Here is a 72,089-nt window from a genome sequence, read left to right on the forward strand (position 1 = left end):
TGAACTTATCTTAAACCCGGAAATTACTTTGACCGGGAAGAATTGAAATTGAGAGGAAAATCCAATGTTGAAATCATAAATGTTGTTACAAAACTCTTTATAATATCTTCCTAAGATATAAATATGAAACAATAGCGTCGGCGTGCACACTAATGTTATCAAATCTACGTTTCGCGGTACATCTCGGATAGATAAGGTAGGTATCCAAGGCGGAGATTTGTACCGAAGTTTTTGCATTGTGCTCGCCTATGTCAGAATTAACCATAATTTATATATAGATACGGGTTACTGGTGGTACTGAGCTATTATTGTTTTTTTTTTATCATGTATATAAATATATTGTATAATCCGGGTTGTAAAATGAAAACAAACAAATGAAAATGTGTGAACTATTTTAAAACGGGATAGATGATAATGATGATCCTGTCAAGTGTATAACAAAATATAAGAAAATTAATGAAAAAAGGAGTAATACAGAATTCATATTATGTAAAAATGTTACTTATGAACTGTAACGACATTTACAAGTTAAATAATACGATTTTATGTAATATGAGATAATATGAATGTGAATAAAAGTGGTGTTTGCGCCACAAAAGAGAAAAAAAAAATAGCATTAAAATGTTCAAATATTAAGGATACACCACTAAAAATGCAAACAGACATATTTTTTATTTAGTAAAAATCTACTGTGTTTAAATTAAGTCTAAACACAAACTAATTTATTCTTTTTAATTTTGTTTTGTATCAGCAATCAGTGGGGTTCATTCGAACCCTGGCTATGGGTCTGAATCTTTGCTAATCTTATTCTATACGCTTAATTACTTTCATAAGCATACTTCTCCACGTGGTCAGACAAACTAAACAATATAGCGGGTAGATCAAATCCTTCTTCCCATGAACACGGTGTCAGTGAATTATAATCAAGAACAACTAACCAACCGTCGTCGTTATTGCAACTGCCGTACCACTTATTAATAAAGAATCGCCGTGCAAACTTTTTGTAATAAATAGAGTATATAGTACAGTAATTAAACATTTAGGACTACTTAACTGTAGTCCAATACTTGGCAACTTGAAGTTGGACTAAATGTTGGCATTGTCTCTGTGATGAAGAAATACAGAAGAACTTACATTTGATGCCGCTGATTTAAATGATAAACCAAATTGACTTAATCAAATAAACTAGAAAGCCACTCCGAGAGTGCATACCTCCGCCTACTGTAAAATTCTCCTACATTTCTCCGGTAAAAAATATATATATATATATATATATATATATATATATATATATATATATATAATAATATTTGTGTGTGTCTTAATGCTGTTTGTGATTGAGGCTAATTTCAATACAAGCATGTGTATGCGAGTTTGGTGTAATGGTTATGTAACAAGCCTTTCAATTAACAATGGCTTCAGTTGACTAACAATAAAACAGCAACGCGAAAATCAAAAGAGTGAATTTGAAAAGAAATAGGTTTTTTAACTACTCGCATCAAAACGTGCACATTAAATCAAATTATGTTTTAAAATTACAAATCACAAATTATAACTCTTGCCTCTTGTACAAAAATGAAGTTTTTTGGACAAGTAGTTCTTGAGAAAATGCAATTTCAGTTTACTTGTTACTTTAAGACTGCTCGCCGGCTTTTGAAAAATTCTGTCCTATCTTTTAACACTAGCAGGTCTGAAAGGTATACTCAAAAAGTGGTCCAGAATTGGGACCATGGTCCCAAATGGTCCCAAAATTTAATGGAATGGTCCTTGACCACATATCTATCTGTATACAGTATTCATTTTGGTAAGGATCTTGTAATTACTTTTTGAGTGATCCTGCTAACAAACTCCTCCTTGGCGGAGGTAAACAATGCAGTGGTAATGTTCAATGTATACCGTACTTACTCATCGCCTAATAAGCTAAAGAAATATGTCGATACGCCAGCCTTTAAATCTTCCCAAGGTGAATCGAGAAGGTGTTCAAGCGAAAACCAAGATGTTTTGTCTCCTCCTGTAACTCCGTTAACACAACATTCTAAGCTCATCAAAATATTCCGAATACAGTGTTAACTTTACCTGTTATTACCAAAATCAAAAATAAATAAGACAAATTTTTGGATGATAAAACAGATATCATTAGAAACAAAATATTCAACACATTTAAATAATAGGATTTTTTAAACTGTCCTTTATAGGACGCCATTATTTCTTATCGCTTCCGTTATTCGCCATCATTTGTTCTCAACCTAACATTATTCCTTTTGAAAAAAAAAAATGTCCTCCTTAAATTCATATGCAGAGTTGTTCAACCCAAGAAACATCCTTACCATTTCTTCCACCTATAGCTATCACCTTATAACGTACCTACCCTGAAATTACCAACATTCTCTCATCTCTAATTCCAAGCTAGGACCTCCCCCTTCCTCCAATCTCTCCCCCCCCCCCCTATTCTATCTCTCTCTCCCCAAGCACCCCCTACCACCCTATACGATTCTTTAAGATTCGGTATGGTCTAAAAAAAAAAGGATAGTCATGCAGAAAAAATGCAAGATTTATGACGCATAAAAATGGCAGAAAAGTTTTAAAAAGAGAAATTATCAATTTTTAAGCAATGAACAACTGTGTAAAAAAGAATTTATTCATTTATTATTCAATTCATTTATGTAGAGAAGATTATTAATTTAAACCTGAAGTGATTTTAATATAGTATATTTACAATGTATATATGTAATTTTTCTTTGTTAATTTATAATTTGTATGAGGAATTAATAGATCCAAGATAATGTCATTACATTACTTATAGACTTATTCTCAAAAGCACCAAAGTTGACTATTTTAGATCTGTTTTTTATTACTTTATTAGGTCTTATGCATCTATATTCACATTCATCATAATCACCTGATTCTATATCTGTAACTGGATAGAGTCTAACTGACTTGTGATTGTCAGATTCACATGTAGTGACAGCTGCAAATGTCATAACCATATTAAGGTACATACTTTGATAATTTGTGATGAAGCCCAGTTATCAAAAGGTTTATTCAATCTAAAGTTTAACGATGAATTGAATGACATTGCAGCGTTCGATTCTGATGAGTTTGTTCCGTGGACGAATGACTCGTATTATATAGATATTCCGTTCCCTGCCATGCCTTTGAATATGAGGTTCCATTCTATATGAATGAGTAACAGATTGTCATTACATTGATATTTATATATTTTATTTATTTATCCGTGATAGATTATCCTGATGTATCTAGACATATTTCATTTCATTTCACAAATGTTTTTACACAACACTATAATATTAGTATAAGCATAGTCGATGTTAGTATGTTATTGTCTGTAACTATTTATATTTTTACTAATATCAAGTCAAAATTCAATTAAATCGATAGCTAGAATTGTAATAGTTTTCCGGTGACGTCACGATAAATAAAAATTCTAATAACAATTTTTTTAAGCTAACATTGTGTATTCTGTGAAACCGCGTAAAGGCCAATTTACTCAGACGAGTAGTAACGGTAAGCGGAAAACCGAAATATAGAATCTATATTATTTCTAATAACCATTTACTCAAAAGGTTGAACAGATGGGCGGTTGAACGGACCCACACTCAGGATACATACGGAATCTACGTGGCACGATCGACGCAATTTTCTCCTTAATGCTACCGCTCGTCTGCGTAAATTGGTCTTTATTTGCAACACGCATGTTTTTATCAACTTAATACACGGTTAAGTGTCACTTCGTGGCGTCATTAACGTGTTCACACTTGCCGTCTGATGAGCAATATTTCTGGTTGTCACAAATGCACAAACGCGTCTCCGGATAAGAAGCGTCGTGAAAAAAATGTTTCTTCGGTTTTACACGGTACATTCTGGTAATTATTTTTCATGACGAAAGCATAACAGAGCAAAAAGAAAGAAAAAACAAATATGATGTTGAGGATAAAAAAAAAGACAAACAGAGCTGAACAATTTGAACATTTTACCATAGCCATTATGAAAAGATTATACGAAATTATTTTTAAATGTAATATATCTAATAATTGTTTTGTAATGTACGTTTTATTTTTATATTACAAATTCAGTTTTCATAAACTGACGTGAAAAAAGGCTTTCCTAATAATAAATAGTCTTACCTCAGACCCACTATACTCATAGTAGGATAAATTATTTTTAACCAAGCAATTTTTGTTCATGTTTTCCATTTTAACATTACTTTTAAGTATTTAAAAATAGCAAATTCTGGTTTGATTGTCGAAATACACTGATACGCACATCTGTTCGTCGTGGCAGGAGAGAACACATCTACTTAGCAGACTCCTGAAACGTGTTATTACGTAGTCGAATGTAATACAGTTAGTTTCAACTTTGGTCATTGTGACACTTGTCCTGTATTTTTAGTCTTGTGGAAGCGACTCTATAGTTCACTATGTCGGTCGGTTGGTCGGTCTGTCTGTCTGTCTGTCTGTCTGTCTGTCGGTCTGTCTGTCTGTCTGTCGGTCCGGTATCACTATGCGTTTTATCGCTTTCTGACCTTATCTTGATATCAGTTTAATCTAGCTAGGTCAATTTTTCACAGTATATTCCTTATGGCCAGGAATCGATGTGGTTATGTTTTCACGGTGCGCAATAAAAAATTACGCGGTCTACGCACGATTTAACGAAATCACGTTTGTAATCATATCTTCACAACCATGAATCACAATTAAATAAAATTTGGTACTCATAAATTTCAGGGCATAAATCATCATATGGAAATACAATTACGTGCGTAGCGCATGTAACGCATGCGTACGCGCGCTTACAATTTTCAAAATTTATTTTCGATGAAATAAGAGTACGTTTCAGGCAATTTTAAGGGTTTACAAAATTGCCATGAGTGCGCATATTTTTGCGCGCGCACTGCGCGTTAAATGTTATTGCGCACTCTTTTTGCCCGATTTCTGTTTTCTTGACTTACTTTTCAACTCGAAATCACGTTATACGAGCACGTCAAAAGTGATAGGCTACGCACGTGTAAATTAAAAAAATATAAATGTTTTTAAACATTTCAACATTTTTAAACATGTTCAGTAATTTCGGTCAGTATAGTTCACTATGTCGGTCGGTCAGTATAGTTCACTATGTCGGTCGGTTGGTCTGCTGTCTGTCGGTCTGTCGGTCTGTCTGTCGGTCCGGTATCACTATGCATTGTAGCACGCGACTTAATGGCTGTTGGCGTTGTTTTTAAACTTGACAATCTGTGAATTATAGAATAAAGAGTTTAAATATAATAGTGTCCAACTAAAAAAATGTGTTGAATATGCCATTTTAATGTCACATCAGTAAAATGATTTAACTGAATAAATTGTAACTTAAAGCAAAAAATACTTAAATTGTCTGTCAGAAAATGGTTAAAATTACCCGTTTCTTTTGACTTTTCATAAGGGAAATACTTATTTGTGTTGTTTTTTTTCTATGGAAGTGAATAACTTCATCAAACCTGCAAAATGGGCTATTAAAAGTCTGATTTCATAAAATATTTATTTTCATGATTTATTGGGACAATAGAAAAACAACCATCACTTTTATATAATTTATATTTTTAATCATTATAAACAATACATTTGCATTTTAATTATTTAGTCAAATGTTTGACCTACTCTGACGTAATTTTACTTAATACATTTATGAGAAGAAATTCTCTACAGATCACTAGCCTGGAGTTCATACACCTAGACCTCCGAGATTTTGCTGATTGATTAGGTTTTAAGGGGAAAGGAAATTTGTTTAGACACAGAAGGTAGAATTTATTTTGTCATATATTATGCTTCTGTAAAATGTTGATTAAATCGAAAGACATTAGCAGCAAGAAAACATTGCAATTTAAATCTATTCAACTATATAGTAGATTGTATGCTACGTATAGACATTTCATCATTATGAATACATTGTCCTCTGCTGCTTGTAAAATGAACCATTTTATACACATAAACACATTCAATTTTTCAAGAGCCAACCCATCCCATGCCCTAGATGTTTTTTAAGTTGAGCAGTAGAGACATTATCAGTTCATCACCTCTTGTACAAATATGTTCTGTAATACTGTAGTTGTATCCATCTGTTAGAGCAATGAATGTACGAGAATAATGTGACCAATTCGTATATATGTTTTCAAAGGTTCGCACTGTTTTTTTGTATTTGTGTGGTTTTGTCTACATATACTATTTATGCATATAATATAATGAATGGAAATAACAAATATCCATAAAGCCATTGGTGCCACCTTCCAAATTTTTTTTCGTGCGAAAATGTATAAATTGTGCTGTGTTGTTAATTTTTCTGTTGGTGGTAGCTTAATTTCTGAATCAATTTTATCAGTTACTGCTTGTTTCTAAAAATGTGAGTACCATTTCTTTTGAAGGTGGCTGTTCTCACAGCCATGGGTATTGAATTGCTTGTTTGGAAGGTTTTTGTATTTCTGATTCAGTTGGTCAATGTAAATTTATTTACATATCACTTAAGCCAATTTTCCATAAATAGGCAAATTGAAATAGTTGACTAATGAGTATGCATATTAATTTTTTCATCTACTTTTTGTGATGTGACAAATTCCACAGCCAATCGACTTTAGGAACTATTATTCATAAAGACGAGAAATATGAACAATAATTATCTTTTAATTATAATCGTTGAATATAATTTATTTTCTAACGGGTTTAAGCCCTCTATAATCCTTTAGCCTTTATTTTTTCTCAAGGTTACCACAAAGAAGTGTTGGTTTTCTGTCAAGGTTATATCTTCTGTCAGGTAACCAAAACGTAGTGGGGTTTTTTACTGCGGATCCAGTTCATAGACACAATGTCGGTGGGCCTGATATGTCGTATGTGTGGGTGCCGGGACTCACCCTAATCTTCTACTACTACAGGTTAAATCGATCAATTACAACTCTACTAGAACTTGTTGTTCCATTGCACCATAGTTTATTCATGGTACAAGCAGCAAAGGACAATATAGTATAATATTACATTCATAATGATAACATTTCCCCAAATAACTTATTATTATTGTTATTATTATTATTATTGTAGGTCTACTAAAAAGATTTAAATGGCATAAAAAGTGCCGCCAATGTCTTTCAATTTAAATTTTAAAACATTTTAACAGAAGCATAATAATATGATAAATTTTCTTTCATTTGAGACCAAACACGATGACATTTGAGGTCAGTGTTACTAACACGCATGCTGTTTTGTTTTATTCATAATAATAATTATTATTTATTATTATTATTATGTTTTCAAATTGTATTTAAACATCAGCTAATTTTATCAAAATGTTACTGTAATTAAATTGTTATTATTTATTTTAATGTAATTATTTAGAGTACTTCATATGTTGTAATTATTATTACAGTTTAATGAGATTCTTATAATGGTTTTTTTTCTGTGGCTTTAACTACTATCTTGCCAAAACAATATTTAGTTTAGTTTAGGTTTAAGTTTAGGTTTTTTGTTTATATTCATTAAATCAAAACCAGTCAGTTTTCTTATGAACAATATTATTAAGGCATGTCATGTTTAGATAGAATGATTGTAAATTATAAATCAAAAAGATAATTGTGGTATATTTAAACAATCGACAATTGGCAAAATACTGCGATTACACCAAATATACCAAATATTGACACCAATTTTCTGTTCTTATTTTATCTCGAAAAAAAAACAGACTCGAAGTAATAATTCTCAAAAGTAAAGGTTTTCATATCATTTCACTCGGCGGGTGATCCATCCGACCCCGTATGCATACTCTTTGCGTACATTGAATTGCCTAATAATTAAGTTTGACAAAAACATTTCATCTATATTGGTTGAAGAAAAATAGGTTAACATTTACTGATAATAGGAGATTATGTCCTTATCACAATTATACCGCTAGTGAGAGTGCGAACTATAACTGAAAAACCCCCTTTACACTAGGGCGATAACGATCGATGATAATAGAAAAACACACATGTTTTATACATAAAACAAAAGAAATCTAAAGAGTAGAACTATTGGATAACCACCAATGCATTTTTGATAAAAATTACATTTTCTCACGTCCAATCAAATGACTTTATGATTATTAAAATCAATAATATTGTGACTAATATTATTACGTCGATTATGACGTCATTGGATTTGTTAAAATATTATTTTATCAAAGACAGCATAAATGATTATCCTAAAGTTCTATAACGAAATCTTTTATAATTTCTTTTTTTTTTTATGTAAGAAAAATGTGTGTTTATCTATTTTATCATCCTAGTGTAAACGGGTCTTTAAGTTATCGTTATATCCTAAATCGCACACGGTCTTTTAATATATTTTTATTCGATTTTATTTCTCATCTTATTTAATTTCATAATGAACACAATTGTTTGCGGACTTAATCACTTGATTTAAACTTGCATTCCTCGTTTTAATTAAATTAATCATCCATGGATCTGATAGTTGTGTTACAAATCAGAAAAACTGATTCCATGAATCAGCCGATTCAGAGTTACAAAAAATGCTGTCCCAATTCGATTCTTTATCTATCTGTCACGAGAGTGGCCTATCCAGTTCGAGTAAGAGAACAGATCATTAAGGGCTCTCGATAAAATACACACATATAAAATATTCAGAACAAGTAAAGTATGTGAAATACGCAGGGTAGATCTGGGCAAGAGGGCCATTTTTTAGTGTAACTAGAAAAAAAAACAAACACAAACAAATGAATTGAAACTTCACAGGATAGTAAAACAGACCCATAATGTTGTTTCATAAAACAAACAAACGTTACAGCTAAGCATACTGTAGGTAACAGGTCACAATCTGTCAGCGGCCCACTTACCCAAGTTAAGTTAAATCTTTAAATTGCAGCAACAAATCGTATTCAGATTAAGTTTAAATGAGTTGATATCAACAGAAAATCTTATGTAAATGGGAATTCTGTTCAAATAAAGGTTCTTCACATCTCTGGGATATAACTCGAACCGTGTTAAGATTGTTATATTTCTTGGTTTTAAATTTTGCGAATTTGTCAAATACTACAGGAATAATCCGATATCTGGTCTATTACAACAATGTTGTACTAACATTTATTATAAGCAAATTGATTTAAAATTCATGGCAATTCTGGTTGACTAGTTGGGTGTGGTTGGGAATTTAACATAATGTTATATTTTAAAGCACACATGTTACTGTAGTATATCCCATAACATTTAAAGTTGTTGTATTATGTTCAAAAAGTTTATGGAGACTCCATGGGACTCTAACACATCAAATATCGCTGGTCTTGTTCTTGTTATTCACATTTAGATCGATGTGTAGTGAAATATTTAATCCACTCAGGGAAGAGTAAATTAAACGTTTCCCTCATGAGCCACTTCTATTATTTTTTTAAATGATAAAACCTAGATAGATTTGGTTGAAATTGTTTGGATTTTTAGGTAAAGCATTTTACAATATATAAGGTATTGATTGCACATATACATATACATTGAGTTGCAAATTTTAAAGCTTCACGACTACTAATTTTAATTTAATTTTTAATTACTAATTTTTTTTAAATAAAGATCCAATCCTAAATTGGTAGATTTACATGTTATTATACACTCTAAAAAATAATGTGTGTCATGACACACATTCATATGTTTATTATGTGTTTCGGTTACATATTGAAACGCACATATGTGCATAATCACGATGCGATTCATGTAAACACTGATAAACAGTGTGTCACCAAATCATGTTTTCTATGCGTTTTAACACGTTCTAATGTTTTCAAAAAACACTACCACAATATAAACACACGAACATAAGTACGCAATGATATTTACTTTAACTTTAATTTGACATTTTTTAAGAATAAATTATTACTAATGGTTATTATATTTATGACATTTACAAAAAATGAAGACAACTGTGCAACGATAATGGTAGTATTTTTTAATGTTCTGTAATCTCAATGAAATGGAAACATGTTATTTGATTTTATCATTTTTTAAACGTTAACGTGTGTTTTGGATAGTCAATTCTGATTGGACAAAGGTTTAATTTATACATCTGAAAAGATATGGAATCTTTTTATGTCACGCGACGTTGCAAGGGGGTGCCTAGCCTTCCTTCTTCTTGTGCACACTCGTTTAGCTCATGACACGGGTCTGGTCATGTCACTGACTTAGGCCTAGGCCTACGTTACACAGGGAGATGTGAACTAATTTATAAATTTATTTTACATCTCCCTGGTTACACACATTATCACAAACTTAAATAATGAAAAAAAAAAAAAAAACAGAATGAAATAATATAATTTAGCTTGTGGGCCTGTTACAGTTTTACGCCCCACAACTAGGCCCGGGGTAACACCCACACCTCACCCGCCTGTGGGGGAGAGACAGGGGAGATAGAGAGGTGTCGTTCGGCGGCTGCTAGATGAGGCCTAGAGCCATTTTCTGCTCTGTGCTCTCTATGCATAAATTAACTATTGTTGAGAAGCTTCCATTTGTTTACGGGGTAGGCCTATTTATTTGAAATAATGACATTCATTATGTTTTATAGACTAGGGGAGACGTAATAAATATCCGAATAAACATATTTTACGAATATTTATCATGGATTAAATAAAACATGTGTATTGTTGATAAATCATAATTATTTTGTTATTCATCATGCATTAAACAACCCAACGCTGTTATGGTATGGGCTAATCAACTGTGGAGTTCCTCATTTTTACACACATGCTGCTTGAATTGATTCAGCTCAGGAAGACCAAAAAAGGTACCCTACGTATACTGATGATAGGTAGATAAATAAATAAATAAATATAATAATGTTTAGTGTTTTCCTATGTAAATAAATCAGAGGACAAAATAAGGCCTAGGCTAGGCCTTATTGGACTAGGCCTAGGCTAGGCTATAAATAAATAATAGAGGCCTACTAGGCCTAGCTAGGCTAAGCCTATAGGCCTAGCTAGGCTCGTACTACTACTAGCCTAGGTATGTACTAGCCTAGGTCTAGGCTAGTAGGTATCGCAATGAAGCGGATTTTCGTTACAGCAGATCGAACACGTTCATAAAATTTCCCTAGGCCTAGGCCTAAATTTAAAAAAGTGACGTGTCTTTGAAGTTAAAAATATAATATTTCTTATGGTTATGTACCCATGTGAATAAGAATTAGGCCTATATATCGTCACCGTCGCCACAAAGTGACACTAACCTAAAAATCTGTAATTTTTGAAAAAAATTTTTTTTTCGATATTTTGATTATGTATAGGCCTATCAAACTCTATGTTTTCACAAAATCTAAACTTTCAAATATCATTAATTAACTAATTACATTAATTAGACAATATAAAAAAACACCATCATATGGAATTTGCGTTTTTACGAAGTGACACTATTTATTAAATACCCGTATGTGCTGCTTGCCAGCGCCACACGGGTAATGAATTTTGCGCGTTTGTTTACTGTTTTGGCCTAGCCTACAGCCTAGCTAGGAGGATCTGCTCGCACACTCCAGAACATTGCATTTTATCAAGAAAGACGGTAAGTTAATTTATTAGTTTATTTAAAGAATTTTAGTCCGCTCAGATATCCGTCATGTCGAGGCCTATTATATATTTATTTTATAATTTATAAAACAGTAATTTGACACACTTTTACTAGCCTAGGCCTAGTACTAGCTAGGCATAATAGGTAGGCCTACTTTACTTTTCTGTGACGTTTAGGCATAACTAGCTGGCCCAGATCTAACTAGGCCTAACAAACTAGAGTATGTGTATGCCCAGGGAATAGTAGTAGTAGTACTACTACTACTTGGCTAGAGTAGACTCTCTATTCTAGGCTAAACTACTCTGCTTGATTTTTAACAATAAGAAATCACTGTTAAAATGTGTTTTTTGTTTTCAGAACAGTTTCAAGAAAATAAGATAAGGGGGAACAACCGAAATTCGATCAACAAGCAATCTGTCTACCTCAATTTAAGGGAGAAGGTATCAAGTCCAAGGTTTAAAAAGGGGAGGTGTAGGCAGCCTGTAGCAAGTTTTTATGTTATATGAGCATTTTAGAGGATGTGTACATCACGGAACAATGGATTGAATAAATTAAAAAGCATACTGATATAGAAAAAAATAATGTAACGACATTTATTAAGTATTTAATGATTTATAACAATAGAGAATTATCTTTGATATAAATTAATACGGGCATAAGTATTGTATTACTGAATTATTAAATATTCAATGTTGAAAAAATAACTAATATTTATTATAATATGGAAAAAAAAATATGAATATGTACATTATGCTTACTGTACATTCCAGATAGGCCTATTTATATGTCTATGTAATTTGTAGTTTTTATTAAAAGTGTTAAAGTAGGTCAACCTATGTTTTTAGATTTATTTGATGTGGTTGTTTCATTTATAAATAACCTAACCCTGTCTACACTATCAAACCATTTTGACAAAAAAAGTGTGATGTGCCCAAATATGATAGGGATTACGCCATTGTGTCCATATAAGCACATCACATTAATGTTGGTCACATCATGGAGGTATAAAATACCTCCATGGTCACATTAAGTTTGATTTTATTTATTTCAACAATATTTTACTAGGGTGGTCCATCCAGTCGAAGGTGATCCTTAGATAGAAAGAATCTCACAAAAATGCAATTTGATAAGAAAATAACATACAACAATTAAAAATTAAATCAAAATAATAGAATTTATGAAAACTAAAAAACTAAAATAATGGAAAAATGAATAGAATCAAAAGGGAAATCAATGAAAACAATACATTAAATGGCCATCTCATTGGAGATGGCCATGCAATAAACTAGGAAGAGATGGTTCTTGAGCAAAAATGTGATGGAAAAGGCAAGACTTAAAAGAGACATGACTGTTTGTAATGTATATATAATAGTGTTCACTTATCAAGGACCATACATAATTGTTATGATGTAAGATAATTGCATTGGAAAGCTATGAATTACACAGTAGTGTCACTTCCAACGCACTAGAAATACGCGGTGAAATGGAATTTGCGGTTTCACGAAGTGACACTAACTGCATTAGTGTCACTTCGTAAGCGTAAACTGCGTAGGGAAATAAATTTTTCGGTTTCACGAAGTGACACTAATGTTTAACTTTAATTTACTTGGTAATTGATTAATATGATTTAAATTAAAGTAATGGGTAGCTGGATTGTCTAACTTTGTATGTATGTAAATTAAAAATCTTAGTGATATTTTTTGAGGACGAAATCGTGTGTTTTGTGAAGGTCGTTTCTTCAATCGCGTTTTTCTCGAAACGCTGTTTTCATCAATTACGCGGTTAGTGTCACTTCGTGGTGTCAACGACGATATGTCTGGGAAGACCTTGTTTTACGGTTTATTTATATATATTTTTAATCTATATTTATTATTAAAAAGTTTAATAATAGAAAATGCGAGTTCAAAATGAGTTACAAAAACCGATATCACAACGAGTGAGTATGGATCATATGCATGTTTGTTCTAATAACTTTAGCTGTGGTTGTTTAATTTTATTTGAACATAAAAACAGTATTTTAGTCTGTTCATTCCTTCAAAAATTATAATTACTGTATAATAATGGGAATATGACATTTCCAAATAAGTTCAAATGAATATTTGTGCAAAATACAGTGAACTGCTAAAAGACTATTGTTAAGGCCATATTAGTTCCATCCATCTCTCGGATACTGGTAATGTGTGTGTTTATTTTATAATAGGCAAGCTGCAGTACCATGGCCTCTAAAGAGAGAACATAGGATTATCGTGACAGAAGAATTCATCAAACATGGATTGCTACCATTGTAAACAAAATTCAATTATTATCCATTTTGAAAGTGGTTTCATCTTTTTTATTTTTACCTCGCATTTTTTTTGCTACAAAATCTGCCATATATATGGGGGTTGGCTCAAACATCAATAATACCGAAGATGAAGCTAATATGTTGGGCTTTAAAAATACTCAACATTATATTTTATATAGCTATTATTTTAATTATTTCTGCTGTATTTCCTTGTATCTTATAGAGTTTTAAAAACCGTATGATTGAAATTCTGACATTTTGTTTTAACAAAAGTATCCCTACTTCAAAGTTGTATTGTAAACCACAGTATGCAGGTTACATGCTGAATGTTTTGTTACAATACAAAAACATTAGACCATATGAAATTATTAAACAACCAATTGTTATTTTTTATCTTTAAGATAATTAAAAGGAGTGTCAAAAGTGCTGGGTATCCATGGGCCTGTTGGCAGATCACCTGATGCATCAATACCAAGTAAAGTACATAAAGTCAACACACATCAGATTCCATTATGCTTATTTCTGGAGCCATCCTTGAAATGTGCATTGATAGTATCTATTACAAGGGATTGTTTCAAATGATCGAATGTTATTTCTAAAAACCTTTTCTGGTTACAAAAAAAAACTCTAGATAAAATATATTAAACAGTCTGTTCCACTCGCCAAACTTTTAATTGAGAGTGCCTCACAAATTTTAACTGGATTTGTTTGTAATTAACATTTTTACCAGAAGCATTAAAAAAAACCAAGACATTTCTTAAGCATAATGGGTGATAGTTATTGTTAAGGTTAAAAACAAAAGAGTTGTATGACTGGCTCTAAAGTTGATTGGATTTTGAATAAATATTTTGAAAATAGAAAAAGTTTTCTTTGTTATTATTGATGTGTGGTCCATTAAAACATATATGTGTTTTGTGACCAAAATGTAATTTCAGTAAACATTATCTTGTGTTTACTGTAATTACATTTCCTAAAACACATGTGTGTTTTAAACACTATATGTTTATTTTTTGAGACAACCATGTGATTTCATTTTATGTTTATAATAAACACATTTATACGTTTATAGTAAACACATTCATGTGTTTATTTTTTGGGACAATTATGTGTTTTCAAATGAAACACATTATTTTTTAGAGTGTAAGAGGATGTTAAGTTATGACTAATTTGTGGATAGAAATTCTAGATCTTTGGAATAAAAACGGATCAAAAAGATTTTTCAATTTTTCAAGTAGGCTACAATTGTCTTATCGTCTTACCTTTAGTAATTCTTACCTTTAGTAAAGTTAAGAGGCAATGAGTTTTTAAACTCGTAGGGAGCCTCTTCTCTCATATGTGTGTATGTGTGTGTATTTGTCAAGTTTGTTTTTGAATGAATTTACACTCTTTGCTATTGACAACAGATTCGGGCAGCGAGTTCCACTTGTTAATTACTCTAGTATCAAAAAAATTATTCCGTTTAGTTGAGTTCCATCTAGGTTTCTTTAATTTAAAAGTTGAGCCTCGAGTGATATTTGGACCAACTTCAGATGCTAATTTAAAAAAGGAGTGGCGATCTATATTTTCGTAACCATTCAAACATTTAAAAACTTCGATGAGGTCTCCGCGTTCCCTTCTTTCCAGTAAAGTTGATAAACCTAGCTGTATCCTGCGCTCTTCATAGGGCAAGTTTCTGAGTTCTGGTACAAGTTTTATTGCTCGTTGTTGGATTTTCTCAAGTTTATTGACGTCTTGTTGTAGATATGGTGACCAAGCTTGAACTGCATACTCCATAACCGGACGCACAAGAGAAGTATAAAGCGACATGAACATCTGTTTATCCATATATGTAAAGGATTTCCGTATTCGGCCTACAATTGAATTGGCTTTGGCTGCAACTTTAGAAACTTGTGTCGACACTTTAAAGTCAGACGTTACATAGACTCTGAGGTCTTTCTCAACAGAGGTTGTATCAAGAACTGTACCATCAATTGAATACGTGTGTTTTGGATTTCTATTTCCAATGTGCATTACTTTACATTTAGATTTACTAAACTCCAGTAGCCACTTCTTACTCCACTGCTCAAGTTTACTCAAATCATTCTGCAGGGCATCTCGGTCGTTAACTGAATCAATCTTACGATAAATCTTAGCATCGTCTGCAAATAGTTTACCATCTGATTTAATATTATCAAGTAGATCGTTGATATAGACTAAAAATAAAGCCGGACCAATAACTGTGCCTTGAGGCACGCCACTGAACACAGGTAACCAACTTGAAACCGAACCTTTGATTGAAACACATTGACGTCTATTTTCTAAAAATCCACTTATCCAACTTAGAATATTACCTTGAATGCCATAAGCTTGCAATTTAATTTTCAACCTAATGTGCGGAACTGTGTCGAAGGCCTTACGGCAGTCCAAGTACCATCAACGGGATGTCTGTCGGCGAGAGCATTTTCTACATCGCGGAAAAATTCAAGCAATTGTGTTAAACAAGAACGATTAGTACGAAAACCATGTTGATGTTTGGTTAGTGTATTTTTAGTTTCGAGATGGATCATAATTGTGTTAGTTATGATTTTTTCTAAAATCTTGCAGATAACTGAAGTTAAACTAACAGGGCGGTAATTTAGAGGATCAGACTTGCTGCCATTTTTGAAAATTGGTGTAATGGTTGCGTCTTTCCAGGCAGCTGGTATTTCACCTGTTGCTAACGACTTTCTGAACAGTAATAACAGTGGAGGGGATATGTGGTCACAGCATTCAATCAACACTTTAGGGTGGATGCCATCAGGTCCAGGGGATGATGAATCGCGGAGATTTTTAATATGCATTTTAACATCATCAAGTGTAAAGTCCACATTGGTCAAAGGATGTCCATGAAAAACAGAAGCCATGTTTGGAATATTACGATTATCTTCTACTGTAAATACTTTTTGGAAGGCCTCGTTCATTATTTCACTTGCTTCCTGATTGGTGGAAGAAAAAGATCCATCCTGTTTTTTTATAGTTTGGATACCCCTTCCTTAATTGAAGTTTGACTACGAACATAGCTATAAAATGCCCTCGCATTTCTCTTAGCATTTAGTGCGACATCCTTCTCGAAGTTAGCTTTAGCCATTCTTACTGCCGAAGTAGCATCATTTCTGGCCTTACAGTAATATTTATGTCTTTTGTTAGACCTATGACGTCTGTAACGTTGCCATGCATCCTCCTTCATTTGAACTTTATTTAGTGCGAATTTTGTCATCCATTTCTGTTTACTTGGGCGGAGATTTGTGTTTACAATGTTTTTCTGAACACAATCAGAAATCAAAAAGTTAATCTCATTGTGAAAAATGTCCCACATTTCTTGGACAGATTTGGTTTCAAACAAGCTTTCCCAATGAACATCAGCGAGTTGGGCATTGTAGTGAAATCACCTTTAAAATCAAGTCTATATATATTTCGTACAATAAAAATACATTAGCAAATTATAAAAGTTAAATATATAATAATATGACGACAAAAATAAATACATACTTTGAAATGATAACATCATTACATAGAATAATAGCAATTCTCTTCTACGAATATCCATTAGTTTTACATTTACCGACAACAGCAATCAATCTACAAAATGATATTACATACTGAAAGACTACAATTTTAATACTTAATATAATGAGTGAATTGAATTCGAGGGTATAGAGCCATTTATGCTCATGGCGATGTGGACTCAGTTCTTACACTTTTCAATTACATACTTAGTAAAAACTCTGCTACTGTTTGGTGTTTTGCACCTGTCTATACTTGTTATTGAAGACTGTATTTTCCCCTTTAAGTTTCCTAATACTAGACTTTATTTCCGCTGTCTAACACATCGATCACCTAAACTAAACTAAACTACGTAATCAATTTTCAAACGTTGCGCAGTCGTCAAAGCAGTAGAGTTGTTTGTTGGCGCCACGCCTTTAGGCAGTTATTTTCGAGAGGGCGGAATCGTTAGGAAACGGTGACAATACTGAAAAAAGTAGGTATTTGGAAACTCGGACTGAGCATACGCAAACTCCAAACCACGTCTGGGAAAAGAGAATCTATTAGATGTATGTAGACAATAAAACTATGTTTTCGTTTTGGTTGTAATTGTATCATTGTCAAAACAATCCTTCGTCTATGGTAAATATTTTTAGGAAATGGTGTGAATGAGTTGTTTGATTAGTGAGTAGGCTACGTTAGTCGACGACTGGAAAATTAGACATTTTGTTTACTAGAATGCTTTGGTATGTGGGTAATACGGCCTTAGAGAGTATCGCCTCTGTCTCGGAATGTGTACAGAACTATTGTTTAGTCTAGGCCTTCCTTTTAGCTTATATTTACCCTTACAAAATATTCACTACTGATTGTTAGAAGAAATAATTGATAATATTATAATTATCATGATATTTTATTAAATAGAATATCATTAGAAATAGCATCATTTAATGAAGAAATAACAACAATTAAAACTGCTACGTCAACAAGTTTAGCTGCGAGAATGGGATCGAATGCTAGCTAAACTTCAGTGCAGTTGAACACGATCTATAATTGCGTTTTTTACCTAATAACTAAAATTATTTGTTTTTTTAAATGAAACATACAAGTAACGCAAAAAGAAAACAAATTACCACCTTACTAAAATCTAATGGAAAGTACAACACAGATATTAGTGAAATATTAAGCGAAAAAGTTAATTTTTACAAACATTTATACTCCAAAAAATATATTCCAGGAGATAACATAAAAAGTTATCTTGACCAAGTAAAGGCAAAAGAACTGTCGCCGGAAGACAGCGAACAATGTGAAGGTCTATTAACCATAAATGAACTAACAAATTTCGTTCATAAAATGCACTTAAACAAAGGCCCAGGGTCTGATGGACTAACTGTGGAATTTTATAGATTTTTTTGGAATTATGTAAAAGAAATGTTATGTACATCCTTACATTACAGTTACAATAAAAATAATTTATCTAAAACTCAAAAAAAGGGAATAATAAAGTTATTATTCAAAAACGGAAAAATAGAATTACTAACAAATTGGAGGCCAATTACCTTATTAAATGTTGACTACAAAATAATGGCCCATGCCCTGTCAAGTAGAATACAAAAAGTAATTGCATCAATAGTTGATTCCGACCAAAAAGGTTTGGCGGTGAGAACGTACGCTTAGTAGAAGACGTTCTTTTCCAGACCGATATAAGTAACTCGCCTGGAGCAATAGTTTTCTTAGATTTTGCAAAAGCGTTCGATTCTTCTCATCTTAGATAGATGTTTTATGTTAAAATGTCTTAAAAAGATTGGATTTGGTATCTCGTTCTCCAAATGGATTGAATTGATTTACAAAGAGACAGAATATGTTATTGAAAATAATGGATGGCTATCTGAAAGTTTTCAGATGGTAAGTGGAGTGAGGCAAGGATGTCCAATGTCTGCTATCCTATTTATTTTATCTGTAGAAATAAATGACTATTAATATAAGAAAAAATCCACAATGTAAAGGCATCCTGTTGCCAAGTAATATCAATGATGTTAATAAATGTACAGCCAAAATATGCCAGTTGGCAGGTGATACCGTCATATTTGCACAAGATCAGATTAGTTTAAGCTTTTTCTTAAAAGAAATCAAGGTTTTTTGCAAACATATCTGGTTTAAAATTAAATAAAAATGGAATGTGGATTGGTTACAATAAAAATAATGAGAAAACACCGTTTAGTATAGCATGGACAAATATTCCAGTCAATTTTTTAGGCATAAATGTCGGCTATAATAAACAAGGCCAACAGCCATTAAGTCGCATGCTACAATGCATAGTGATACCGGGCCGACAGACAGACCGACAACAGACAGACCGACAGACTGACCGACATAGTGAACTATACTGACCGAAATTACTGAACATGTTTAAAAATGTTGAAATGTTTAAAAACATTTATATTTTTTTAATTTACACGTGCGTAGCCTGTCACTTTTGACGTGCTCGTATAACGTAATTTCTAGTTGAAAAGTAAGTCAAGAAAACAGAAATCGTGCAAAAAGAGTGAGCAATAACATTTAACGCGCAGTGCGCGCGCAAAAATCTGCGCACTCATCGCAATTTTGTAAACTCTTAAAATTGCCTGAAACGTACTCTTATTTCATCGAAAATAAATTTTGAAAATTGTAAGCGCGCGTACGCATGCGTTACATGCGCTACGCACGTAATTGTATTGCCATATGATGATTTTATGCCCTGAAATTTATGAGTACCAAATTTTATTTAATTGTGATTCATGGTTGTGAAGATATGATTACAAACGTGATTTCGTTAAATCGTGCGTAGACCGCGTAATTTTTTATTGCGCACCGTGAAAACATAACCACATCGATTCCTGGCCATAAGGAATATACTGTGAAAAATTGACTTAGCTAGATTAAACTGATATCAAGATAAGGTCAGAAAGCGATAACACGCATAGTGATACCGGACCGACAGACAGACAGACCGACAGACCGACAGACAGACCGACAGACCGACAGACCGACCGACATAGTGAACTACTTGTATATACAACAAATAGCTCATTTTATTATGATAAACTTTTTCAATATTAAAGTCATATTACAATACTCTTATAGAATGTCCATTTGAAAACAAAAATATTAAAGTATACACTATTTGTATTCCCTCTAACCTCCAGTATACCACCATGCTTGGTTGCTAGTGGAAAAACTTTAATGTGAAATACATGGTTGTTAGTGGTGAAACTTCAATGTGAAATACATGACTGGTATAGTGGAGAAACTTCTATGTGGAATACATTGTTGTTAGAGAAGGAACTTCCATGTGAAATACATGGTTGGTAGTGAAGGAACTTCCTTGTTAAATACATGACTGGTATTTAATGGAGAAACTTCCATGTGAAATACATGGCTCGTAGTGGAGAAACTTCCATGTGAAATACATGGTAGGTAGTGAAGGAACTTCCATGTGAAATACATGGTTGGTAGTGAAGGCAATTCCTTGTTAAATACATGGCTGGTATTTAATGGAGAAACTTCCATGTGAAATACATGGTTGGTAGTGAAGGAACTTCAATGTGAAATACATGGTTGGCAGTGAAGGAACTTCCATGTGAAATACATGATTGGTAGTGAAGGAACTTCCTTGTTAAATACATGGCTGGCATTTAATGGAGAAACTTCCATGTGAAATACATGGTTGGTAGTGAAGGAACTTCCATGTGAAATACATGGTTGGTAGTGGAGAAACTTCCATGTTAAATACATGGCTGGTATAGTGAAGAAACTTCCATGTGAAATACATATGTCTAGTATAGTTGATAAACTTCCATGTTAAATACATGGCTGGTATTTAGTGGAGAAACTTCCATGTGAAATACATGACTGGGTAGTGAAGTACAAGATATTATCTAGTACAGAAAACATCCATGGTTCATGGGGAATACATAGTAGCTAGTGGAGAAGCTAGTGAAGTACATAATACCTAATAGAAAACCATATAAAACTTTCATAAGCACAGTTTTTTTTTAATTACTATATTTTTATTCATTTTTTCTATAATGTTTCTTTCTTGGTTCTGGAATCTCTTGTCCATCATTCCTCATCTGACAATTTTCGCCTTACTTTTCTCATTTAGTTTTCCCTCTCTTATTACTCCCGATAGGTGGAGTTTGAAGTACCAAACGTGGGTTGCCAATGTTTGGGCCAGCAAAACCACTTACTAAGTTGAGTCCAGCTGTAGGCAGTGCACCAACACCTAATTAAATGAAATACAGTAATTGTTCAGAGGTAAAATACAAAAACAAAGTAGGCCGACTCGTATATAAACTGTTTTATGATTACTGGTGTCTGAATATGAGAATGGGCAAGACGACAAGGGCACATTTCTTTATTAAAAACCATGAGGTTCACCAGAAACTCCTATTAGTTGTGTCAAGTAATTCTTTCATTTTCCATCTATAGAATTTTTTAATTTTTTTCCCTTAAATTAGTATTGCACATAATATATCTACATAAAAATTTCACATAAGTGGTGTTAAATTTTAGATAGCAGAATTTATAAATGTTGATGCTGTTTCCGGTGGCGTAAATATGAAGATCAGCAAATGGTGATTAATAGTAATAAGCAAGCTCTCAATGCACTGTGTACCAATAAGGTAACTGGTTCTAAAGCTTGGTTCCCACTAGGACGCAACGCAAGGACGTAATCCGCAATGCAAGCAAATGACCAATTACAAGCAATGGTTTCGTCCAACTGTCACTTGTGATTGGTCAATTCGCTTGCATTGCGGCTTACCTCCTTGCGTTGCGTCTAGTGGGAACCAAGCTTTAGCAGTAATAGTTGAGTCAACAAAATACAGTAGCTCAGGGTGACTCAAACATAAACCCATGGCAAATTGTTTCCCTCAATAGTATATAATATATTTCATATTTACTAAATATGATTATTTATGATATATTAATAGGAGTAGAAATAATTAATAGCATAAACAGCAGTATAGTATTCAGTTGCATGTATAGGGGTGGGTGGGAATAGATATAGTGTAGGGAAAGGGGAGGGACTGGTGTTGTGGAAGGACTGGTGTTGGAAAAGGGGGTGGTGGTTTGGTGTGATGTGTATCCATAATTATTACAGCTGGCCAAACACACACATATAAAATATTAGACCTGGTGTTAGGTTAAGATTATCCCCTTCCCGCCACCCATGACATCACAAATTCCGTGCACATGCACCTGTAGTATTTAGTAGTAGTTTGTTTTACTACATTAATAGTAAAGTAGAAGAGATGTCGATATCGAACTTGTCACAGTGATAAGTTAAAATCTTGTTACTTGTTCTTTCATAACTTAATTTTACATGCGAACATGCTATAATTTAGTTATAATATAAAAAATTGTGTGAGGAAAAAAATTGGAACGAAAAAGTTATAAAAATAGACCAGGTTTTGCAACTATGGGAAAAAAAAACCTCTCTTTTTTTGGTAGAATAATAATCATAAAAGCCTTTAGCAATTTCAAAGCTTGTATACAACGCTAGCATTATAAGTGTAAGTATGTATTTTCAAAGGTAGAAAAGACTTTATATAGTTTTTTATGGGGTAAAAAAAGAAAAAATAAAGAGAAAAACCCTTATAAAACCTATTACAGAAGGAGGACTCAACATGACACACTTTAGCACAATGGTTAATTCTTTAAAGCTTAGTTGGGTTAAGAGACTGCTAAGTCCTTACCCGGGTAAATGGAAGTGTGTACCAAGATATTATAATATGCATCCTTTTGAATACATGGTCAATATTACCCAGATTAATTTTGAAGCTCACAGAGATCTGAAGTGTATGCCCGAATTTTATCAAGAAATGTTAAAAGTAACAGTGTACTTCAATAGTAATAATAATGCATACTCAGAAAATGCAAAAGAAGTAGAAACACAGCAATTGTGGGAAAATAATTTCATAAAATGTAACGAAAAAACAATATATTTCAAAAATTGGTTACAAACAGGGTACAAAACAGTAAAAGATATAATAGTAGATTATAGATTAATATCATTCGAAGAAGTAATCCCCAACCTTTCAAAACAACAAAATGGTCTGATTGAGTTTTTTATGTTAAGAAATGCAATTCCTTCTGAGTGGAAGAAAATAATTACAATTAATGAAATCGAAAGAGACGACAACTTTATTGTAAGCACAAAAACTCATTTCACTATAGACAACTTATCAATAATATTTCAATTGCCTTATCTTGTTAATCGAAATGGGAAACACTTTTCAGAAATGTAAACCTCTATTGGAAAGAAATATGGTATAGCAAAGTTTATAGTATAAACATGTTACGAAATTAGCACACTTTAATTTTAAGCTGATACATTAATATGAATGAATGAATTTATTATTACTTTCTTTTTCATATATTTTTTAATAGATTGCATGCAGTACAGTGTAGTATTCAATAATAAATACATAATATCTAGTTTTAAAATACAGTCAAGACCTTAAATTAAAGCTAACATTCTTCTAGTCTTGTTTTGTGAGTTAATTGTCTAACAAACAAGGAATCATTTTTGACACTCACTCGATCCATGGTTCTGATGGTAAAAAGGGTTTCCTCAGATATGACTTCGCTCCATTAAAAAAGCTTGTGTTCCATCTCACTGTCAAAAGCTTTTTTTAAAATCAAAGTAAAAACAGTCAAATCTGCGACGAGGTTCCAAATTATGACAAAGGTTTTAGTTTCAGTTTTCTTTGTCATTATGTTTGTATTGTACGGACGTACCATCTACATGTGTCCTATTGTTAAAAAGTGTCGATCCAAATATTACAATAGTATTTATTATCTTTACCTCTATTAGTTGAGTTGTACATGAGTGACCTGGTCTAAAACCGTGTTGGTGTTTTGAAAACAAATTTTTCTATTCTATGATGCATAAGTACATCCTCTAATAAAATATTCCATCGTTTTGCAAATAATTGATGTGGTACTAATTGGTCTATAGTTTAACGGTTTACTTGTATTTCTTTTCTTGAATATAGTGACTATTGTACATTAGCTTTATTCCATGAATATGGCATAGCTACCTCCTTAAAAATTGGTAATTGTTCCGCATGTTTCTATGAGAAGCCAATAATGATTATCATCTCGTTCAGACGATTTACAGATGTATAATTTTACTTAGGTGCTTTTGAATTTTTTTCAAAAGAGAACTCAAATCTCAATATCTCAGTCTCTTTTTTTGTCTTCCTATTGTAAATCTTGCTGTGAAGCACTCATAGAATAACGTTTTTTTTTTTGTTTTTTTTTTATTTATTTCATATTTCATGGTACCAAAAACAAGACCGACGCAGCGGTAACACACACACAAACTAAATATAAAAAACAAATTCTGCAATTAACAATTCATTGTTCTAAGTAATTTAACAACGGTAAACAATTTATGGTAAATAAAGATAATAAAGATAAATAAAGATATATTAAATTGTCCCCCTGAACTATTTGGTGATTAACCTACATAACAAATACAAGAAGGCTATAAATTGCATAAATCTTCATTTTTCATGTTTTTTTTTGGGGGGGGGGGGGGTAAACACATCTTTAATAAGTTTGATTTCACAAAAAAACACCATAATATATACACAACTTTCATGATTCAATACATTACATACACATGTGAATATGTATAAAAAATATAAGCGATCCTATTTTGATCAGAATTGCCTAACATTTGTTTTCTAACTACCTATTTTGTCCGATATGTAACCACTTGTTCAAGTGCATATCTATTTTATCATTTTTTTTTTCCATGTCGGCGGCTATAATATGTCCAAAATCGTTTTCCCATTTGATACAGGTATGCGGAAGAGCACTAATGCGATTAATTATTAAGCTATATGCAAGTTTTGTTGTTAATTTTAAATTCGATGCTATAATTACTTCACTTTTTTTTAAACATTATATCATATTTCTTAGATTGCATGGCATCTCTCCATATTTTTAGGAATAGCTACAATTAAACTATGGAATGTCAAAAAATCCACACGTGATCATATTTAATATGAAACTGTTCATAAGACAGCATACTTCCGTTATCATTAAGCAAATCTTTAACTACTGTTAGCATTTTATTAAAATAACGGTTCACCTTGTATTGTAATATGACTGTTATACCATAATATTTCATTGTGGAACGTTACAGCCTCATTAATTTGCTTACAATTAACATAGTGCCAACATTTAATTACTTGAGATAAAAACAAATTATCACTTATTCTATTGAGAATTGAGTCATTATTTGATATACTAGAGGGTTCGCTCGCTTCGCTCGCGCACCCTCTAGTGGGTGTACCCGAATGGTTCTCGAAAACATGACCAACGCCTCTGGAAATTGAAGCCCGGGTGACACCTATGCATATGACTGATGAGTGATGCATGTTTATTTTGTGATGTTTTGCACCTAAATTTGATTAAAAGATTAATAAATAGAATAAATAATTAGTTCAATTAGCCTCCTACAGTAACATTGAATCGCACCTAAATTTGATAAAATGATTAATAAATAATTAGTTCAACTACCGAAACAAATTTAATTTCACGTAAAGTAAAGTCCTTTATAATTGATTAGTTGAATATCTAGGCTAAAACAAATAAATTGTAACGATTCAGTTGAATCACTAAAATCACATTATAGTTCACGTAAAATTAAGGCCTTCAATAAAAGTTAAATTACTAAAACAAATTGTACTTCACGTAAAGTATATGCCTTTAATCAATGTAACTGATTAGTTGAATATCTAAAACAAATTAATTTCAGTAGTTCACGATACGTTGAACCATTAAAATATTTTTGTATTTAATATTGAATGATATCCACAAATTTTGATAGGTAACGCTAAATTCTGTCGTTGTAAAAGGCAAAAATGGAACAATAGCGTCGATGTGAAAACTAATGATATCAAATCTACGTTTCGCGGTACATCTGAGATAGATAAGGTAGGTATCCAAGGCGGAGATTTGTACCAAAGTTTTTGCATTGTGCTCGCCTATGTCAGAATTAACCATAATTTATATATATATTACAATACCAAATCAAATTACCCCTAGCCGGGTGTAAAAACTCCCGCCATATGCCTTTCCAACGACCCCGGTTGTCTTCATCTAGAAATCGTTTTACCCATGATACTTTCTGTGCGTAGCAAAACGACTCTACATGGACCATTTTAAGTCCCCCCTTTTCAATTGTATTTATAATTAGTTTTCTTGCGGACCAAATGTTAGTAAGCGTTTTAATTTTGTCAAGCTGAGGTAATAGGTTCAGAGTAAACAGATCTGAAGGATCAAGTGTAAATTTGACTCCAAGTAACCATATCGGACCTTTTGTCAAAGTAAGTTTTTTTAGTTTGTTATCCTCTTCAAATGTATTTAGTATATGTTTATCTGATCCTATACAGATCACTTGTGTTTTATCTTGATTTATTTTTAATCCAGAAATATTGGCAACATTTTCAAGAAATGTAATAGTACCCAAAATAGACTCTTTAGAACCATCGAGATTGATAACTGTATCGTCGGCATATTGCTTTAATTTAATTTCTTGATTATTAATTGTAACACCTTTAATTGTTGGATTGTGGCGAATATGAGAAGACAATATTTCGGCACACATATAGCCTAAATAAGTATGGAGAGAGAGGTCATCCTTGTCGGAGACCTCTTGATAGATTTACAAAATTAGACGAATAACAATTATTAATCACACAGCTACAAGCGCCGGTATAAAACACATTTATCCATTTTCTAAAATCCTTCCCACAATTATAATAAGATAAAACCTTATCTAAATATTTCCATTCTATTTTATCGAAGGCTTTTTCAAAATCCAAAGCAAGAATCATACATGGTATTTTTTCACAATCTGTGTAATGTATAATATCCAAAACTAATCGGATGTTTTCACCGATGTATCTCCCCTCCATAAAGCCGGTCTGATCGGGATCTATTATTAAGGGGAGAGCTTTTTAAAGCCTTGTAGCTATCGCTTTTGTAGCAATTTTGTAATCAGTATTTAAAAGGGAAATAGGCCTCCAATTTTGTAGCAGTGATAGTTGTTTATCTTTTGACACCTATCGCCATCTATATTCTTTAGATTTGATATATCTGGTCTAGTTTGTGTTTTACTTTAAAAATAATTGTTTGGAAATAACCTTTATTTCTCTAGCAATGTATTTGTCATTCTTACAGTAGCAGTAGCAAATCATCCTTGTGATGTAATCATTCCATGTATGATCATATTCATTTTTAACATTTTTGTCCTGTTTCAATTGCGATGTTTTACCTTAATAAAGACATTAACTTCGTTGTTCATACATTGTTTCTTGTCGGTTTTAAACCAAAGTAAGCTGCACATTTATTCATAATTTGTTTACATTTTCTAAATGATTCAACTCCAGATAGATTATTGCATAGAGCCATCAAGCCTTTGTTACTCAAACAGCTCCTCATAAAAAAAAATCAGCTTCTTGATTAATAATAGTTGTTTTTTGTTTGTTCTGTATACTGTATTGGAATTTATTATTTATATAGTTAATATCTCAAATAAAAGAATGAATGACTTTAAGAGGTACATGTCCTTCAGGGTGTCTAGAAAACTAAGATCTAGAAAACTCAGATCTCAGATATATCTGAGTTTTCTAGATCTGAGTTTTCTAGATCTAGAAAATGCAGATATCTGACTTTTCTAGATCTAGAAAACTCAGATATCAATATCTGACTTTTCTAGTTCCAAAATGGAACTAGAAAACTCAGATCATCATTTGATTGGTTGGTAGGTCATTTCGATCGTTCCATTATTAATCAGCAGGTAAGTCATTTGAAATACTAGAGTATTATTAAAACTGATTACTGTGTACGTTTTCTTACTAATATTGTAACATGTAGAAGCGGCCTACGGCTTAAATCATAAAGAAAATACAGTGCATGTTACCGTTAAAATATAGGCTTAAAAATGAGGCATGTATGAGTTGGTGTGGGTATGAGTTGGTTGAGGTACGAGTTAGCCAAGTTGGGAATAGGTACGAGTTATTTTGGATACGAGTTGACCACTTCTAGTCTAGTATTGTAAGACCAGGCCTACTCTTCGCGATACATCGCGATAGCGCCCACACGTTGAACCTGGAATTGAGTTTGCTTAGCTAGGCCTAAATGCTAAGCCTCCTACATTTTAAAAGGTGTAAACTGTATTTATTTATGATTTAAGTCGTAGGCTGCTACTACAAGTTACAATAATTATTATTATTATTAGTAAGAAAACGTATAATACTGTGTAGTATTTCAAATATGCTACCATCTAATAATAATGGAACAATCCATTTGATAATCTGGGTTTTCTAGTTCCATTTTCGATTTTTGGATCTAGAAAAGTCAGATATCTGAGTTTTCTAGTTCTAGAAAAGTCATATATCTGAGTTTTCTAGATCTATAAAACTCAGATATATCTGAGATCTGAGTTTTCTAGATCTGAGTTTTCTAGACACCCTGTCCTTCAACTGTAAACTAATTTTCAGGAGTACTTCACGTGAACTGTCATAATATAAGCTTCCCCAATCGCTGAAAATACAAAATAAAGGTTGATTTCACCATTAGAATGTCCACTCAACCATGATTAACAAAATCATGACAAACCTTAAAAATATGTTATATATAATGAAATACCAGGGCCTATATTGACCAATGCATTGCGTGTCGTTGGCCAATGACCACAAGAAATCTGCAAACTATATGTATATTATAATATACAGTGTTTTGTTATCTCTTTGTACAAATTTCAATTTTGATCATCATTGTATGGGATGAATGAAAGATGACAATAAATCCTTCTCGTATCGTACCATCATTATGTGAAAATTAAATTACAGTTTACGTAATAGTTTGAGTAAGAAAACATCCTAAATTTTACTAACGCATCCATAATTGTATTTTGGTTGAAATGTGATTTGTGATTTGCCCTTTAAATTTAAAAATAACAATTTTGAAATTGCATATTATTTCGATAATAGTAATCAAACAAGATAGGACAAAATATCATAACAGGTACATATTTGGAATAAAGGATGCTAATTTGATACGTACAAAAACGTACAGGTAAAGTCTAATTATTTAGGATTATCGGAATGTATGCGTTGGCGCATAATAGTCCACTTTTACATATTATTAATTGTACTTACAGCCAGAATGCCAGGTCTCCACATTTTCCGAAGAGCTGAATAAGAAGGTTGGAAGACGTGTTCCGTCATAATCACAGTTCATCAGTATGTCGTTAAACATTAACCATCCCTTATCTATTGTGCATCCGCCGAAGTGCTTATTAATATAGAATATCCGATGTTTTCTATTATGCAAACAACATTTTATGCATAAAATGAAATATATCATATATAATATGCATTTTGTAAATAATTATAATTATTGAAATATGTTACACTACTACTTTGTTTATAATATGTAAAACATGAAATTCATAATTCTACAATCTCCATTTTCCTAATACAAAACAAGCTTACAACTTACGAATAACCTGCTATGCTAAAGTAATTCATCTGTACACCAGGATTTAAATCATCCCAAGGTGAATCAAGAAGATATTCAATTGAAAACCAAGATGTTTTAGTTGTTGTACTTCCGTTAAATATCAAATGTATAAGTTCATCCTGACATTTAGAATACAGTGTTAACTTCACCTATACAATAATTATAGTAAACATTACAATGCATACATATCCATGTTTCTTGGCTATGTTATGTAAACCATTATAAATTATAAAGACAAAATAGAAAAAAATATATGACAAAGCCGGAAAATTCAAATTCTAAAGCGTTACATAAGTTATTATGTTATGTAGCTTACTTCAATAATGTTCGCTACAGTCCAGTCTTCAAAAGCTTTGCTTAATCTAAAGTTTTCTGAAGAATCAAATGATTTAGCAGCAGATGATTCTGATGTTTGAGTTCCATCGACAAAAGAATCATAAATAGAAACTCCAGTTCCCGACATGCCCTTGAATATCAAGTTCCATTCTAAAATCACAAGATGAATAATGAACGTTTACTACACTGTCTATCTAATCGGTATATTGCACCCATTGTGTTGTAGTGAAACATAGCAGTAAAACTACTTCCTAAGTTAAGGCAGTTTTTTGCGGTGGTGGCGCCGACATTGGCATCGGCAGCAGCAGCAGCGGAGGCAGCGATAGCGGCAGAAGCAGTAGTAGTATTAGTAGTTAGGACTAGTGGCAACATACTGTAACAAAGATATTAGTTGCATAACAGTACAGTAGTTAAAGAAGCAGAGATAAAAGAAGCTACAACAGAAAGGTAACAGGCCTGAATTTCATAGTTAACCATAGAAACTCAACTTACCATTAGCACGGGTTTCCAAACAATACTGGACTTCATGGCGAAAGACTTCGTCTTCTTGACAATGAACATACAATTTCTTTATAAACAAACAAATAATTAGTGGAATAAAATAAGAAATGTTTATATATGCGTATTATTATTATTATTTAAATATATCATAATAGGTGAAATATAACATTCCCAGAAAAAAAAATTCTAGAGGGATTATTCTACATCGAAAGAAACATTCGGTAAATTTGACCAATAATATAATTTTATAGAGGGCGCATAGCAATACATAAATACGTAATATAATAATACTAATTTATTTCGACAAGCGAAATGTTTAATTGGCTCAATAGTTTGAGCCTCAGCTTTATCACTGGAGTTTTATTTATATAATAACGTTAGACGCGGCGAAATAATAAGTAGTAGTTATGTTTTGCAACGACAGGTAACATTTTTACATAGGCTAGTAATATTAACATTTAAAAGTGCATTTGTTTTTGGAAATAATTAAACTAAAGCAGTTACATGCTCACCTCCAAAATAAACTCGTAGTAAACTACATCGTTTATCATCTTGGATGTCTCCATATCGTCGTTTTTAATGGAATTTAAATAACATACTTTTTTCTCTTTGTCGTAAGAAACTGACAGGCACACTTGGTCCTTCTGGCATGAGATAATACATCGAACCATTGACTCACTTCTAAAACGTTGTATTATCTGATCAGTAACAGGTAACCTACCACCAGGTCCAATTGTATGCATTATGCTAATTGGTCGTTTACATTTTGTTTCAATGACTGATTGACTGTTAGTGAATTCTAGAATAAATATATAGGTTATAAACAGATTAGGCCAGGTTGATCAAACTTTAAAAATACATAGCAAGGAATTCTTTTGTAAATCAATGTTTTCTTTATATAACTGCATAAAACAAAACGAAATCAATGTATGGTTTAATCATTGCATTAGTAAATAAATGTTAAACATACGCCGGGCATTTTGCATTACAAACACAGAGAGATCCCGACTTACACAGGTAGTTTTGGGACCCAGACATTCACCATGCTTTTTATGCCCAGAACTTCACAATTTTGCTCAGATAAGTTTATAACAGAAGTATATTTAATATAAAACAATTAATGAATGTTTTGTACTCCTCAGATGGAGGAACATATATTTATTCAATCCAGCTCCACTTAACTCATAAAATATTTCAATCGCATCAACTCATAAAACCATGATAAGCTTACGACTGGATACATTATTACATTACGTAAATAGTTTTATAATCATACCTTTGATTGATATCATCATTATAAACAATATAACTTTGTCCACCATTATGTCGGTTTAGACCTATAGATCTAGTGATCTATTCAAAATTCTGTTTGATGGGGAAAAATGATATCTGTTATTAAATTTCTGCCAATAAGAACTGTGTCATACTAAATTAGGTACTCAATCTAAGTTGATGATTGTAAGTGATGCTTACAAACCGTTGGGCCAGGTGGCTATTGTCATAACCAGTTATTTATACTTTGTAAACAATTATACACTGCTATTTTTTTATTAATGTATTTATCAGTAATTCATTTGAAAATTTTACTTTAGAATTATAATAATAAATTATATTTATTTGCTTTGAATTTGTAATACGTACCAGTTTTCTAACTAGCTGAAAATGTAATCCAGTTTAGCTCCTATCGCATTTTTATTGCACTTTACGTAGTTCCCAGTCATAATCATTAGTCTTAATTATTATGTGTTCGGGCTTATGATATTACTTAATACCATAGTTGAATATTATGAAATACTTCTAGTATAGTCTACGCAATGACATCTTTAGATTTGTTTAGAAGTGCTTTATTCCCTTAAATTAAAGACCTCTTTTGTGAGACAGATCTATTTTATACCATCGCATTCAAGTAAATAACATTTAAAAATTACAAAGACTTTAACACTTACCTTGAAATGTTGAATAGTAAACGACTAGATGAACACCGTGAAACAATATGTCGTAAATTTACTCCAAATTGTATTATAGCTAATACATTTAATGAATGGTTTAGTAGAAACACTGAGCTTTCTGTTACTATTAGGAAAAGAATTTGTTTAGTTCCTATGTAAAACAAACCGATACTATAATAGCCCTATGCTTTATCTTTCACGCCTCCTTAATGAGAGATAGACTTTACTAAAGTAAAACTAAAGAAATTATGTGAATATGTAGGCCTATAAATAAATTAAACATAATATGCGAATATGTATAAATAAATAAAATATTACTGTCAATCATTTTAACAACTCCATAATTTCCCCACACTCTAATTATAATTGATCATCTTGTAAATAAATTACCAATTTTCTTACCTTCCTTACTTATTTATTTAAATTTTTTAATTTTTAGATACATTTTAGCTAAATTTGTATATTTATGTATTGTGCAATAGGTTTGATTCCTTTTTTTCTTGTTCTTGCGATTTGTATGTACATTGTTTTATGCCTGTTTGAAATAGTTTTATATTTGTAAGCCTTTGGCTGCGATTTTGATATTCAATCTAATTAAATTAAAGTGGTCTTTAATTGGAGGGAATAATTTTTGAAACATGTTTTATTTATGTCTCTAATTAGAATCTATCAAATGCAAACAAATACAATTTAAATTGATCTTTATTTGGAGGAAATAATTTGAAGGACAAATTTGGTTCAACCCAAACCGTTGTATTTGGTCAAATAATAGAGTATCGTCATCATCATCATCATCATTGCAATCTTTAATTGGTGGGAGGACTGTAACTGTATAACCAAGAAATTGTTTTCAGCAAAATAAAAAAGAAATTTAGCAATAAATAATTTGAAATTTGTCCTTCATTGGCACACATAAAATGTGGATGATAGGCATATATTGAAATATCAATACTATAAATATAAAGATGAATTATTATAACAAGGCTTTATCATTGGCGTGTAATCGAAAAACGTAAAGAAGCAATAGTTTTAAATTATTGAACAATTTGACAAAAACGATGACAACGGCAGGTCGTAAACACCCGCTGTTTGTTGATAAACATTAATTCCATTGATCTTTATACGTTATGATATTTGATTGATTTTATAGATGGATCCATAATATAAAACGTCTTTTGTATCTTCTTTTGTTTTTAGACAAACAAAAATTATAGAATTTGAATTCAAGATTTTTGTTTATCTTTCTTACAAAATATTACAAGAATTCAGGCCCGTATCCCGGTAGAACTTACCCCGCCGTGTGCTTTAGGCTCCACTTTGCATAATTAAATATTTTAAATACAATTGATGAAAGAAATTGTAAATGAATTAATTAAAAAAGAATTATTGTCAAAAATAATTTTTTTTTCAAATTTAGTCTTTTTGGAATATTACCACGACTAAAAAACAAGTAAGTTTGCAATTATTTTATACTGAGAGTATCAAATCTGTCAATTGGATTTCAGATATATCTGGAAAACTCAGATCTTGATATCTGAGTTTTCATTCTTCAACTAGAAAACTCAGATCTTGAAATGGATCGCTCCAGTATTAATCAGAAGAAAAAGAAATTGTTTGAAATACTACAGTATTATACGTGTTACTAATATTGTAATTTGTAGTAGCGGCCTACGACCTAAATCATAATGAAAATACAGTACGCGTTACCGTTAAAATTTAGCCCCTGGATATCAGCGCAAGCTCAGTGGTCTAGAGGTATGAATGACAGGCTAGTGGTATGTGGGTTGTGGGTTCGAGCCCACCCGACAACTACCTGTTCATTTTTTCGCAAGTATTCTCAGTATTTAGTACCGTATAAAGTACAAATTACGTCAGAGTAGGGCAAAACATCTCACCAATTATTCAACATCAAATCTACTCCACAGTACCGTAGTTAATAATAATTACAATGCTATACTTGTTGTACGAGATAACAAAACAAGAAGAATGGAGTAAAAGAATTAAACGAAGGAGACTAAAATGGTATGGAAACATAATTAGATTACCGGATGATTAGGAAACTAACAGGAAAGTAAAACGACCCGTAGGAAGACCAAGAAATAACTGGATGAATCAAATAAAGAAAGATTTACAAGGACTAGTAGACACTAACACAATAACAAACCATCCTGCCATAAACAGAAAAAATGGAAACAAATTGTGGAAAGCGTAATGTCGGAAGACGGAAAACGTTAGCAACAACAACTTGTTGTACCTGGTAAACAGCTAATGGTAATTTGACATTGCATACATAATACGATAATCATGTAAGTATTTTGTTTCTTATATAATTACAAGAATATCATAAACCACCTTTATTTCTGACCTTTTCCAAATTATCTTGTAAAGTCGAAGTCTTTGTGAATTGTTCTATTATTTGTATCTGCGTTACAACTACGAACATATTAAGACAAATATTCTACGTAATAATAATGATTCATAATTATGCAATACAACTCAATCGATAAACGGCAACAACAATTCTTTCAAAATTAGTTAAATAAGGAAAAAAAACTAGGTAACATAATCCTCTATTTAATAAGTGTACAACTCAATCGATAAAATGGTAACAATACTTTTTTTTTAATATCAAATTGAGGACCTTAATTCTTCGTAATTTAATCCACTACATAATAGACATACAACTCAATCGATGGTAATAGCAATCAATAAAAAAATTATCTACATGGCTAAATATTTATATTTGATAATTAATAGGCCTAATCAACTAAATAATTATAATACAACTCAAAAACTAACAACTAACATGTTGACAATTTATTTTTAAACACTCAAACGATTAACATTGTTAGAAGAAATTACATTAGTGTTTGTAAAACTAATTCGTTATAACAAACATGTAATGTAAGGAAATATTTTTTAATTTACGATAAAGTTATACAATATGGTCAAAATATATTATTCTACTTGTGATGTTCAAAATGATGACTAGGTTTATTCAAAGTTTAACGCTATTATTATCAATCGCCTTGCCATAGCGTCGGGCGTAGTTTTTAGGTCGTCCTAAGAGCATTAAACATGTTTAATTTTCTCCCGACAAGACGACTCAGTCTGACATACGATTTAGATTCAAGATTGTATGTATTGTTTTAAGGTCCTAGATAGATAGATGGATATAGATCTAAAAAGACTAATCTATATTCACGTCACTGTAATGCGTTCTATACGAATAAATAAATAAATTTAATTAATTCAATAAAATAGTACATTTCAATAGTAGGCTACATCTAGATTTATTTTATATATTAAACAAATCAGGCAAAGAACTATTTTATATATATTATATATATTTTTTGTCGAATTTCTTATTTTTAGAAAAATATAATCTTATACTTAGTAAACTTAAATGCTATATAGAAGTTAGGTCTAAATCTTATTTAATTAATATAAATAATCGAATACTAACCTATTCAGTAGGCCTACATACACAGTCTGTGATGATTGAACTACAGGCGATAAAGGCTGCACACAGATTGTCGTACCAAGGAGTTGTATTTACAATTCCCTGATCGTACCGTGACCATGCGTAGTTCTGAATTCTGCGCATTCACAGACCTTTAAAGTCGTCTCCGGATAAAAGCGGTATTTTGTGTCATTTTCCACTCTCCCTCTAAATTACAAATGCTACCGATTTCTTTTTTTTTTATAAAGAGAAAAAATATCTCAATAATGTATACCAATTGATAATATCTACGACCTCTAGGCTAAATAGAAATTAGAAAGCACACTATTTATAATACAGTCATTCAAGATAATAATTCTTCGACAAAAAAAAACAAAAACAAAAAACAAAACATTATTTTAAAAAACCCGGTAGTTTAAAGCAAAAAATAATCAATTGACAGGAAGTCAATTTGTTTTTGGTTGAATTTAACCGTTTATTTTGTCTTTTTATAAGTGAAAACGTTATTTTTACTATTGTTTTTTGCTATGGAAGTGTGAATAAAGTTGTTAAAAAGTTTGTTATTGGAATTAATTGTAATGTTTCATGGAGGACAATACATAAATAGTAAAATAGTTAGAGTTAGTATCGCATTTTCCGCATTTGGAACTCCATGATATACCTATTTTTACTTTTATAGATACCAATATATTATTTCTATCTTAATAGCTCCCTCTATGGATTGATGTCATTTTCAAAAATAATATAGTGACCTCTATTATTTAGACACGCTTTTAAAAATTTCATTTTATTTTCAACTTGAGAGGTCTGGCAGTCATAGGACAATGGCATGTCCTTAGGCTTATCAATGTGATCCGTAGTAATGTTTAGTTGGTAACTGCCAATTGGTATAGAGGTACCGTATCACTAAAAACTTCACAAATTTTTAACTTTCTAGAATCACGAATAACATTTTATTTGTGTGTTTCTTAAAAGATGTTGAATTAAAAATAAATTAATATTAAATTAATTAAGTTCTAATGTAAAGCACCTAGAGGGGTCAGTGATCCATTAGGCGCTATATAAATACTGTTTATTATTATTATTATTATTAGTATTGTTGGTGTTATTATTATTATTATTATCATGACCATTAAAACAATCCATTATACGCGTGACATACAAGTCATATCTTGTGTTCGGGGTCAAATAACTATTAGTCAACCAAAATTTTAGTTGAAAATATATTTTGTAAATCCTTACATACCCTCAACTTTCTCGAAAATGGGGAGAGTATTCCGATATTTCCCGTCTTCTCCCGCTAAAATGAAATTTCTCCCCGATAAACATAGAAAATATCATCCTGATAATGTAAAACAATTTATAATCTACGAACTCTAGGCTCTAAATTGAGATAAGAAATTAGAACGCATACTATTTATAATAGTTTCATGCATTCCTTAATGGTGAAATATTGAGTTGGTATCGCTTTTTCAGTTTTTGGCACGACATTTAACATGACACGTTTAATATTATTGATACAGATACTTTATCTTTTTATTTTTAATAGCGCCCTATATAATAGTTTAATGTCATTTTCAAAAATCTTATAGCACCTTCTATAGAAAAATTTCACAATATTTAATTTTTTTTTTAAGTTGTGAGACTAATAAATATATAACTTGTTTATTACATATTAATATCTAGTCTAAGAAGAGACTAATTATTAAAATTAAAATTCCTTTTGATTTAAAGGTTCAAACGTATAAAAATGCGATCGTATGTTTAAATTGTGTTGTCTATGATTTTGTGTTGATAGTGGCTATGGCAGTGGTCGTTGTAGTCGTGGTGGGCAATATGCAAATCTAATATTATTAATGATCAAAGCTTCTAACCGGTTCACATTATAACCTCGGAGTAGTGAAGAAAGGAAAGCGTGGAGAACTTCCGAAGCGCAAGCGAGTTGATGAATGTCAAGCCACAGTTTGAATAATCCATCGTTTGTGAATGGTCAAATTACTTGCGTCCTAGTGGTAACCAAGAATTAATAATGACAACTACCAAGTATGTAATTGTGAAATATATGTTTTATTCAAGTTGTTTTCTTATCTTAGTTAATCAGTCATTGCATCGTACTGTGTAAAATATGTTTCAATGAAAACAAGTTATACAGGAAAGGAATACAAGTGTATTTTAACATTAATTAATCTAGCCATCATAGCATATAAATCGTTTTATTCCTAATAGAAAATTAGGTTACAAAAAGGGATATATATTAACATTAAATCGATATATCTAAACAACAACATGTTAAACTGAGAACAATTTTCGAAAGATACATAAGCGTCATTTTTCAATTTGACTTTTGACATTGATTTTCTGATATCAGAAATTAATTATGACGTGTAATTGAATAAAGTTGAAGTTTCTGGCAATTTTCCTAAATAATTCCCACTAAGCTTACAGTAAGTTTATTAAATGTATAAATTTGCATAAATATCATATTAAATAATTAGCGCAAGTCTAAATACTACATAAATAGTAAATTCATTTCAAATGAGAGCAAAATACACATTATCATCCTTCACAAGAAGATTGCTACTATATAGGCCTATTAGTTTGGAAGCCGTCTTAATTATGAAGTGAAAAATGCTTAGGCCTATTTAGTTCAAAAATAGTGCGTCATTCATAAGTATGCAGTGGTTAGAGCATTGGACTTGCAATTAATAGGTTGCCGGTTCAAGCCCCGGCCCGGGCGCGATTTTTTTTTTCGTACATAAGTTGGGGGACCCCTCATGAAACGTCACAAAATAAACATGAATAATTCATCAGTTAAATTTTCTTGTTCCGTGTGCACCCAAGCGTATAGCAACAAGAAGTGATTAGACAATACAACTGCGATACGATTCTAGGCCTATCTCCGCTGTGGTTGCGGCGTGCGATTTTATAGAAGAATAGCGTCGTTTTGTGTGGATTGTCGAAATAATCAGCCTTTAGTTTATGGTGTTTTTAATATAATTTATTACTAAAGAATTACGTGTTAAAATTATAGTTTCTATTAATACTATTAGGCTTAATTATTAGTCTCTAAACCCATGTCTATTCTAGTAGTAGCTGTGTGGGTGTGTGTGACGTGTGTGTTAGGTATGACAACATTAAACAATAAACATTACACAAAATGTGTAAAAAATTACATTTTTTATTCTCGTGGGTCTAATCTTCCCATCTCATGTGTTCATATACGCGCATTTTTAAAGTTCCTTTGAGTACATGCATATTGTTTGATAATAAAATAGCAGAATTAAAAAATTACAGTACACAAATTATACACATTTTTTATTCTTGTGGATCTAAGCTCTCTTTGGGCTATGTCCAATTAACTACAGTACTTAGTTTAATATCTTGCCTAGCTGTCGATTAGCCTCGACACATTTTGCATAGTGGTGTGTGTGTGAAGATTAAGAAGAGTGCGCGAAGGCAATCACGTGAATTAAACTAGAATCCTAGGCCTACTGTAGAAAGAATCGTATCGCAGTTTAGTTGTGCGTGTAATCACTTCTTGTTGCTATACGCTTGGGTGCACACGGAACAACAAATTTAACTGATGAATTATTCATGTTTATATTGTGACGTTTCATGAGGGGGTCCCCAACTTATGTACGAAAAAAAAAATTGCGGCCCGGGCACTGCAGTGTTGGGTCCTTGAGCAAGATTCTTTATCCACATTGTTCCTCCCCAGGTGATAGAAATGGGTACCGGTATGTAAAAAGTACTGGGAAGGTAAATCAGACTCGTTTGTGCGGGAGGAGTGGCGTACCCCCCACAAACATACACACGTAGTGGAGTCTGGCCCAAACGCTAAAGAAATGGAGATGGGCACCACGGCCGTAAGCATTAGCTTAGGTTTCGACCTTACCATAAGTAAGCCAGAGTGGTTAAAGATTGGTTGATTCCTTTTAAGGCAACTATTAATGTACTTTATTGTTATTGTTATTATTGATAGGGTTATTAGGGTTTATAATGAAAAATAAAAACATATTTTAAATTTTAAATATAATACGATACATTACGTGACTGGTAAAACATTTGTTTTGAGTCAACTTAGTTTCGTTCGCCTCGTCTAAATTAGGACGAGGTAATATACCCTTGAAGAGAGGTCAGGGAACATACAGTGAATGATTATTGTTTATAAAATTAGTGTTAAACAATCATATTATTATATTATTATAAATTTAAGAAACGAAAAAACATACATTCTACAGTAACACACTGAGTAGTTATCGTCTGTGTTAATTAACGATTCGATAACGACCACTACGAACACCACAATCACCAAAACTACCACGACCACGGCGAGTACTATAACTAACACGACACACACAACGAAGGACGACAACCTCGACCATGACCACCACCACAATAACCAACGCTACCTCCAACCCCCGTCATTACCACAGGGACCACCATCACCACCACAAACACTATCACCACTACCATCATCACAAACACTATCACCACCATCAACACCACAAACACATCACCACCATCATCATCACCACCAAAACACTTTCATCGCCACAATCATATCATCCCCACCACAAACTCTATCACCACCACCATATCACAAACAATATCACCACCATCACCATGCCACCACACACACTATCACCACCATCAAAACCACAAACTCTGTCACCGCCATCATTACAACATAGTATTACCATCATCACAAACACTATCACCACCATCAACACCACAAACACATCACCACCATCATTATCACCACCAAAACACTTTCATCGCCACAGTCATATCATCACCACCACAAACACTATCACCACAACCATAATCACCACCACACACACTATCACCACCATCAACACCATAAACACTATCACCACCATAAATACAACAAATAGTATTACCACCCCATCATAACCACCACAAACACTATCACCACCACCACCATCATCACAAACACTATCACCACCATCATCACAAATACTATCACCACCATCAACACCACAAACACTATCATCACTCTAAATACAACAAATAGTATTACCACCCCATCAAAACCACCGCAAACATTATCACCACAACCATAATCACCACCACACACACTATCACCACTTTCAACACCACACACACTATCACCACCATCAATATCACAAACACTATCACCACCTTCAATAAAACAAATAGTATTACCACCCCATCATCCATCATCGCCACCACAAATACTATTACCATGACGGTAAAAAATACTAATACAATCACCACCACTAAAGGTTTCTCTAAATATTTAAAATAAATTATACGTAATCATCCAATCAGTTTATAAACAATTATAATGGTCAAATGACAACATAGCAATCGAGGTCACAGTGGATTTCGGCCCTCAGTCATTTTGGTTATGGAACGACCAAATTCATGAAACGCAAAAAAAGGACATAATATGCTATGTTCATTTCGGCCGTCAGTTATGGCGCCCCAAATAGCCAGAAATAAGTGTATACAATATTTTCTTTACCCAGTCTATGAAACGCTACAGAGAACTAACGGCCATTTAAACAAGAGAAATCAGTCGCGCAATGTTTTTAAACTGGACTTCTTCATTTCTTATGCACTTGAGTTTATAACAATAATGTGATCCCAAACGTATTAAAATGTATCTGTATCTGAAAGATAAAACAATTAGCTTGATAGGCGCGGCACAGAAACAATATTCTTGTTATCGATATATAAAAATGATTATTAATTATTAATACTGGTAACGGTAACTAATTATATAAAAAACTAATTTCCGATATTTAAATAACACAATTTGTAAAATAAAACGAAAGCCGAAACAAAACCACTATATTTTCAAAAAGCATACGTACTGTACACCTGTAAAATCATTTTGTTTTTAATGTATTGGCGGACGAACTAACTGGCGGCAGAAATTATCAGACACCCAAAACAGTTATGTTGTCTGGTACTTGTTGTGTTTTCTAATAGTCTGACAGTTATATTTGTTGTTATAATAGTAGTTGTGTTAACATTAATGTCTGTTTCTTTTTTATATAGGCCTAGGTTGTTGATAGAGTAAATGTTCTCGGGAAGCTGGTTGAAGTTTTCTCAATTTCTATGGCTATATTGTTCTTAGTTGACGTCATTAATTCTATAATCTATAAACTATTCTAGCCCAATACCAAATTACACTTCAATATCGTAAAAATTTCCAAATTGATCAGCTTGTATTACACCATAATCATGTATCAATTAGTTTAAACTAATTAATCCATGCTATAATCTATAGACTATTGAAGCCTAAATACCAAATTACACTTTAATATTGTAAACATTTTCAAATTGATCAGCTTGTATTATACCATAATCATGTATCGATTAGTTTAGACTAACTATTCCATGCTATAATCTATAGACTATTGTAGCCCAAATACCAAATTACACTTTAATATCGTAAACATTTCCAAATTGATCAGCTTGTACTATACCATAATCATGTTTCAACTAGAATTCCCATCCCCGAATTACCAGTGCCTGAGAAATATTAATATTTGTCATAATAATCATCTAGACGCTGAGCGCCTAGGCATTGAAACGTGAGTGAATGCTTGCCTAGGACAGACACACACCTCTGGACCTCATATCAACCTGTTCCAATGGAACGTAGAAACGTGACAGTTGGGATAATTAGAGGTTGCCCCGCAGTAACAAGTTTGTCTGATAACCGCCAGCCGTTGTCCGAATGAGATCATCCGCCTGCCGATTTGCTGTACAAGCCAGAGAATAACAAAGTAGCTTAGCTTAGTTACAGCTATAAACACCTGCTGCCGAACTGACATGTACTATTAACCCATATGTTGGCCTATTTACCCATAGGTGGGACAGAAATTAGTTAGGCCAGGGCATATCCACACACCGGTGGGCCATGCGCCAGATACCTTCTATGGAGTTCCTGTTCCTCCGTAGCCCTTTCAACATCAGTTTCACCAGTCGCAAAACTAGTTAGTCAGGGCAGGTACCAACAGGAAGGTTTTGGAATAGGACTTGAAAAAAGAGAGGCTATAAATTCCCAATGGAATTACAGTAATATATCCGCCATATACCAGTACAGTTCAATATTTCAATAGACTGGATAATGAAAGAAACAGCACAAGAAATGGGAGTCAATGGACTTTATGGGAACAATTATAAGACCTGTACTATGCTGACGACATTGTTCTGTTATCACAAATACATCAGCAAATGCAAACCAAAACCAGACTTCTTGAAGAAACATCAAGTATGCTTGGCTTAAATGTAAACATAGCGAAAACTAAAGTAATGATGGTCAACACAAGAGATAATCAGGAAATCCAGCTAAGGAAAGGGGAAGCAGAACCAGTGGAAACTTTTACTTACCTTGGTAGCAAAGTCAACATCAGAGGAGGGACATAGGAAGATGGAAATAGAAATAGAGAGAACTACTAATGAAATAATTGTCGTACAGTGACCATGCGTATAGATAAATATGGTTCTGAATTATGCGCATTCGCAGCAGACTTTCAAAGTCTGTCTCCAAATAATAGCGGTGTTTTGTGTCATTTTCCACTCTCCCGCTAAATTAAAAATGCTACCGATTTCTTTTTTATATTGATAAAGGTAGAAAATATCCCAATAATGTATACCAATTTATAATATCTACGACCTCTAGGCTATAAATAGAGATTAGAAAGCACACTATTTATAATAATAGTCATGCATTCAAGATATTATAATGTCCCCTGACAAAAATGTTTAAATGTCTTTTGTTGAATATGCCATTCTAATATATCTCACAATAGTTATTCACATTATATAATATATAATTGATTTAATTTCAACTATCCAGTTTATTGATGATTTAAGTTTGTTTATATGGTATTGACATAACAAACCATATTCATTTAACAGGCTATCTAATGTTTAAAGTAGAGTGTGGCATTGTTGTTATTTCGATATAAAAATCTATTTCCCCAAATCATTTCTTTTTTAATATCAAATGAAGATTTTGGAGACTGGGCATTTTTAGTACATAAACATAAGGCAAGAACAATTTGTTGGTAAAATAATGGAATAGATTCCAAATTAGGAATATTCTTAATATTATCTATGTATTTTTAGGATTAACTTATTAGGTCCAAACTTATCAAGAAAGGATGTTGCAAGCTGTATCCATGTTGCAGACCCTGACAAAATTCTTGTTGCCTAAATGGCTTTAAGCGAGTGGCACTTGCTTCCAAAATCACAAATGTTTAAACCACCTTGGGTTATTTTCCGAATTACTACCTTTCTTGATATCTTGTCTTTCTTTTTTTTTCCATAAAAAGCTAAACATTAAGTAATTTACATTTGTTATGACATCTGCACTACTGGGTATAGTAGAATCAAGAAAGGTAAGACTAGAGAGACCACGAGTGTAGTAATTACAGTTGCTTTCTCAAAGAGCGTTAGATTCCTGCGGCTTCAACTATTTAAGGTGTTGTTTAACTTTTCAATTTTTTCTTTCCATATTTTATCATAGCATAGTTTCATATTTTTACTAAAATGGATTCCTAGCGTCTTCACAGGTATATCAGTTTATGTAATTTCATCATATTCTATATCACCAAATGAAATTCCACAAGTTATTTTAATATTAACTTCAGGACCAGCTGTATTACCAAACTTATTTAATAATTCTAGTACTCTATTGTAATATGGTGTTGTGTTGAGGTACTAATGAAAACTCTTACTCGCTTAACTGTCGTAACACATATTGTTTATTCAGTATAATACTTCAGTACAATATACAACTATAAGTATAGATAAGGAACGGAGGATCAGTGATGCTGTCGGTGAGGTGTGAAGTGTGTATATTGGCTTCGGTTCATTTGCATATGTCACTACGTAATCTGTGAGGGTAACGATTGGTCCTCTAGTTGATCCAGGGGTGTTTGAGTGGGAGTGATTGATCTTATCTGGGAGGTTACAATGATGAATTGGCCCTGTCGAATCTCTGCTAAAAACTGTCAATATCTAATTGTTTTACGATAGGAACAGTCACAAAGTTATTCTTTAGGGATTCGATTGTAAACTAAATGGTCATTAAAACATCTGGACAAACTCTCCTCTGGACTTTCTGGGTCAAGTTTATGAACTTATTTGAATTCTGATACAAAGGTCAGTTTCTTAATTATAAAAGTATATCATTATATTGCACTATTTAAGGACTTTTTATTAGATACAAACAGTGTTGTATAATATGCGTATTGACTGATTTTTATATCAAATGTGTTTTTTTTTTAGTTCTATAGGAATACCATTGTTTGTTGGATCTTGCCTGACATTATTGGCTAATACCTCTGAAATAATAATAAAAAGTAACGAGGATAATGAACATCCCTGCCTTAAACCTCTCTGCAGAGAGAAAAATTCTGATACCCAACCGTTATTGCAAACGGCACTTTGTACATTCTTATGTAAAGTTTCAACCCATTGAATGAATGAGTTGCCAAAATTCATTCAATGTAAGCATTCCTTCACAGCTCTTTTTGTCATTCTCATATTAACAGTGATCAAACTTGACATAGTCTAAATATTTAATCATCTTTTTTTTTCTCGGGTTTATTGAGGTATAGATTTTCTTAAAGAAGTTAACCTTTTGTTTTAGAATTTCTTCTTGATCTGTAATAATATCACCTGCTTCCGTCTCAAGCTTTACAATTGTTTTTTTAGTTTCATTTTTTGTTTCCAGACCATGAAAATATTTACTGTTTTTCCCCTTCTTTACACCATTTTAAGCGTGCACGAATTTGCTGACCCTTTATTTTATCAATATAGAATTTATTTAGGTTCTTTTGCAAATTCTCTATTTCATTAAATTGATTTTGGTTAATTGTTGATAGATCTTGAAGATTTTTTAATTGAGTTGATAATTCTAAGAGATGAATTTATTAATGGAGAATTCTTTCACTTTAATTTTACAATATTCCAAAATTAATATTTTATCAACTTTCGTATTTTCGGTAGAAAATTCATTTTTAATGTTGTATATCAAATCTTTAATTTGTTTGATGTACGTATTATCTTGCAGAGTGAGGTACGTAATTTCCATGTTCCTGGACCCCTAATGTTACAACTTAAAGCTATTTTTATTGACACAGCGAGGTGGTCTGTTAAAATGCTTGGACGGATATCACATGATATTACATTTTGATCATCATTGATTAAAAAATAATCTAACCTTGTTTTGACATTTGGTCTTCTATAAGTAAATTTTCTTTTATCTTTGTTTAATACTCTCTATATATCTATAAACTCAAATCTATTATAGAAGAGTTTAAAGCTCTGGTGTCATTTTTTCCCGAGGGTCACCCCTCTTTATCTAATTTAACATTAGGTATATAATTAAAATCACCTCCCAAGGTAATTTTACTGTTATCTACAGTTTTTGTATCTGTCCATTTTCCATTTTTTTCCATTTTCCAATTTTTTCCATAAATGAAATTCTTTCTCGGATATCATTCGGGGCATAAATGTTTCTGATTAATTTTACAGTTAACAATTAACATTCTGCCACATTCATCACTATGGTGTTTTACATCACTTAGATTAACACATTTTTAAATAATAATAGGCCTAATAATAATACTTCTCTACTATTAGAAAGTCAATAGAATGGAAAAAGACGTCCTTTCCAGTCTTGATACACATTGACTTTTTTGCAAAAGTGACTTTCTTGGATGAATATAATGTCAGCTTTTTGACTCTCAAACCATTCGTAAATAGCAAGTCTTTTTAATCTTTCTCTTAAACCACGACAATTAAGTGTTATAACATGAAGAGCACACTTAGACATGTGATAATATTATTAAGTTGTAAACTTACTTTCATTTTTTCTTCTTATTATTGCGCTTTGAACGTGTGTAACTGCCAGAGAAGGTCCTGAAGATTCTATGCTGGCTGAAGCTATCACAGTGTTTCGGGTGTCTAGGCTGATCATCAGTTTTGGAGTCACTATTTGAAGATGGTTAATTTGAAACAGCGAGTGCTTTGCTTTTTCTTTCTTTTTGCTCTTGATTTTTCGATCGATGATGGACAATAACATGACATCAGATACAAGATCTTTCTGATGCTGGATTTGCGTGGACATTGTGTGGTACAAGCGGAAGTTGACAATCAACTTTCTTATGCCCTGGAATTTTACGAACTCAATAGTACAAGAATATACAGTGTGTCCCTGTTGGAGGCATTAACTACATGCAATTTTTGGTTTTAGTTGACCATCATGATAAATTCTGCTAGTAAAACTTCCAATTTGACATTTTCTTGGTAACCGGTTACTTAGCAATTTGATTATAACTGATCTATCACCTGTTTCACAGTTAGTTAGTTTTCCATTAACTCTTAGTTTAGTTCTTGTCATTTTGTTCACAAAAATACTTTCATATTGTACTTTAAGGTATTGCAAATTGAGTCATCACTGTAGGATAGCGGAATGTCTTTGATGGATACTCTAACCTCATCTTTATTCGGTTGTTTAGTGAATGGATTTACAGTGTGAAAATCATAGTGCTTACCTCCAATACTTATTCCAGAGGATAATAACGAGAAAAGGCTTTCACTGTGATCTATGTAGAGATTCGCCAAAGGCTGCGTATTTTTGCAGTCCTAAAAATGTATCCTGGATCGATTAACTAGCTTAACACAATGAAAATGCTTTCGCCATTCCATGGTACTTTCTTTTTCTTCACATAAGAACAATAGCTTGGTGTTTTGAGAGCTACGTTGTACGAGTTAGGCATTTCAACCTGCTGTGTTTGTCCAGGGTAGTTTTTTATATTAACTTCTGCCATAGCGTTGACTACAAATCACGTTGTCCTTCCTGCACAGTGAACCGGGACAGCGAAGCTCAGGCTAAGTTTTAAACCTGACTTTAGCGACTTTTAAGATATCTAAACTAAAAATCTCTATATCAGACAGTTCCTTGATGCTCAATATTACAGCATATTTTTAGAGAAATTTAAAATACTAGAGGGGAAGCGAAGGAAGCGAGGAAGTGTAGACGATGGTTCTCGGAACGATAATTACTCGGGTAAAAAGGTTTTATTAGAACGTTTTCCTTGTACGTTTTCTGTCGGTTACCATTATTGAAAATGCCTGACATTCGTAAACTAAACCTACTCTGTTTCACAGTGTTTTAGATGATTAACATTTTAAAGTATAGTGTTTATTGTTTGGTAGGGCCCTTATAGGGCGAGGTGGGGAGGCGGATTTAATTTGTGGAAGATGCTTATTCAAGGGATATGTTAATTTTTTTAGTTTTAATAATATGGAAACATTTATAATCAAATGAAATCCTCTAATAGATATGAAAAGTGGTAAAAAAGAAGAACAAATGCTTGGTAAATTGTAGATAACAGTGCGATGAATTATACTACAAATAGTATGATTGTGTTATTATAAATAATTATGTGGATGGACGTTTATTAGATAGTTGGGTTGGAGGTGGGGATTATTATTCAAAGTGATGTTTTATTGGAGAGGCGTTTATTCAAATATATACAATCCTAATAATTAATACATTATTTAATTTAAACATCTTTTGAATCTAACTTCCGCGACAGAGTGGGCCGTTTCGGCCCAAGAAAGAAGACATTACGACTTGCAGCATGGGCAGACATCCCGGTCCTAACGGGAAACAGATAGCCTACACTGTTATTCCTGCCAGCTTACTAAATAAAACTCGGTTATCGAGATTTTACTCGATCGATTTTAAACAAAATGTCTTATCATCAAATCTCCCTATGTAATTTTATAATACTATTCTCCACAATATATTCAGATGCTTTATGGCGTATATTTAATTTAATTTTTTAACTACTGTACCTTCACACGCGCGGGTCGTTCCTAAAATAAACAAAAACTAAAATGGCTATAGCTAGCCACTCTAACGGCCAACTTAGTTTAAACCAGGTGAACTCATCGTGAACCCGGAAATTAGTTTGAACGTTGCGTAGAATTGAAATTGAGTTGAAAATCAATCGTTGAAATCATAAATTTGGTTTAAAAAAACTCTTTATAATATCTTCCTAAAAAGATAGAAATATGGAACAATATCGTAATAGTGAAAACTAATGTTAACTAATTTACATTTCACGGTACATCTGAGATAGATCAGGTAGGTACCCAAGGCAGAGATTTGTACCGAAGTTTTTCCATTGTGCTTGCCTATGTCAGAAATTACCATATTTTATATATAGATTGACCACAAAGGTGTGTATAAAGCAACAATTTTAAAGAGCTAGCAACAGTATCTCCTTGGTGAAACTGCAGCGTTCTCATCTGCTCTCTATTCAAGACGATGGCGGTAGTGATAGTTTGTGGGGTGGTGGTTGTTGTGGTAATTACGGTGGTGGACGTAGTAGTGGTCAGCGTGGTGGTGGTCGTGTGGTAGAGTTTGTCTCCGTCGTGTCGTGGTAGTCAGTGTGCTCACCTTGGTCGTGGTAGTCTTGGTGATCGTGGTGTTCGTAGTGGTCGTTATCGAATTGTTAATTACCACAGACGATAACTACTAAGTGTGTAATTGTAGAATGTATGTTTTATTCTTTTCTTAAATTAATAATAATGATAATTTAATAACATTAATTTCATAAACAATAATCCATCCCGATATGTTCTATGAGCCCCTTCTTCAAGGGTGTATAGTCACCTCGTCCTAGTTTAGACGAGGTGAACAAAACCAAGTTGCACAAGACAAATGTGTTTACATTCAAGCACTGTATCCTATTATATTTAAAATGTAAAACATGTTTTTATTTTCTAATAAAAACCCTAATAATTAAGCAATTTACATTTTTATGAGACAAGTTATGATATAACAGTTACTGTAAATATATGTAACATGAACTGATGATACAAAACTAGATACAATTATAAACATGAAATCTACATATCTCAAGACCGAGATTTTGAACTTACAGTATTATGAGAAAATGTTTAGTAGATACATTCATATCCACTGTACAAACGTGGCCGGAATGGCTTTATCTTTCAGTTATACGTTTCACCTTGATATTCTGATATACAATTAACAATGTGTAGGTGAAAAAACTGGATGTTATTGAAACAATATTAAAGGTCCTGGACAATACAAATTTCTTGTAATTGTCCTACAATCGTGCTTTATATACTATATAGTTAATAGTACAAACGACTACCAAACACTTAGTTCACTTTACTCATTAAAAGTATATACATTTTGTTAATAAACATGATAATGCTGTCCTTCTTCTCAAATATTTCAGTGCCCAAAATGCAATGCGATAATAGTGCATCAGACGTAGAATAAGCAAACATCGGTCTCATGATTCTGTAATTGCATAATGATGATACCTTCTAAGAGTAAATATTATTAGCCGTACTTCACATGCACAGTCATAATATAAGCTTCCTCTTTCACTAAATATACAAAAAACAATAGATAATTTTATCTTGACTTTGAAATATAAAAAATGAATATTTTTTTTACAAAAATAGGTCATGTCGCAGTTTATTTAACTAAGATCAGTTTTGTAGATAAAAACACTTTTAAAATAAGGTTTTCACTTATAAAAAGACAAAATAGACGGTTAAATTCAATCAAAACCCCATTGATTTCTAGTCAATTTTTTTGAATAATTTTTGCTTTTAATTGTGGCACACTCAAACGAAACCAGACATAAGTTGCATGGATAGATTTGTATAGACAGCTAAAATAATAAAAGGCTGAAAATTAGTTTACGGAAAACGATATTTGAAACAGTATTATTTATGTTTTTCTATTTTGAGATGAGACAAATAAAATGCAGGAATTTTAACATTTTGTGTTGTCTGTTAGTTAAAATAAAATAAAATAATAATGCATAATAAATTGTGCATGGTTTTCATGAATCCTTTTGTGTATTATGTTTAAATTAAATGTGTTCCTATAGGTTGTTTTTAATAAAACATTTATATAACAATATAATATATAGAACAATATTTAATTAATGAACGAAGGTATGAAGTTTCATTGAAATACAACAATTAGAATACCCATTTGCTTTGTACTTGTCATTGCCTTTTACTTAACTTTAACAGCATTTTTTTTATTGTTACAACCAAAACGTTAGACTGTGATGTCTCTGTGTAAACATGGTATCACTATTTTCAGTTTAAATCTTAGATTATGTAGTTTCTGTATTTTTGAAAATCTAAATTTTGACAATTTCTACTTATGTTTGATTTCGCCTGATATTTTGAGTTTGTATCCAATTTTTGGTCAAAGTGAATAACTAATAATATGTGACAATAAAATGGCATATTCGTCAGGAGATAATACATCTTTAAGAGTAAGTGTTAATAATAATAATAATAAATAATTATTGCTGTTTATTTCAGATTGTAAATTAACACTCGAAACCCTCTATAGACATGGAACACGAGTAGGTAGATAAGACTAATTAATCTACGTCTCGAGAGAGTTTTGTTGAGCTACTTAGCTTGACTTCCTCAATTTCAGTCACCATGCGGTTTGCCTGCATAGTAGGCCTATACTGAACAACTGCAGGAGTTGCTGATTAAATCGACAACTCTCATCAGACGAAAGTTCGTTGGTTCATTTTATGAATTTGGCTTAGTTACCTAGCACATACACTGAACCCAGAAAGTGTTTGTTTGTCTTGAAATATCTTTGTATTTGCAACTTTTTTAATAGACCACAAATATATTTTCTGTGAAACCAGGGAGATGTAAATCCCGGGTGAAACACTGATATTAAGAATTCAATAAATGCCATGATCATCTTTATATTAATTTTACTTACAACCATTACGAAATATCTCTGCCTCGTTAGAAGAGCTGAATAAGAAGACTGGGGTCGGAAACTCATGTTCCCATTCACATGTTGACAGCGGTGTATCAATAATAAGTAGCCATCCTTTATCAACTTCGCATCCGCCATAATATTTATTAACAAAGAACACCCGTGCCTTGCTGTAGTAATTTAAAATAAATATATAATGTCCTCTTTTATGTAATATTCCAAAACTTCTCATAATTATAGTTTGTTTTTTTTTCCTTTTTTCAAAGGATTTTTTTCAAGGATTTTAAGCATAATTTCACCAACCATCACTGTTTAATTTTTCTTTTAATTGTTATTACAATAATGGACATTGTTAGTGTAGTATAGGATTTGCATAATCCCACGTGGTATGTTTTATATTTTGATTATGATGTGCAGCAACAAGAAAAGCTATAACCTTACAATATGTAATTATTTCATTATTTTTTTGCTTTTAAATCTTCCCAATGTGAATACAACATTGAAGGCATAATTCCTAATTTTCATTTGGCTACGAAAAAACAGATTTAAAACTTACTCATGACCTGCTATGCTGAAGTAATTCATCTCTACACCAGGCTTTAAATCATCCCAAGGTGAATCAAGAAGATGTTCAATTGAAAACCAAGATGTTTTAGTCGTTGTTATTCCGTTAAATGTCAAATGTATAAGCTCGTCATAACTTTTTGAATACAATGTTAACTTCACCTATGCATACATTATTAGCGATTATTAATGAGTATGTAGGTATATTTCTTTAATAGTGACTAGTATTATGCAAATTATACTATAAACAAAAGTTGATCAAATAAGAGTTTAAAAATAAGAATGGACATGTATTCAATAGAGCTAATACAGAGTTTTAAAAATAAGTATATGAAAACAGAGAGAGAAAAAGGATGTTTAAGAGCAATTTAAATGCTGGCTACTGTATGTATACAATAGGACATTATAGTATATCAGTAGCAATGTGTTCAATGGTAGATTAGTATAGATCATTACGCTACAAACCTGAATAATGTTCGAACTAGTCCAGTTTTCCAACAGTTTGTTCAATCTGAAGTTTTCTGAAGAACCAAATGATTTAGCAGCCTCCGATTCTGATGTTTGAGTTCCATCGACAAATGACTCATAAATGGAAACTCCAGTACCCGACATGCCCTTGAATATCAAGTTCCATTCTAAAAAAGAATCGGCATGAACGAATAAGTTTCTCTATTCTGTATGTTATACCAGAGAAGAGTGAAATTATAATTTCACTCATCCCTGGTTAATAATATTTATTCGGCAAAAGTTCATAAAGTACATTTTACAATTCATCTTGCCAGGAGCAAGTAATAGGCATGAGCCCAAACAAAAAACTGCTCTTACTCCATCATTACTTATAAAATACAAAAATAACAAAACTAAGTAGCACAAATTAAGTCAAAATAAAACAAAACAAAACAAAGTTATAATGAGATACACCAATTAAAAATAAGCTGCATTGAATAAACAATATAAACAATTACAACTTAATATTTTGAGATCAAATGTTTGATGAGTTGGGCTTTAAAGTCTGAAATTGTAGCACATTGTTTAATTTCATTGGGAAGTTGCTCCCATAATCTAGGGAAAATAACAAACGATGAATTTAAAAATGTATTGGTCTTTGCCTTCCAATGTATTAACCGCCCTTCACACCTCTCACTTGATCTCACAAACTCATTAAAGGATGATGGACAGAGGCCATGCATTATTTTAAAACCTAATATGAGTCTATACACTTTAAATATATCTTCAATACTTAAAATATTTAGGGTCTTTAACCTATATAAATATGAAGTGTCCCAATTTCCTTCTTTTCTGTACATAATTATTCTAGTGGCCTTTCTCTGAACCCTTTCAAGTCTATACATATGAGATATTTCAGTAGGTGCCCACATACAACAATAGTAAGTCAAAACAGGTAGTATTAGTGCTTTGTAAAGATTTAGCATTGTCATCCAAGACATTGCTTTACTACATCTTGAAACAAAACCAAGAAGTTTGCTTGCCTTACTACAAACATAATCTACATGAGAGTGGCATGTTAATTTACTGTTGATATATACACCAAGTAGTTTGAATTCATGGACTCTTTCCGTTGAATCGGAATTGATATCGTAAGCAAATATGATGGGATCTTTACACCTGGATAAACTCATTTCTGCACATTTTGATGCCTTTAATGGTAGTTTATTTAAAACTGACCATTCATAAATCTTATTTAAATCACTCTGTAACTTTATACAGTCTTCTAATTCATGAATAGGTCTTGAAATGGTATTGTCATCAGCAAATTGAAAAATTGAAGATTCTATACCATATTCAAGATCACTCACATACAATAGAAACAAAAGAGGGCCAAGAACTGACCCCTGGGGTACCCCTGATATTACATTCTTCCAATGCGATATTTCACCTCTATAGATAACTCTTTGTTTTCTATTTAAAAGAAAATCCTGAATCCATTTATTTAAACCTTTGTTTAAGCCAATATTGTTAAGTTTCTTAATCAGACGATTATGGGGTACTTTATCAAAAGCAGATGAAAAATCTAAGAAAATTACATCTACTTGCTTACAATTTTTTGCATCTAAACTTTGAGCCCATGAATGAAACGCCTTAGTGAGTAACAATTCAGTACTATAAGCATGTCTAAAACCAAACTGATTATCTGATAATATACTATTAGCCTCTAAGAAATTATTTATTTCTTAGAGTACATTTGCATAAATTTACGTAAGAGCAAATTCGTAAATTCCGCGTAACTTTTATAATTTGCTATGCTATATACAAGGTTGGTACATACCTTCGGTACTGATTTCACCCATCCAATTCAACCATGTTTACTGATTAGGTAATTAGTTATTGACATGTAAAACGAATTTAGGTTAAACTATTTACAAACTGCTTGTCAATATGCTGAAACATACTCCCACAATACAACAATAACAATACATGTTTTTAATTGCTAGAAACCGGTTAAACAGCTCGAGTACAACATCTAAATGTTGAACATTTATTTTAAAGATGTATGTCCCCCTGAATTTTTGTTTTAATTGTTGTTTTTGAATATGCCATTTTAATTTCACTTAATAGTTATCCACTTTGATCAAAAATTGAACCGAAAAAAAACTATTTTTACCTGAAAAACAGTAATTTAAAGCAAATAGGCTGCCAGCCAATGGGGTTTTTGGTTAAATTTGTGATCATTTATTTTGTATCATTCAAAATTCTTCAAATGTATTACAACAAAAATGTGGTTTCGATTAAACCTTGTTTCCGGTCAATGTTCAGTTGAGTTATGTTGAGTTGCGCTGAGTTTTCAGAATGATGATGATTTCTTGGTTACGGTATTTTAATTATCTTGAGCCTGTCAAACTCTTGTGATGTAGGTGTAAACCGAATGCCGGCAACGAGCAAACTGGCCCGCGTGAAAATTTTTCTTTATGATGCAACCTAGCATAGGGCATGTATATGCCCTTTTCTAATCTAGGCTTACATTAAGTCTTAAATAAAACTGCATGTGATTGTATTGTATCTCCACATAATATCTATTTCCGAAATATCATAGGAATATTTGGTAATACAGCATCTCATTTACTACTACATACATGTGAAAAACATGGGATGTTGTATTACCAAACATTCCTATGATACTTCGGAAATAGATACAGTACCGAGAATCGGCTGAATAACGGAGGTGTAGGCTGGGGGTGCGAGGGGTGCGGAAAAGTTCAGTTTTTTTTAAGTTTCTACTCCTGACATTTTCAAAGTATGAGTGCAATTTATGAAGACTTAGTAGCTCTAGCCATGGTGGGTTGGTAATGTGGGCTTTTAATTTTGTTTCACTTCAATGTCCAATTTCTGGGGACTTTGCAGCACTACATTTCAAATGTTCTTAGGCAAAGTTAAAACAATTAACTTAACCTAGAGACAGCAACCACGGAAGCAACCAGTCTACGCTTCTGAATAGATAGTGAAATTCCTGCATAAAGGTACTTTTACCATTACCTGATTTGCAATGTCCATTATCACAGAAACACACGTGAGTATCCAAACCAGAATGACCATGGTGATACGTTTCGTCTTTACAATTTCCGTAGTATTCCTTTACAACAACAAAATAACGTTATCTTATTTTGATGAAAAGAAAAATCATTACTATACCATGAAAAGTACAGTGTGTCGTAACGGCAACAGTAGTTGTTAAATCAAATAAGCGGCAACAGCAAATATTAAATTTATATAGATTATTGTATAAATACAAAATGTTTGCAACATCACTATGGTGATAGGCAGATTAATCTGACTGTAGCCATGGTATTCAGTGCGTTTGTATAAATAATAACTGTTTATCAGTTGAATATTGATAATATTTCATCAGTTGTGAAAGATTAACGGAGATGCGACGGAGCCAAGTTAAACAGGTAATCTTTCAACAAACGAAATATTATCTCAATTCCACGAATACAAAACAATCATTATTATTTGTTTTTACAATTTGCCTTTCTCATAGCGAGAGAAAAAGGATATAGACTAAATACGAATCTACCATCGTAGGCCTATGTTGTTGTTTTTTCCATATACTGAACTGAACATGCATTAGAAACATTATATCACCGATAGGATATACTGTATGCAAATAAATGCTTATGAGTTAAATAGGAAGAATATTTTATTTATAATATACCTGATTATTGTCATTTGATTATATGAAACAAACAAATTAACAAACAAATTAACAAGGCGCTGTTGGTTATATAATTTCAAACTGTGAAATTGAATGCTTTATATTCTTACCTTATCAATGAACTCATAATAAACTACATCGTCTACTACCTCAATATTGTTTGTATCTTCGTGTTTAGCGCAATTCAAGTAACATACACTGCGCAGCGTGTCATAAGAAACTGACTGGCACAACTGATCCTTCTGGCAGGAAACAATGCATTGGACTACGGAAGGACTCTTGAAACTGTGTATTATGTGGCCTGGTAACGTAACACCAATTTCGGTTGTCTTCATTATGCTGGATCGTTGATGTTTTCTTTCAACAACTGACCGACGGTCAATAAATTCTAGAATGAAATATATAATAAACAATTCCAGAAACAAATTATAATACAAACGTGATCAAACTAGTAGACTGTTTGTGCTAATGTTATACGTTTTAAAAAGTGACACCTGCAGGTGTTGATACGGTATGAAAGGAATCAATTCTCAGATCTTCTTTAAAAATATCGTTGGCATATAAAATTTGGACATTCGTATCGTTTTCAAACATCAAAAGTGCCTGATCAAAATAAAAGCCAATCACATCACCAGCTTCTACAGGAATCCAGTCGGAACGAGAAAGAGAATGTGTATAAGTTTGATCGATTTTATCGACGGCCGATAGCATTGTGTGGCCTATCAGTTTATATTCCTTCACTGTATCTGTAGGCCGCCACACCAACCCCGTGAAATTCACAGATACAGATGGAATCCACTTCCATGCCTTGATGTACCCAGGACAATTGATAGGGTTGTCTGGATTTATCATGACCATATTTCTGATGTTATCTAATACTGTACCCATTCTGAGTGTATCTTTCTTTGTACAATCAGCTTGCGATTCTATAAAAAAGAAATTAAAAAAATAGGCCATCTAAAAGTGTATACTACCACAAAAACAGGCTCAATACTAAAATTATAGTAAATTAGTTTATTCAGTTACGGTATTTAGTAATATTAACATTTGATAACGAAATTATGGAGTCCAGATTAGGTTGCTTGGTGACAACCTAGCGCATTTGATAGACCGGTCAAGATTATCGCGACATTGTTTTTCCATAGTTGTGAACGTGTTCACCAAATGTGAGTATGGCTTTACATAATATACATTATATGCTTGTTACAACCGATAATGTAGAACAATCCACCGCTAATGTAGTCAAACATCCAGTTTTATGTAGAAACAACAACAACTTTTGTAGTAAAACAAATCAACACCAGCTAATATAGAAAGTTCAACAGCTATGTAACAAAAATTTCCTCACGGCTAATGTACCTAATTACTATCGCTAGCAAAAGTATATATATTTATAACAAAGCTATGTTTAAATGCATCTCTCTGTACTTAGCTATCAGTATCGGAAGCACCCGAATTTGAAAAAGCAACAACCCTCGGTAGCTACTACCACTCTTATAAATAAGTAACAAGTTCTCAAAATCGACCACCTTTCGTAAAGACAAACTCTCGTAAATAACCACCTCTCCTAAACTACCATCTACTACATCTCACTTAAGGAACCGCTTCTGGACGACCACCTCTCTATACAACCACCTCATAAGGACCACCACCTCTCGTAAGGGAAGATGTGGTCGTTACGAGAGGTTGTCGATTAAAAGATGCGGTCCCTTAAGAAATGTGATCGTTACCGATTACCACTTTTTGATAGTTGCTTACGGGAGGTGGATAGACTGATAGCTGCGAGATGCATTTGCACATGCTTTAGACTTAGGTTTTACTACATTCACGGTGGATTGATCTACATTAACGGTTGTTTCGACATTATCTGGCGTTTTCTACATTAGCAGTTGTAACACTGCTGTATATATCTATGTATGTGGTGTATTAAAACGCTAACATAATGTTTAAAGCAATTAAATGTTGTACAATTCTAGTTTCATTGTTTTAGTGTGAGTCTATGAGTGGGACCAGTGTCTCTCATAAACATATTAACCGCGCCTCGCAGCTTCAAACATGTTCGAGATTCACTACGATTGTGCACCAATTCAACTGCGATGGTTATGTATTTGTAAAATGTTCTCGAAGCATACCTTTGATTAAGATCAGAAATATAAGTAATGTCACCCTTTTATGTCTGTCCACCATGATGTCGTTTTAACAGCCCTAATGATTAAGAAAGGATGGATTGGTAAAACAAATTCTGTCTATACTAAAAATGATAGATCAAATTGTATTCTTACATAGGCCTACTATAAAAACATAATCCGCTCCCGTAAGCAAACACAAATGGCGTTAAAGACAATTCTTCGAGGAACAAACACGTATTGCCGTACGGGCACACACAAAACAAATGATGATGAACAAATTGGTGAAAGAACAAATTGCCGTATTGTTAAATTTACATATGGTTAAATTGCCGAAAGGAAACAAATAGGCGTAAGGACAAAATTGCCGATTGCCGTCAATTTAACAACACGGCAATTAAACCAAACGACAATTTGTTCTATCACCATGATTTGTTCATACGGCAATGTGTAATGTGTGTGTTTGTACAGCAATATTTGTTTGTAACTCGAAGAGTTATGTCTTTAACGCCACTTGTTTGGCTAACGGAAGCGGTATTGTTCGAACGGCAACATTTGTCTATTTTGCCCCTAATGGCCGCCCATACCTACCCGATTTTCTGACTGACGTCACTACATGGTCACTCGAATATAACAAATATGATTTGTGTCTCTTTTGTAGTTGTTAATCCCATTTAATGGACCCGCGTCGCGCTAATGCGCATCCTATTATATCCTAGATTATATTAATTCCCCACCAAAGGGGTTAATGTCCACAATACAGACAGACCATGGATTACACAACATGTGCATATACTAATTCATAAACGGCAAGCCGCTTACGTTAAAAGTGACCCAATAAAATGGAGAACATTTTGAAATATTGTTAAGCGCGAGGTCCTAAAAGGAACTTCTAGAAAAGAAATTATTTACATAACCTCAAAATTCAAAAACGGTAAAAGTTCGGGCCTTGACGATATTGCTCCAACAGTTGTTAAAGACACCTTAACATTCCCTACAACCTTAAAACTAAAATTACCCCAATTTATAACAAAGAAAACCCTCACTCTTTTTCAAACTATCATCTCATCTCTCTACTATCGTGTTTTAAAAAAATAATCGAAGGTCTTATGTACAACAGATTTTTAAACTGTTTTTCTTATCACAATATTCTTCAAGACAACCAATATGGCTTCAGACCAAACTACTCCACTGATCTTGCCGTTCTGCTTATCTTTAACAAAATCTCTTCTGCCCTCTCAACACAATCGGCTTATTTTCCTCATCTACATCAATGATATCCAACAAGCCTCAAATTCAATTTCCTTTGGTTATTTTTGTCGACGACTCCAATAATATTTTCCTCTCTTATTCCGACCTTAATACATTAATTTCACATTTGAATTCCGAAATTCACCATGTCTCAAACTGATTCAAAACTAACAAAGTCTCTTAATAAATTTTGATAAAACTAACTTTATTCACTTTTCAAATAGTAACAAATCTAAAGAAAACCCCATTGAAATATTCATAGACGATGTTTTAATTAAACAAGTTGATCATACTCAATTAATTGGAGTGACAATTGACGACAAACTTAATTGGAAGCGTCACATAATATAATCTCCAACACAATCTCTTGATCTATATGTATAATAAACAAACTCAAATTCACTTTCCCACAAAACATCTTATTTTTCCTTTATAATACCTTTATCCTGTCACATCTTAATTATTGTAACATTGCTTGGGCTGTCACACATTCCATACACTCTATCAATGGACTAGGACAAAAACAACAAGACTTGACAAACTAGTTAAATAACAAAAAAAAGGCGATCCGCATCTGTACCCATTCCCCAACACCTCACTAATTCCAAACCCCTTTTTAACTAAGTATAAACTCTTAAAATCTTCCACATGAATAAATTCAGACTGCTTTGTTCATGCACACATTTAGTAATCATAAACTTCCTATCACATTTAATCGATTCTTTACAAAAAACAACGAAGTTCACAATTATAACACCTTCAACTCTACAAAATATATCACTACCAATAACCATTCCACAGCAAGAACTCAATTAAATCTATTGGCTTCATTTTATGGAACACTTTTAACACCTCCCTAACTAACTGCTTGTTCGAATCCTTCAAGTATAGCAAACAAATCATCGTTTGTATCAAAGTATTCAATCGATCGCCCCTACGAATTTAGCTGCTCTCCTCTAACCCAGTTTTTTAACTCTTGTCCAGCGCCTTTGTCCCTTCTGTCCTCGTTTTGTCATGTGTTTTTGTCCTGTGTCTTGTGCTTGTGTATGTACCTTATTTTTTTTATTTTTCTTTATTCTTGTTCTTTATTTATTTATTCATATTTTATTTTTTGTTTATGTATTTATTGACTACATTTGAAACATTTATTATATATACTTTTTGAATTATTTTTTTCTGGCTTTAGAGCCATTTGGGCTTATTTATTTTTCTCCAGCATAAATGCATTCTACTTTAAAAACTGTCATGTCATTACACAATGATGTACAGTAAATCTTCTAATTGTTACCCTGGGTTATTATTCCCTTGATTGTTTGTTATGGTGGGTTACTATTAAAAGGGGGGTTACTATTAGAGTAGTGGGTTACTATTACTAATCTTAAATTAGGCACCTGTAAATAGTAACCCATCCCAACTTTTCCGATCAGCAACTCATAGCAAAATATTAAAACATTACGAATAATAAACAAATTTGGTTGAACTCCTAACTTTATTATATATATATACAAACTCAAAAAACACTCCATTCTCCCCCACTCCCGAGATCAACATGCATTTTCAAAATACGGCTACATCAAAAACAAAAAATATAATATAAACAAATGCTGATTTTAGTGTCATTTTGTCAATAGTTGTTGTGACTCTAATATTAACCTCCATAGGTTACTATTAGAGTAGTGGGTTATTATTATGTATTGACTTATAAGGTGGGTTACTATTAGAAGTGGGGGTTACTGTTAGAATGTGGGTTACTATTAGGTTGTGGGTTACCATTAGAGTGTGGGTTACTATTAGGTTGTGGGTTACTATTAGGTTGTGGGATACTATTAGAGTGTGGGTAACTATTAGTATGTGGGTTACTATTAGGTTTTTGGGTTACTATTATGTTGTGGGTTACTGTTAGGGTATGGGTTACTATTAGGTTGTGGGTTACTATTAGAATGTGGGTTACTATTAAAATGTGGGTTACTATTAGAGTGTGGGTTACTATTAGAGTGTGGGTTACTATTAGAGTGTGGGTTACTATTAAAGTGTGGGTTACTATTAGAGTATGGGTTACTATTAGAGTGTGGTTACTATTAGGTTGTGGGTTACTATTAGAGTGTGGGTTACTATTAGGTTGCGGGTTACTATTAGTTTGTAGGTTACTATTAGAGTGTGGGTTACTATTAGGTTGTGGGTTACTATTAGATTGTGGGTTACTATTAGAGTGTGGGTTACTATTAGAGTGTGGGTTAATATTAGAGTGTGGGTTACTATTAGAGTGTGGGTTAATATTAGAGTGTGGGTTACTATTAGAGTGTGGGTTACTGTTAGAGTGTGGGTTACTATTAGAATGTGGGTTACTATTAGAATGTGGGTTACTATTAGAGTGTGGGTTACTATTAGAGTGTGGTTACTATTAGAGTGTGGGTTACTATTAGAGTGTGGGTTACTATTAGAGTGTGGGTTATTATTATAATGTTGGTTACTATTATAATGTGGGTTACTATTAGAGTGTGGGTTACTATTAGAGTGTGGGTTACTATTAGAGTGTAGGTCACTATTAGAGTGTGGGTTACTATTAGGTAGACTTGCCCCAAGTCTGTATTATCTTTTTTTTTATTTATTTGTTTTTATTTCGACCGCGATTTTTGTCTGAAAATACAGACTTGTGAAACACGTATAGAAATCGATTTGCAGACCGCAAACATACGATAAGAATGACGTAGGTTATCATACCGTATTTGGCTATATGGGGCGGGCGGTATGTAAATATGGATTTCGAATCAACCAATGATCATTTTGTTTCAAAATGAAAGAGATCGAGTACGTAGTAGGCCTACCAGTGCTTAATGTACGATCGAGACTGTTGAAATATAAAATAGTAATGCCAAGTTGTTTTGTTTATTAATTGTTTAGTCCTTGGCCTAGGCCTCTTTCGTAGGTCCTACTCAACTCGCACGTATGACCTGCCAAATAAAACGCCAATGAAGTAGGCCTACATACCACCGGCACACAACAGGGCTACACCACTACACAGAACAGGACAGAGTCTGGGTGGGAATTAAATCAAAATTATCTCCGCGTAATAAATGATCCATTCAATGTTTGATTTGCGGAGAAGCTAGCCTATCATATATCAAGACGAGTTTTCATGTTTCAAAGATCCCATCAAATGTTTACCAGACTACTAGGCATATAAAATAATTTCTAGCCTTCAGAACTTTCATAAATGTACCCAAGTACACATTGTCTAAACGTAACATAGCGCATGCGCATCATCTTAGTTGTTGAGTCTTTGAAATTCTGAAATATGAATATTTAAACCGTGTACGAGAGAGTAGCCAATCGCATGCAGCTGAAACTAGTCAACCGGATAATCGTATGCACCAAGAATTATTGGTGTCAAACCACGTGACTTGTGCGTGTTTCCCCAGATGGAGTATCCAAAATCAAGTAGTATACGTATGAAACGCCATATGTGCCAAAATATTTATCTTTTAACTAATATTAAGACAAAACTCCGTCTGGAACCCAGACTAACTATTAGGTTGTGGTTACTATTAGAGTGTGGGTTACTATTAGGTTGTGGGTTACTATTAGAGTGGGGGTTACTATTAGAGTGTGGGTTCCTATTAGGTTGTGGGTTACTATTAGAGTGTGGGTTACTATTAGGTTGTGGGTTACTATTAGAGTGTGAGTTACTATTAGAATGTGGGTTACTATTAGGTTGTGGGTTACTATTAGAGTGTGAGTTACTATTATAATGTGGGTTACAATTAGGTTGTGGGTTACTATTACGTTGTGGGTTACTATTAGAGTGTGGGTTACTATTAGAGTGTTGGTTACTATTAGTTTATGGGTTACTATTAGAATGTGGGTTACTATTAGAGAGTGTGGGTTGTAAAGTCTGGTGTTAAACGAAAGAAATGAGACAGAGAGACAACCACGTAAGTTACGATAAGTACAAGTGTTTAATGGCAAAACAACACGTCCTTTATATACAGTAATACCTAGCACGCCACCACTCAGGTGTGTATGCAAATTGGGCTCTAGCGCCACCATATTACATCCCCCTTATCGACAAAAACAGAAAGTTTTTTTTTTAGATTTTTAGAATATAAACATTTAGAATATATAACAACATCCCCTTCACAGCAAACTTGAAACAACATACTAGCATAATATCATACAGTCACATTTGGAATAAACACAAAAAATAATAATAATAATAATATCGAGCCCAAAAAAAAAATAATAAGTTATAAATGTTCGCAATATCAACAACAACAATGTTGAGGTAGTCGTAGTTCGTATCATGGTTTATATCGATCAGGGATTTTCACTTCCCGTCCGGACCTTGTACGAATTATAGGTTGTTCTGGTTCGATCTCAGTTCTGCTCACATCTGGTTTATCCTGTGGGTCTGGGTTGAGAGGTTTGTTAGGTACGGTTGCTTCTTGTAGTACAGGCGTACTGACTGGTATTTCTCGGATGTGTTGTCGATTTCGTCTGGTGATTTTACCATTAGGACTCTGTACGAAGAATGATCTTGGTTCGTCAGCTATCCGATGGATAGTGGCAGGATCCCAGCATTTAGAACTCTGGTCCTGGATTCTGACCTGTTGACCTGGAATTAATGGGGTTAGTTCATTTGTACGAGCATGCAAGTCATAATAATGCTTTTGAACTTCTTGCCTTTTCTTCAATTCGTCGTATATTTTGTCAGAGTCATTGGTGTTGGTTAGGCTTATCTTTGTTGGTAGACTGCATTTCAATTTTCTTCCCATTAATAATTGAGCTGGACTGGGAAGAGATTGACTAACTGGTGTAGATCTCCAATGAAGAAGTGCAAGTTCATAATCGGTTGACGATTGTTTAGCTTTCTTTAATATTGATTTTACCGTCCATATTTAACATTCGATGTACCCATTACCTTGGGGTCGTCTGGGTGAAGAAGTTGTATGATCGAAACTCCAGGCTTTAGCAAATTCTTTGAACACGAAACTGGAAAAATGCGGGCCATTATCGCTTACAACTTTAGATGGAACGCCATGTTCGCCGAATACTTGCTTGAAAACATCGATGACGACTCTGCTTGGACTAGAATCAGGTAGTTTGCGAATGATCGGATACTTCGAGTAATAGTCAGATATAATTAGCCATTGATGATCGTCGAATGTAAACAAATCAGCTCCAAGTACGCTCCATGGTTTAGTTGGTATGTCATGTTGCAGGAGAGGCTCGGACATTTGTGGTGGTTGGTGCTGTTGACATCTAGAGCATGATTGAACTAATTGGTCAATGTCTTTATTGATGTTCGGCCAACATACAGTGTCCTTAGCAAGTAGTTTTGTTTTTTCTTGACCAAGGTGAGCGGTATGTAATTGTAGCAGTATATCACGTTGCATAGTTGAGGGTATTACGATGCGTTGAGCTTTAAGCACAAGGCCGTTGTCGTCTCGTCTCTGTAACTCCAATATGGTCGCATATCTGTTGGTAACTGTTTGATGTTTTTCGGCCAACCATTGGTGATGATGCCTTTAAGTTGGTTTAGGATTGGGTCTTTGGTGGTTTGTTGTTGAAGTTGAGTTACTTTTTCTGTGGAGAAACGAACAAGATCAACACGTACATCCAAATCAATGATTTGATTATTATTCATATTAGGCAAACGTGATAAGCCATCGGCAAGTTGATTTTTGACTCCTGGTAAATGTTCAATAGTAAAATGATATCCTTGTAATTTGATCAGCATCCGTTGTAATCTAGGAGGTGCAGATGTTAGTGGTTTATTTGTTATCATTATCAATGGCTTATGATCCGTAATAACGTGGAAACTTCGTCCAAATAAAAAGGTGTGAAATCGTTGTACTCCAAATACAATGGATAATAGTTCTCGCTCGATACATGCATAACGTTGTTCAGTGTCTGTAAGGCTTTTACTTGCATAAGTAATTGGTTTGAGTTGATCGTTACAATCATATTGTAACAGTGTTGCCCCTAATCCACGTATGCTTGCGTCGCATTGAAGGATGACATGTTTGTTTACATCATTATATTGTAGTAACGTTGTTTCGGAAACTTCGCGTTTTAAAGCTTCAAATGCTTTTGCATGATGTGTTCCCAAAGGAACTCAACGTCCTTCTTTAATAGATCTCTCAACACTGTTGTTTTTGTGCTGAAGTCTTTAATGAAACACGAGAGGTAAGTCATAGTTCCAAGAAATTGTTGAAGTTCTGTTTTGTTTGTAGGCTCAGGCATAGCTCTTAAGTCTTGAACTTTCTTGGGGTCTGGTTGTTATAAACGTTACCAAAGAATGTTATATTATCTTGTTTGATGTGAAATTTGGTCGAGTTTAAAACGAAGCCGGTTTGTTCTGCAACTTTCATGAAGTTAATCAGGTTAGCATCATGTTCTTGTTCAGTGGAACCAAATACTGCTATGTCGTCTGCAATTCCACAAACACCTTTGCATTTTCCAATGATTCGATCCATCTCAAGCTGAAATATATCCTGGCTCACAGACAATCCGAAAGGCAAACGCTGGAAGCAATAGCGTCCAAAGGGTGTTTGAAAAGTGGTAAGTTTCTGGCTGTCGTGATCTAATTTTACAGACCAATAACCAGCTTTGGCATCGAGTTTGGAAAAAAACTTTTAGAATGTGGGTTACTATTAGAAGATTTACGGTATCTTGTGAAAATAAAATTGAATAGAATTGAAAAAAGCTAAGCATATTATATACTATGTTGAACGTGTTAAACACTTCCAGCATAGTGATCATGGCATGCGCAAATTAAGAATATGACCAATTGTCACAAAACCTTGCCAATTTAGTTATACAGAAAACAATTACAAATTACTTCAAGAGCTTCTATCGTTATTTTAATTATTTTTTTTTCCTTTTCTTTTAGACATTTATACCTCAGGCTCAAACGAGCATTCATATGAAGTTTCACATTTAACCATTCAATAACATCTAATAAATAAATACCCGTTAACAATAAACACATAAATAAATATCTTACAAGTTCCCTTTACTCCCTCAAGTATCTCTAGAGATGGCCTTTACCCCTTTCCTAATACTCAAAACCCAATTAAATACAATAAACAAATAAATGAATACAACAATAAATAAATAATTACTTCTATTCAAAATACACTCTACCCTAATTCCTTTATACGTATACTTGCATTATCGTTACACTTTACAATATTATTCAATTAATTTCATCATATAAATCTCGAATTACCCTCTTAAATTACTATTCCCATTCTCTATGATCCAATTAATACAACAATTTCTCTATCTCGTCTTATATACTTTGATTATAAATCATTCATCTTCTAATATATTTTAGCCACTAATTTTATCAATTTGTCTTATTTATGTTCGTTTCTTTTTCACATAATTATATAATACTCGTTATTTCATAATTCAGTATCCATTCCATATTTATAATAACAAAACTTTGTTTCACACTATTTCTTAAATTCGTACATTATTCTATTCTTTTCCACACATATAATATTCGTTATTTCATAATTCATCTATCTATTCCATATATATAATTACAATAAGTTGTTTCACAATATTTGTAAATTCATATACTATTCTATTCTTTTCCACACATATAATATTTGTTATTTCATAATTCATCTATCTATTCCATATATATAATTACAATAAGTTTACACGTTGATAATGCCATGTAAGTTCCAATCAGGTGGCTATTTCACACACCAGTAGCCGTTGTATATAACATTCCACGCATTATTTCTGTAACCATCCTTCTTTTCTTTAACGTCTTTCTTTAATGTCTCCAATTCAATGGCGTGTCGTACTAGTAGTAAGTTTTTCCTTTCCGTCTCGATGTTTCCAATATCGTTACTATTCTGTCACGAAACCTTGCCAATTTAGTTATACAGAAAACAATTACAAATTACTTCAAGAGCTTCTATCGTTATTTTAATTATTTTTTTTCCTTTTCTTTTAAACATTTATACCTCAGGCTCAAACGAGCATTCATATGAAGTTTCACATTTAACCATTCAATAACATCTAATAAATAAATACCCGTTAACAATAAACACATAAATAAATATCTTACAAGTTCCCTTTACTCCCTCAATTATCTCTAGAGATGGCCTTTACCCCTTTCCTAATACTCACAAGTGTTCTGGTTGCCAGAGTCCTTTAGTTATAAATTTAATTAGTCAATCCGTTCTTCAATGTAGCCTACCACTCAATTAACAGTCGTAAAAGGAGACCTCAGATTAGAAATTAAGGAGTTATTTATTACACGACTACAATATCGCTGAAGTGTGCATCAAATATCTATATCTCTTACTTTGTGGTTTTCTTTATTTTCTCCGCTTAGCAACTTATCAATACAACAATAGTAGTTTGCCACACCCAATCAAGAAATGCAACACTCAGCTTAATCCCAACTCCTTGTTTCCAACCTCCCTCCAATATACCAACCCATCATCCAATAAGAGGCCGCTACGCATGAATGACCCCCCTCATACGGTACAATGGAACAAAAATAAAATCATTTGTGACACCAATACTGGCAGTTCGTCTATCCTTAATCTTTTAACACCTGGCATCCCTTCATCCGATTGCTACGGCATTGCCAATGCAATCATGATCAATGAACATTTTACCAGTGTTAGCGCTCAACTGCTCTTGTTAGATTGCAGTAAACTTCCTGCATTTTTGCCATCAGATAAGTCAGTACCTCAAGTACAACCCAGGGATGTGTATAACAAACTAAAACAAGAAATATTTCTTACAAAAAACGCCGCGTAACTTTTTGACTGGACAGTTGTAAGAACAGTCTTCATTAATTTAATATAATAGGTCGGCCAATCAAAACGCAAGTGAACAATTGGGACTTTACTTGTGATTTATGTCATTGGCCTGTCAGCACAGTCGTTTCTTTCTAGAATTAAACGCACAAACTTGTATTGGGAACAATTTATGTTTATGTGGTTATTACTATCGCATTTAGGTATTGATAATGATAATAATATGGCTTTTGAATATAAAATTACTGTCTGTAGAATAACATTTATACATTTTCGGTTCGCGATGAAAAGTTATATGAATGGATTTGTAATAGGTATTTATAATAATAGTAGGCCTATATGGGTTGTATTATTGCTAAGCTATCACCAAATCGCGTTATACCATTATTTCTCAGGGTTTGTTGCACCATTGATCAATACCAAACGCTTATCGGTATTATAGTTTTTAATGAATCATTACATTAATAAAAAATACCCAATTAAATCAATCGCGTCAGTCCAATTCCGACTTATGTTTCGATCACATAGTTCTGTGTCTACACTGTCCCAACTAGTTTAACAAAAAAAGTGTGATGTGCCCAAATATGGTAGTGATATGCCCGAATATCGTAGTGAACATCGGGGGGACATCGTCATGTCTATATAATATGGGCACATCATATTTAGTTTGATAGTATAGACAGAGCTTAAGGATTATATTTAAAAAATGTTTTCTTACATTTTGAAAAAAAGTATTTTATTTGTTGATAAGCCCAATTGTGCAGTCTTATTTTACATTTTGAACGAAAGTATTTATTTGTTGATAAGCCCACTTTTGCAGTCTTATTTATATTTTAAACGAAAGTATTTATTTGTTGATAAGCCGAATTTCCAGTTTAATAATAATGACCCCTTCCACAGTGCTTATACCATATAAATTTTACATGATATTGACCGTGGGTTCTTTACGCCTCTGATGCATTTGTTTTTATTGTACCTTTTTAATAAATTATTATATGTTTAGGCCTAACCACACCCAATTTAATGAAACGGTCAGATTCCGATTTCAATTGAACGAAAGTAGTACTGTATTTATTATTCATTGATAAGCCAAGGGTCCCATGGCGTTAGCCGATATCTTGAGTATTTGACTCATGTGTCAACCTGTAACACAAATCATTCGTCAAAATCTAAAGAAAGAACCTCACACGTCTTTTTTGTGAGTGATACACTATGGATATGCCCACGGAAATAATATGTGGACATTGCAAACAATCATAGGCCTACAGTAACAAACATAACATGGCTAATAAGCATAACATTCAGACTTGTTTGTTTTCTAGTGGATTTTTATTTACTTTAGCATGTAGAATAAAACTAGTAACAGTGGCTATATTAATAATTATTATACTGATTATCCTTGATGTTATCGCGTCTAATAATAAATTATTTTGTTGTTGATAAGCCCAATTTTTCAGCCTTGATTTTACATTTTGAACGAAAGTATTTATTTGTTGATAAGCCCAATTTTGCAGTCTTAATAATGACCCTTCCACAGTGCATTTTACAAGATATTGATCGAGGGTTTTTACGCCTCTATAGCCACTGATCAATACCACAATTAATGTACTTTTTTAAATGAATATTGAAATGTTTCAACATACCCAATTCAAAAAAACGGTCCGTTTTCGAGTTCAATCTTTTGATTAGAGAGGTTGGAGTTTCATTTTGAACGAAAGTATTTATTTGATTGATAAACCAAATTTCTAGTCCTAATGATTTGAGATTCAACGGGTTTTGCTTTCATTTGTATAATAATATAATTATATATATATATATATATAAATATAATATTAAGTATAATTATGAATTCACCAACACTTTCAGGCCCAATAACAATGATCCCGGGCCCGAGTTTTTGTAGACCGGACTTCCATGCACAGCCACATGTTAAGGAATATGAATCTCTTTATGATTTTAATATGGTTCGAAATGATATTACACAACAACGATTAGACAGCAACTGTGCAAGAGTCCAACTAATAAAATCGGAATGATCAATTAATTGAACATTTACAGCATAAGGCCCATACACTAGGACGATAACGATCGACGATAAATAGACAAATGTGCATTTTTAATACATAAACCAAAAGAAATATAAACAATTCCTTTGATGAAAATTATATTTTCACACGTCCAATCAAATGACGTCATGATTAGTAAGACCAATAATATCGTGACAATACAGCGATTTTATTGTTTTTATTTATCATGACGTCATTTGATTGGAATTTGAAAAACATTATTATTTTTTATCAAAGTCAGCATAAATGATTATCCTATAGGTCTAGGACGAAAACCTTTCTAATTTCTTTTGGTTTATGTAAAAAAAATGCATGCTATATATTTATCGTCCGTCGTTATCGTCATAGTGTAATTGGGCCTTTATACAAAAAGAAATAAAATGATTACGAAGTTACATGTCATTTTCACCTATCACCAAAAAACTAACCTTTTCAACACTAATTAATTGTTACGAAGCCAATTTATATTATATATTTCATTAAAACTGAACTTTACGGTAAATGAAGAGTAAGTATCAGTTAATATGAATAATATAACTAGTAGGTCTATGAACTTGCGTCCAGACACAGAACTGTGACATTACTATCATAAATGTTGAAACCACTTATAAAACCTTTTTTTAAAGAAAATATAATTGTGTTAGGAGAAGGCTAATAAACAAATAGATAATGTACAAACCCTTTTCTGGATTAATTAATGGAGCAGGCGTTCCTATACTAATAATCTGCTGCTGCTACCTAGACTGATTGTTCACCTTCTGACGATAATTGATTGGGCCCCCCACGGCATCTGATAACCAAACAAAATTTACCAGGACTGTTTCAATGATTTAATATCTGACGGCGTATTATTATACCATTGGCCTAGATTGACAGTCAAAAGAAAGTCATTGTAAATACCTCCCTTTATATTGACAGAGCCAAAATAAAGTTTTGACCATTATCGAATGATTGTTTGACAGTGACTTATTATAATACCGGCCTGGTTGACAGCAAAAACGAAGTTATTATTTATTGAACAAGATTTTACAGATTTCCGTCTACATCTCAATAATACTGTATTATCAGCAAAGGCTTTCATATAGACTCTCTTCTCCCA

The 72,089-nt window shown here is 32.7% G+C and overlaps 2 long non-coding RNA genes across 2 annotated transcripts; one reads left to right on the forward strand and one right to left on the reverse strand.

The window, feature by feature from the left end:
* Positions 1–10,717: 10,717 nt before the first annotated feature.
* Positions 10,718–14,659, forward strand: LOC140048900 (uncharacterized). Its single transcript, XR_011845166.1, has 3 exons — positions 10,718–10,793; positions 13,767–13,850; positions 14,252–14,659. It is a non-coding gene; the product is annotated as an uncharacterized lncRNA (long non-coding RNA).
* Positions 14,660–56,898: 42,239 nt separating this feature from the next.
* LOC140048907 (uncharacterized) lies at positions 56,899–59,026 on the reverse strand. Its single transcript, XR_011845167.1, has 3 exons — positions 58,888–59,026; positions 57,640–57,681; positions 56,899–57,143 (listed from the first exon to the last, which is right to left on the reverse strand). It is a non-coding gene; the product is annotated as an uncharacterized lncRNA (long non-coding RNA).
* Between the last annotated feature and the right edge of the window lie 13,063 nt (positions 59,027–72,089).

Source organism: Antedon mediterranea, chromosome 1, assembly GCF_964355755.1.
Source record: "Antedon mediterranea chromosome 1, ecAntMedi1.1, whole genome shotgun sequence".
Classification (NCBI taxonomy): domain Eukaryota; kingdom Metazoa; phylum Echinodermata; class Crinoidea; order Comatulida; family Antedonidae; genus Antedon; species Antedon mediterranea.